Source organism: Nomascus leucogenys, chromosome 19 (assembly GCF_006542625.1).
Source record: "Nomascus leucogenys isolate Asia chromosome 19, Asia_NLE_v1, whole genome shotgun sequence".
NCBI classification, from domain to species: Eukaryota; Metazoa; Chordata; class Mammalia; order Primates; family Hylobatidae; genus Nomascus; species Nomascus leucogenys.
Window position 1 is genome coordinate 69,776,919 of NC_044399.1, and position 69,395 is coordinate 69,846,313.

Sequence of the window (69,395 nt, forward strand, 5' to 3'; positions counted from 1 at the left end):
CTTCAGTCTTGGACTCTGGCTCCCGTGGTTGTAGGTGATGGTCCATGGGTCATGGAGTCATGGCATAGACAAGCTCCGTCCTTCTCTTCCTTCTTCTCTCCTGCATACAATCAAGGGATGAAGCCACATCACCCACCTCAAAAGCATCAGAGACCCTGGTCTTTTCCAGCAGCCTGAGAGGCCTGAGACTTCCCCAACTGGTTCTCTGAGTAGAGGAGTTCCTGGGGGCTGTTGGCCCCAGCCACTTCCCCTCTTCAGGCCATCTCTAAGGTTCAACCCTATCTGAAACCCTCCCTGGAAACGCCAGGGCTGAGCGTTCCAGAGATGGGGGTGTCGAGACTACCTTCCGGGCTAAAAGCAGCACACACCATGACATGGAAGACAGCACGCCTTTATTTCAGCCACCCTCCCAGGACCCAAATACCACGGCACATGGCCTGGTATCCACGGTGCAGGGTCTAGAAGAGCCCGGGGAACACAGCCCAGCAATGCAGTGTCACAAATCCCTGCCAAGGAGCAGTTCACCCCACCTCCTCAAAGGGGGGTGCCTGGGATCCACTGCAGATGGGAAAGGGAACAGGCCCAGACACTGAGGAGCAGCACAAAAAAAATAAATAAATAAAAGGCGCCAGGTGAGCCCTGGGACACGCTGTAGTCTCTGCTGTGGGAATTGAAGCAGCAGCTATGAGAGGTCCCTGCTTTGGCCATCACTGCTCTGCCAGCTACAGAGCCATCTCCAAGGCAAGGACAACCCCAAGTGTGGGCTCCTGGCGCATGCCAGCTGGCAGAGGTAGTGTAAACACATCTGAAGGTGGGGGATGCCCAGTGACCAGGCCAGGCCCCGGTGCTCTCATGCGCTGGGAGTTGCCCAGGCCCCAGGAACAGGGTGGGGAGGACTTGATTCAGCAGAGCCCTGAGACTGGATAACTGACTGGGTCCAGGAAATAAGATTTCCAGAGAATGGTGAAAACTGCAGAGAAAGGCAGAGAGAGACTGCCAGGCAGAAAGGGGACTGTGGGGACACAAAGAGAGGAGAATAGAGCAGAGAGGGAGACAGGAACAGAGAAAGGAGAGGCTGAGGCGCAGAGAGGAGGCTGAGGCTTCATCTTTTCCCTTCTCTTCTCCCACTAGATCTGTGAACTCTGGGGTGGGGGTTCCCCAAGTTCTTCTAGCTGGGGAGGTGTCAGGGCTCTTCTGTCACATCTGGTCACTTGAGCTGGAGGCCAGCCTGGGAAGGAGGCTGAGTGGAGCTGGGAAGGAATCGGCTCAGCCCTGCACACTCCACTTCTACCTCAAACTGGGTCTGCCCTCTGGCTCATCCTCCTCTGCTCCCGGGAGGAGCCCTGCCCAAGCCTGTCCCAGCTAATCCCTCTGCACCTAATCCTGGACTCTTCCTTGAGGCCGCTGAAATCACACACCATTAACTACTCCAGGCCCTTGCAGGCAGGGAGAGAGGGAAGGAAGGGGAAGGGCTGCAGGGTCGGGTATGGGAGGGAAGAGACAGGAGACTGAGAGCTCTATCCACACAGTCAGGTCCAAGGCCAGAGATGTGAATCTGCCCTTCAATCCCTGGGACCTAAGTACAGAGAAAATCTTAAGGAAAATCTTCAAGAATGTAAATAACTTTTAAAAATGTGTGTGTGTGCATGTCCGGGTTTTGTTTTGTTTTTAATCTTTAATTCATCTATTTAAACTCAATTTAAAATGATTTTAAAATGGCACTAAATTGCTCTCTCTAGCAACATCACCTTCGGTAACCAGAACTTACAAGTGCTGGATTCTTGATGTTCGATACATTCTTCCTTTACCTTTAGGAAGGAGGGGATCGCCACTAAGCTTGTGGAAGTCATGAATCAGTTAAAAAAAAAAAAAAAAAAGGCAAAGCCCCCTCCAGGAGCCCCTATAATCCTAATACCTGCTAAGGAGTCCTAAGCTCAATGTCTACAGGCACCAGGCAGGAATATAAAGGAATGTTCAGAAAATCTTGGTGTCTTGGAGCTTGTGGGGAGTGGTGACATCTGGATAAGGGGGACTGTTGCTCTTTAGCTGCAGCAGAATGTGGTTAAGTGGTGACACAAGCACCATTGTGGGGCTTCTGATTTTGAGAGAAGAGAGAAATCTGCTATACATTTTTAAAATGTGGAAGCTCTTGATTTTTAAATGTTAGCTCAAAACAAAACACTCTATAGGCCAAACAAACCAAGTTTGGTGACTAGTTTGTAGCCTAGCTTTATGAGATCTTAGAGATTCTAAGATTTAAAGATCTTAGGGTGATTCAGTTCTATGATTCAGAAACTTTAATGAGCGTGTCAATATTTTGTAGGAACTTGTTAAAATGCAGATCCGGACTCAGCAGGTCTGGGGTGGGGCCCTGCGATCCTTCATTTCTAACGAGTTCGAAGGCAGTGCCGACCCTGGCCGGCCAACCACACTTGGCGTAGTGAAGGTTTAGTTCTGGAATTCCCTCTCACCGTCATATCCCTGGTCAATGATGTCTCCAGTTCTGCCTTCACACCTCCAGGGACTGGATACTCACTACCTCTGGTGGCAGCCTAGGTGGTTTCCTAGCCTGCTGCAAACTTCTTCCAGGGTCTGTAGCAATGGTGACGGACACCAAGAGTCAAATGTGCCAAGGCCCAGGCTCTGGAAGGTCAGAGTTTCACAAAGGAAACTTCAACTGGGGACTTGCCAGGACAGGGCATTGATAATTGTTGCAAAGGTCAGGCGCGGTGTCTCACACCTGTAATCCCAGCACTTTGGGAGGCCAAGGTGGGCAGATCACTTGAGGTCAGTTCAAGACCACCCTGGGCAACATGGTGAAACCCCATCTCTACTAAAATCACACAAAAAAATTACCCGGGCGTGGTGGCGGGTGCCCGTAATCCCAGCTACTCGGCAGGCTGAGGTAGGAGAATCACTTGAACCAGAGAGGAGGAGGTTGCAGTGAGTCGAGATTGTGTCAGTGCACTGCACTCCAGCCTAGGTGACAAAGTGATACTCAAAAAAAAAAAAAAAAAAAAAAAAAAATTCTAAGCAGAGAGGATGTTCTGTCCAACTGCTTGCTCAGCAGCTCCCAGTTAAACAGAGAAAGCTGCTCTTCTTTGGATATTCTGGTTAGTCAAGGTGTGGCACAATTTCCTTTCCTCAAAGCCTTGAAGCAAGCTTTTCTCTGCACTTGGGCAAGTTCCCTGATTATGCCCACAGAAGCAGCAGCCAGTTCCTGACTGGTGGGGGATGGAGATAGGAATGAAGCTTGAGGCTAAACAGGAGCCCTTGCCCCCTCAGGCCATGTGACAAACCCTGCTCTGGTGGAACAGAACTCCACTTCCTCTGGGGTCGGGGCATCAATCCCAGATCCTCCTTCCTGGGTTCCTGAGAGACACTGGGAAGTGGAGAATCCCTGAACCTCACATCCCCTGATGGACTCAGGGTTCCTGGGGCTGAGGGCCACAAGCCACCCAGCTGTCAGGTGCACAGGGGCCATGGGCGCCATTTAGGTCACCCCTCATTTTGCCACTGAGGGGATCACAGCAGAGAGTGCATGACACTTTCCCAAGGTCACATGGCTGGTTTTGCAACCAGCTCTTGTAAAGGCCCAAAATCCTTTGAGGCAGAGCTGGGCAGAGTCCACCAGCATTAGACAGACTTCCAGTCACCTATAGCAGCAACTTTCAGGAAAAGGACCTTCCAGAACAATCCTGAGGAAAAGAGGGGTATCTCAGAGGGGACTCGAGGAAAGGAGTCATGGGGGTTCACCTAGGAAGGAGCGGGTCACGGGTCAGTTTCTTGCAGGAGGGGAGTGGGCACGGCTTCTGCTTTCACATTGTCCTCTGGTGACTGCTGCCCCCTAGAGTTGTCTCTCGTGCAGTGCACAGCCTGTGAGGCTTCTGGGGAAGCCAGGTTTATGCGCTGGGGATGAGATAGGGCCAGGGGAGGGGTCACAGAAGGCCCCGATTACAGAGTTTCCTAAGCCTGGATTCCCAAACCACTCCAGATCTACTGAGCCAAAATTCCTGCAGCGGGTGCTTCCCTCCCAGGGGAAGCCCCGGGGTTTAGGAACGAGCTTGGGCTCTAAGCCAGAAAGGGATCGGGACACCCGGCTTGGGTGGGATGTTCTGCAGGCAGCAGAGGGGACGCGGCAGCTGGGGTGCGGGCCGAGGGGGCAGCACCTGTCCGGGGCCGGGCCTCACTTCTCAAGAGAACTGGCCCGGCCGCGCCTTCTCCAGCTTCCGTCGCCGCTCTGGTGGGATCTCCTGCAGGCTGATGCCGTGGTTGCTGGACCTGTAAGGAGCGGGCGGTGGCCTCAGGGAAGGGGAATGGGGCGTGGGAGGGAAGGGGAAGGGGAAGGGGGGGGGGAATGGGGCGTGGGAGGGAAGGGGAAGGGGAATGGGGCGTGGGAGGGAAGGGGAAGGGGGGGGGGAAGGGGAATGGGGCGTGGGAGGGAAGGGGAATGGGGCGTGGGAGGGAAGGGGAATGGGGCGTGGGAGGGAAGGGGAATGGGGCGTGGGAGGGAAGGGGAATGGGGCGTGGGAGGGAAGGGGAATGGGGCGTGGGAGGGAAGGGGAATGGGGCGTGGGAGGGAAGGGGAATGGGGCGTGGGAGGGAAGGGGAATGGGGCGTGGGAGGGAAGGGGAATGGGGGGGGGGAAGGGGAATGGGCGTGGGGTGGGAGGGAAGGGGAATGGGGCGTGGGGGGAGGGAAGGGGAATGGGGCGTGGGGTGGGAGGGAAGGGGAATGGGGCGTGGGGTGGGAGGGCAGGGCCCACGTCATCGCTGCCTCGCGCGCGGGGGGTCAGACACAGAGCAGGAGGCAGGGGTCCCTCGTCCCTCGCCCTGCCGCGGAGGCCGGCCCCTCACCCCGGTTGCAGGTCAGGCGGTTTGGGGATGGGCTTGTTGAAGCCGCGTCTGCCCACTAGCCAGAAAGTGTCCTCGGCGCCCTTGCCCTGGGGAGACATGGGAGAGGGAAGGACTTAGGAGGACTGGGGTGAGGGGTGGGAGATCTCGAGGTCTGGATGGAACTGGGAGCTGGGTCAGGAAGGGTGAACTGAGGTTTGCAGCCGCGGCCCGGGATGGGCGGTGCCTCAGGACAGGGCGGGGCCTCCGGGAGGGGGCGGGGCCCTGCCTCACCTTCAGCTCCGTGCGGCCTCGCAGCTCCACCTGGTAGCCCGAGTCCAGAGCACGGAGAATCCCCACGGTGCTTAAGTTCACGTGGATGCGGTAAGCTGTGGCGGTGGGGGACGCCGTGAGCTCGGGACTCACCTCCTGTGTCCCCCTCCCACCTACCTCCCCGTCTTGTCCCCGTCACACTCACGCAGCCCGGTGGACTCCATGCGCGAGGCGGTGTTGACCGTGTCCCCAAACAGGCAGTACCGCGGCATGGTGAGGCCCACCACGCCTGCCACGCATGGACCTGTGGAAATGCTGGGGGTCGGCGGGGCTGGCAGGGCCGGCAGCTGGGCTGCACCTAGGTAGGGCCTTGGGGGATCTTCGCACCCATTATCTCCACCAGCTCCCCAAATAAGCCTTGTTAAGTGCATCCTCTTCAAGGTAAACCCCACTCCCCGCTCCATGAGTTGCCTCCTCTACAGGAAATCTGGAGCCAGGCCCTAAAGAGGGAGATGGGCTGGAGCCTGGGAAGACCCGGGAGTTACCCGAGTGCAGGCCTATGCGGATGCGCACGGGAACCTCAGGCATATGGCGCATGCGGAAAGTGCCCACGGCACTGAGGATGTCCAGTGACATGTTGGCGATCTCTGCCGCGTGTCGCTGCCCATTCCGCTGGGGCAGCCCCGAGGCCACCATATAGGCGTCCCCTATTGTCTCTACCTGGGGGAAGAAGGAGTTGTGTGAATTTTCTTTTGAGCATTCCTCCCCCAGTACACGAAGTGATTGCCTCTTGTCACCGGGCCCACCTGGGGTTAGTGCAGAACCAGGTTGCTAGTGGAAGGACTGAGCTGGGGATTGGAGGAATAAATAAAGGACAGGAGGTCTGGGAAAGAAGATTGATTGGGCAGGTAGGCTAGGGGCTGCGCAAGAAGGGCTGGGCTGGAGGCTGGTGAAGCTGAATTGAAGGTCAGGAGGGCTTGTCCCCTACACACTTCACCTTGTAGACATCGTGGGAACCAATGATGGCATCAAAGAGTGTGTAGAGATCGTTGAGCAGGTCCACAACCTCAATGGGCTCACTCATGGCAGAGATTGTGGTGAAGCCCACAATGTCACTGAAGTACAGGGTCACTTGCTCAAAGTACTCGGGCTCCACTGGTGTCCCCGTTTTCAAGGCCTCAGCCACGGACCTAGGGATGGCAGGCAGTGAGGTCACCTGGGGGCCACTCTGCCTGGCTGGGCTCCAGCTGCCCTCCCAGGCCACCCCTTCCCACTGGCACCCACGGAGGCAGCATCTGTGTAAGCAGCCGGTCTGTCTTCTGCTTTTCCAGCTCCAGCTCCTCCGTGCGCTCCCGGATCAGATCCTCCAGGTTACTAGAGTACTGCTCCAGCATCCGGAGCATCGAGTCAATGATGTTCGTCTTCCGGCCCTTGTTGATGTTCTTGAACTAGCAGTAGAAGGAAGCTGGTGAAGCTGCTGAAGACCTGGGTTGCCATGCCCTCTTTATGCCCCCCCTCATGGGCCCTCTCACAGAGCTGTTCACTCTGAACCCCCCCCCCCCCCGCCACCATTCATCTACTATTCGTCAAGCACCCCTGGGGTGCTGGGCACTATGTTTTCAGACATGATTAGGAGGCACGTGGGAAATCAGGGTTCCCAGAGGTCAGTTGTTCTCAGCTAGTAATTGACAGGGCACTGGAGCCAGCCCAATCGTTGGACTCCCAGGCCAAGGATCCTTCTGTCACAGCAGGCCAAGCACATACTTGGTTCTCAATCAATGTTATTTGAATTGAATTGAATATTCCTCCCACCCAGACAGAACTCTATCTCCCACTCCAAAAGCCTCCACAGCCCCCATTCTAATTCTGCCCCACCAAACCGGGAGTCCTCAGGCTACTCCTTAGGAGGTAGCCTGGAAGGTCAGAGGTCCTGCCAGCCTGCCTGCCTGCAGCTGTCTCAGGTTGCTGACAAGCAGCTGGGATCCCAGAGGCCAGCCCAGTCCTTGCCCACTCCCAGCCCCTGACCAGGTCGAAGGTGTGGTCCATGGAGGGCCGAAGTTCCGGCTGCTCTGCCCAGCACTGCTTCATCAGGTGGATACACTCGACAGGTGCCTGGTCCATGGACACCAAGGGCCGACACAGTGGAGGGGGGCTCCGCACCTTCTGCACCACTTCTGGAGGCATGAAGGGACAGTGAGGAGGAGTGCCCCAGAACACAAAAGCTGCCTCTGACCCTGGCCTGACTGTTGAAGACCAAGATGTGGGAGGGGGTGCCTGGCAGGGGTTTCTTTACGTCAGAGCTTCAGTGTGTGTATGTGGAGGGACAGTATAGTGTGGAAGGGGGTCGCTAGGAGGAACAAGAGGACTTCGAACTCTGGGGGTCAGTAAGAGGTGACACAGGCAAAGAAACTAACATTTATTGTATGTAAGACAAGTGAGGGATAGGTGATCAAGTAGCTTGCTCAGAGTCCTGTGGAGAAGGGATGCAGATTGGAATCAGACTGGACTACCTCTTACACACTCTTCCTCCCCTGCTCCTCCCAGGGACCCCTGAGAACAGAGAGGAGCCTGTTCTGTCAGTTGTGGGAGCAGTTTGGGTCCAGGATCAAGAAAGAGGAAGCTGTTGTGGTCTGGGACCTAATGAACCACCCTCCCCACCCTGACCATGCACGGCTTTCTGCACCCAGACCTGCAGACGCCAGCTTTAAGGGGGCTTCCGTATAACTGAGTTTCATCACTGGGCTTTGCTTTAGAGGAAATAGTGAGGCTGGCTCTGTTCTAACTGCAGGGTGCCCCTCTGGCCCGAACTCCACGCACAGGGCAGCCTTACCCTCGGGAGTGAGCTCCAGCATGGCGTAAGGGGCACTGCGGCACACTACTTCTTGCATGATGATGGCCAAGCTAAAGACGTCGCCGGCCAGCGTTCCCCGGCGCTCCAGGGCCGGGTCCCTAAGCAGCTCCGGGGCTGTCCACAGCTGGTCTGGGGATGGGGAAGGGGCTGAGGGGCTGCTGGGGAAAGACTCCCGCCCTCACCAGAAAGCCCAGGTTGGCACCCAGACACCACCAACCCTGCAGCCTGAGACCAGTCTGAGACCCTGCAACCTGAGACCAGCCCTACAACCATCTCTAGGAGCCATCTCAGAGAAAGCCTGGCCCTCACAAACAGGCCTTGCCCTTCAGACAAGGTGGTGCCCAGGTAAGGCTCCGTCTCTTGGGCACAAGCCCCACCCTCAGGCAAACTTCCAATTAGAGCAAACCCGGCTGCAGGCAGCTCAGGCACAAGTCCCGCCCCCAGCAGCCCCGTCTCCGTCTCCGCAGTCACAGAGCCCACCCTCTCAGAGGCCACGAGATCTTTTCTGTAGCAGGACTTGTGTCTGGTGGATGTGGGATGGAGAGAGTGCGAGGGCAGAGGTAGGGAGGAAGCGGGGGAGAGGCCCTTGAAATTATGGGGATCCCGGTGGATGCTCGTCTGCGCAGGGGACTCTTACCCTCCGCTCTGGGAGGCTCCGGCAGCACCTTCTGCGCTTCCAGCAGTCTCCCGTGGCCGTGGTCAGTGATCTTGAGTACGAATCTGCCATCTACTATGCAGTTTCGTGACTTCAGCCGCCCATGAGCTACGCCTCGATGGTGCAGATACCTTATTCCCTTGGAATGGGTAGGGTAAGAGGCAGCCTCAGCCTGCTTGGTTCCCTTGCTCCCCATCCCTGCCCCCAGGACATCACCCTACCAGCCCCCGACACACACCTTGATAAGGTCCAGCAGGAGGGAAGACTTGAACATCCAGTCCAGCTTTATTTCTCTCTGAGCGAGGAGGTCCTGAAGAGAGCCCCGCGTGCAGTGCTCTGAGACCACAGCCAGGTTGCCCTCCCAGAGGGCCGCAGGGCCTTCTGCTCCCCGAGCCAGGAAGAGCCCGAGGTAGAGGGCCACGTTCTCATGCCGGAGCTCCTGGAGCTGAGAGGGGGAAGTTGACTGGCATTTTCTGCCCGGGGCAATGTGGGGAAGGGGCTGTTAATCAAGATCTGTTTTTGAGTATCCAGACTCAGAAGATGAGATTTTTACAAATGGTGGATGAAATGGTTGATAGGGTATGTAGGGGGGCTCTCTTCTGCACATGGTTCTATTTTTGGAAAAAACAATACAGTCAAAGGCCACTGTTCGGATACTGAGTATGGTTTAGCCTAATGCTGTGAATGAAAAGACAACTTTGCATTGGTGATCGGGACCCAGGCAGGTTCGGATTTATTGATCATAAGCCTTTTTTTTTAGACACGAGGTCTCACTCTGTTGCCCAGACTGGAGCGTAGCGGCATGATCATAATTCACTGCTACCCTGCATTCCTCGGTTCAAGGGATCCTCCTGCCTCAGCCTCCTGAATAGCTGGGACTACAGGCTTGTGCCACCATGCCTAGATAACATTTTCAATTTTTTTTCTGTAGAGATGGGGGCCTTGCTATATTGCCCAGGCTGGTCTTGAACTCCTGGCTTCAAATGATCCTCCCACCTCAGCCTCCCAAAGTGCTGGGATTATAGGCCTGAGCCACCACACCTGGCCCCAACCATAAAACTCTGAACTGCCTGGGTCTTAAGGGAAACAGCTCATGAAGGAGAAGCTCCTGAAACCACCATCTTCTCCTTCTGATTTAACAGCCTTTGCTGGGAGAGCCAGGGAGGAGCGGTGCCACTTTCTTTCTTTTCTTTTGTTTATGTATTTTTTTTTTTTTTTTAGACAGAGTCTTACTCTGTCACCCAGGCTGGATTGCAGTTGTGCAATCTCGGGTCACTGCAACCTCTGCATCCTGAGCTCAAGCAATTCTCCCGTCTCAGCCTCCTGAATAGCTGGGATTACAGGTGTGTGCCATCATGCCTGGCTAATTTTTGTATTTTTAGTAGAGATGGGGTTTTGCTATGCTGGCCAGTCTGGTCTTGAACGCCTGACCTCAGGTGGTCCATCCACCTCAGTCTCCCAAAGTGCTGGGATTACAGGCGTGAGCCACCGTGCCCGGCCTGAAGCTGTGCCACTTTCAAAGGACACCAGAAATGGCGCGTGCCTGCAACCTGGCCGGGGGCTGCTTTGCTTGGCGTTACATCATTGTGTCAGTCAGGTCTGAGACCCCCACCCTCCCCAAGGTAGGGAAGACAGGACTGACTGCTCTGCAGGACAGTGCCCTCACAATCGGGGCATGCTGGAAAAAATGGTGGCCAAGCTGGCTGACTGCTGCCCTTTCCAGCTTTTCCCTCCACATGCCCAATAAGGGGATACTTTTCTTTTCTTTCTTTCTTTTTTTTTTGAGACAGAGTCTTGCTTTGTTGCTCAGGCTGGAGTGCAGTGGCGCGATCTCGGCTCACTGCAAGCTCCGCCTCCTGGGTTCACGCCATTCTCCTGCCTCAGCCTCCTCAGTAGCTGGGACTACAGGCGCCTGCCACCACGCCCGGCTAATTTTTTTTGTATTTTAGTAGAAATGGGATTTCACCATGTTGGCCAGAATGGTCTTGATCTCCTGACCTCGTGATCCGCCCGCCTCGGCCTCCCAAAGTGCTGGGATTACAGGCATGAGCCACCGTGCCCCGATACTTTTCATTTTAAACACCTGGTGTTAACTGGTGATCAAGTTCATTAACCCCCATACACATAGTCCACTTAAGTCACTGCATCTGTGACCAAGAGCTCCTGTAGAGGAATCAGGGAAGGAGGCCAGGCCCAGGCTGCATGGCGTGGAGGTAAAGGGAGACGCTAAGGTTGTAAGGACCAGAATAAGCCATTACAGCCTTCTTGCCAACCTGCCACTTCATTCAGAACGTCTAGGGCTATTCTGCACAATTGGCCTGACAGAACCGGACTCATTTTTTATTTTCTATCATTAGCTCAACAAACATTCACTGGGTCTCTCTAATGTTCCAGACACTGTGTTGGGTGCTGGGTTACAATGGAGGGGAATAAGGAGGCCCTCACTCAGCTTACAAGTCCAGCGAGAGAGGCAGAAACAAGCAAGCAGACAGATGAACATACAATTGCACATTGCAACAAGATCAAAGGAAAGAACTAGTGGTGTGACAGAGAATAATGAAAGCCTCCTCCAGGGTGGAGGAAACACTTTTTTTTTTTTTTCCTTAATTTTGACAGGGTCTTGCTCTGTCACCCAGGCTGGAGTACAGTAGTATGATCACAGCCCACGGTAACCTCCAACTCCCAGGCTCAAACAATCCTCCCTCCTCACCCTCCAAAGAGTAGCTGGGACTACAGGCATGTGATGCCACACCCAGCTAATTTTTAAATTTTTGGAGAGATAGAGTTTCTTTATGTTGCCCAGGCTGGTCTTGAACTCCTGGCCTCAGGTGATCATCCCTCACATCTGCCTCTCAAAGTGCCAGGATTATACGTATGAGCCGCCACACTCAGCCAGAGGGGACACTTAACTGAGACCTACCTCTGTACCCAGCTGCAAAGAGAAGGCAAGAAGGGAGAAACCAATGGCCACCTAGGCCCCATCACAGGCCCACGTCTTACCTTGGAGAAGGCCGTCTTGGTTGCTGGGCGGATAGCTATGTGCTGATCCCCTGGGAATTTCTTCAGCCAAACCCTGTCTCCCTGCAGCAAAGAGGATGGGGGTAGGGAACTCAGTCTCTCAAAATCCCACGATGGGGAGCCCTAGAACCCCTCCCCCGCCATTTCCATTGGCTCACTGTCCCAGAATGCATCTTCCATGTGACAAAACGCATTGAAGCAAGGGGTTTGATGTATGCCCATCCACTTCACAGCCAGCTGGGAGAGGGCCCACCCCTGGATGACAGAGATTCAGAAGCCATGGATGGCTGTCCTCACCACCCCAGGTGTGCCCACCAATAGTCCTATTAAGTGTATTAATACAACCACAAGTGTCATCGACATTGCAACCCTCATCACCATCCACTGCCATGAGACAGCATGTTCTGGCAGTAAAAAATCTGGGTAGATCAGGCTTTATTGAAAACTAACTGAACTACAGACAGCTCCCCTCCGGATGCCGGACCTCATCTTCAACTGTTGGCAGGGCCGGTTCGTGGGCATGGGACCTGTGCAGTCACACAGGGCCTCGTGCTCTGAAGGGCCGGAGCTTGGTTCAGTGACCTCCTGCCATCATCATGAATGAACGAGGAGCCTCTCATTTCTATCTTGCCCTGGATCTCGCTAATTATGCAGGTGACCCTGTCTGTTTCTAAGGGATTTGGACAAGAAGGGAATTTAGAAGGGAATTGGGGTTTAGTACTGACCCCTAAGGAGCATCTGGAAATAAATGTGGGGAAATTTTTAACTGTCACAAAAACTAGGAGCTACATTTAGTGGACAGGGCCAGAGACAAGAAACACTAAACATTCTTCAAGGCACAGAGTAGTCCCATACAATTTAGGACAATCTGCCCCAAATGACAATAGTGCCTCCTCTGAGACTTGGCCGTGATGATCTCTAGGTGACATGATAGGAGCCTCTGCATTCCTTCCCATGACCTGAAGCCCAGGAGCTCTAAATTTCTACTCTCTTGATTTGCTCAGCACTCTCAGCTCTCTCTGAATCTGTTCTCATTATCTCCCCTCCACTTGACCACATTCAGATTTACCAGCCCCAAAGTTAATGTCCTAACACTTTTTTGTGACTTTCTTTTCCTCCTCTAGGGGTTGCTATTCCTGAGTCTGGTCTGGATGGGGTGGAAATGGTGAGCGGCAGGGCCAGATGCTCTGACCAGGCTGGAGATGGTCTCAGTGGCCACACCAGGTTACATGCTGGTCCCAGCATGCTCCCTGGCAGCTCCAGCCTCCAGTCTCTGGGTCACTGTGATTAGCTTTTGAGGAGCACTTACCCAGATAGTGGCTAGAGAAAAATCCTTGGGGAGGGAAGATTCCTAGGTGCTTCCCTTTGAGGGATCCATGACCTTTCCCTAGATCCTGTCTGGGCTCCCATCCCCCATCTCCTGGAGCCTGCAGGATTTGACATGACTGCATGTCCTCTTGAGAGTGCACCTCCCCTCTGCCCAGGGCCTGAGCATTCTTCCCTCACTGTCTCTCTGGCTGGGGGCAGGCTCACCTCATAGACACCAACGTTGGGGCTGTCCAAGGGTTGGCTGGGGCCACTGCGAATGTCTGACATGCTGCGGGCAGCCAGACTTGATCGACTCCCCTGGGCCACCTAGCAGGTAGAGGTCAATGCAAGAGGTCAAAATATATTCTGGTGTCAGAGTCCTGGGTTGAGGTCAGGCTGTTTTGGGGATTTAAAGATGGGAGGCAAAGGAATCTCAATGAGGGAAGGTGATAATGACATTACTCCCCAAGTGCAAGCTTTACAGTTTACAAAGCAAACATTCATTTTCTTGTTGGAGCTTCACCTCCCCGCCAGGAAAGTAGTCAGGACAGGTACTGTTACCCTTATTGCACAGATGAGGGTGCTGATCCCTAGACTTCAGACTTGGGACAGAACTGGGGTAGAAATCAGGCTTCCCAAGTAGGGAGCTGGGGTCCGGACTGGCCCAGGGAAGGAACCAAATTTACAGAAAGAAGACAACTGGCTCCTGCCTGTCTGCCTCCCCCACCTTTCGAGAGGTGCCCCCATGTGGGTGGAGAAAGGTGATGTCGTCCACAGTCAGGATGATCTTGTTGGGGCCGGAGACCATTTGAATGTGAAGTAGCTGGTGCCTGGTGGAGAAAGAGGTCATCTCCACCAAGGGCACCAAGGTCCGTGAGAAGAGACCAGCAGGGGATGGGGTGGAGGGATCATGTTGGCTCAGGGGAGGGGTCCTGGAGGGCAGCCATCCCCAAACCAGACATCCCCTGGGACTCTACCAGCCCACCAGAACACCCTCACCCCAAGAAAAATCTCCTCTTCTACTCTTGAGGGAACCCAGCCTGCTGTTTTTGCTGTAGACTTCCATTTCTGGCACAAGCTCACTTCCTACTTACCTCATTCCACTACTCACCTCACATAATGGGCCAGGAAGGCCCCAGCCAGCCCCATCCCAACCACCAGGAGGAAGCCAAGAAAGACGAGGCCCGGCTCCAGTCCTGAAGGGACAGTGACAGGAGGTATACTGAGGAGCGATGCCAGGGGAGGCCTCTTCTCTAGGGAGGCATGGAGTCATGCCAAATGCTGGCCCCTCCAGGAAAGGGGGATGGGGCCCCAGAGAGGCTCTAGGAGGAGGTCGTAGTTTCCTCAAAGGGGAGAGTCTGGGAATGCTAGAAAATTTCCAAGAGGGCTTTGGAGCTCAGCAAGAGAGGGGTCCTGTGCAAGCCAGGGGCTGGGAGAGGGCCTAGAAGGGCATCGAAGATGGATTACAGGATAGGAGTCCACTCTCTTTCATCACTTTGTGGATGGTCCACGGTGATTGTCTCAGTGGGGGCTGGGGTGCTCGCCCTCACCTCCACCGCAGATGTTGTTTGGATCGAACCAGCACGAGGGGTCTGGCCCGGGTGCTGATCCTCCACGCGGGAAGTGCATCCGGGTACCGGCTGAGAGGAAGGAGCCCCGGGCAGGATCCAGCATGTATGTGGCAAAAAGCCGGTCTCCCGCCGCATCCGTGTCTAGCAGCACGAATGGGGGCTCCTCGTCTCCTCCTAGGTCCCCGCAGAAGCCAGGGACCTGCGCATCTCGGATGTGGCGGGCCACAGTTGCTCCTGACACCCATCTGCCACCCGCGGCAGCCCGCGCTTCTGCCACGCCCCTTGCCAGCAAGAAGACCGCGTCGTAGATGGTGCCAAAGAGTGGGGAGACCTGGAGAAGGAGAGTAGGGGCTCAGAGGTCGGGGTCACAGCCCACAGACAGACCAGAATTCCCTGGCCGCGCCAATTCTTTCACTGCCTGTCAAGCCCAGGGTATCCACTGTTGCCACCTTCCAGTTAGTTGTTCCCAGGATCCCTCCCCATTGGCTATCTCTTCCTCCCTCCCCATTGGCTAACTCTTCCTCCCTCCCCATTGGCTCTCTCTTCCTCCTTCTCCATTGGCTATCTCTTCCTCCCTCCCCTATTGGCTGTCACATCTGCTCTCCCCACTAACTGGTTCCTCTTTTCAGGACTCAGCCTCCTCTCTGACCATTGGTTGATTCTAATTCTCCATCACCTGTAGATCCTCTCTTCTTCCTGTTGGTTGTCCAGCATATAGTTTTAATCTCATCACCTACCATTCACCTAAAAGCCTTCTCATCTATCTTTTGGTTGGCTTCTATTTTCTGTTTTTCCTTAAAACAACAACAACAACAACAACAAAAAACTAAACTAAAACAAAACAAACAAAAAACCTTCACTATTGTTACCACCCAATCTTATCAGGCCTCTCTATTATTCCCAGTTGCCATCTCTCAGAGAGCCAGGCACTGTGCAGAGCACTAAAGATGTATCAGTGTACAAGACAGACCCCGAATCAAGGAACCTTTCTTCTTGCCAAAGAGACAGGGGTGTTCAGGCAGTGCAATGAGTAAAAGTAGGGGAAACTGAGGGAGCTGCAGAGACAGGAATGGGTGTCCCCAACCTAGGCCGGGGACAGAGAAGGAGCTGTTAGAAGTGACCATCCTTCAGGGGATGAGTCAGAATTATCCAGGAGAGGCAGGGACAAAAGAGAGGAAACAGCACACTCAGAAGCTCAGAGGCAAAAGAGAAGGACACATTTAGAGAACCTAGAGTAGCTTGGTCTGGCTGAAGTTCATGGGAGGTGGAAGAGAGAGAAAGACAGGAGACCCGGTAAGCCATGTGGAGAGGTCTGCATCTATACAGGGCAACAGAAGCCACTGTGAGGCTTTGAACAGGGGCATGACAGGGTGAGATCTGTCAGATTTCTGAAGCTCGATCTGTTTGTTGGGTGGAGAAAGGTGTTAGGCAGGTGAGTGTTGAAGCCGAGACCATCTGAGAGATTATGTTTTGGGATTTGGGCTGGGGGTGCTGTGGCCTGACTCAGGGCAGTGACAGTAAAGATGGAGAAGGTGGATGAATTCAAATGATCTTTAGGAAGTAACAGTAACAGGGCTTGATGCCTGGAAGTGGGGGCAAAGAATTCAAGGAATCAAGGGTGACTCACACACTCAGAGGCTTGGGCAGTTTGGGCAGTGGAGAGGACAGCCGTGGTACTTACTGAGAGCTGAAGGGCTTTTCTCTCTCTACTTTCTCAACCTCCCTCTCTCCACTGACCGACCCTCTCTCCATCCCATCTCACTATGATTCCTAACTTGTATTCTCTTCTGACTATTCCCATCACTGCACCCACCCCCACCCCCCTCCATTGGCCACCTCCAATCCTCTTGGAAGAATCTAGGGGCATTGATGGGAAATTGCAACTCCTACGACCCACAGCCTTCCCTCATGCAGCCCCCTGTGAGTTGGGCCTTTGTGGTGGTTAATTCACTGCCCATTGACATCTAAATTCCCTTCTCATAGTGGTTTCTAGTCCTCTTTTGTGGCTGGAGTAAAGTTAGATGATCTGAACTGGGATTCTGGGGACTTGGGGATCTCTAGGTATTAGCTGGATGTTGGAAATACACTATGGATCTGGTTAGGATTGCCCCTGGATCCACCCAGGGAACTTTCTGCTTCTTGCAAGGTGTCTAGGACCTTGAAAAGCTAAGACCACCAGATGAGGCCCCAGAGGAAATACCTCTGAACTAAGGATGAAGTTTGGATTGGCATCCTCCCTCCTTCCTGCTTTCAAGAACACCAAGTATTTATTGTAGACAGCTGGGAGTATGTGGTGGTAGAAATGGGTTTACTTTGAAGCCAATTGCAAAAGGTTTTGCAGTTTACAGTTCATTAGAGTTTACTGCTTGATGCTGGACTTGAGAGGTCTCATTGCCTACTCTCTGGAGGCAATCCTCGTACACTAAGAGACCCCAAGTGGGGCCAGAGCCTCTACATTACCCAGGAAACTCCAAACAGCTAGAGCTGCCAGTGGTTCTTTCTCCATTGGCTGCATCCTCCTCTCCCCGCTTTGGCTGTCCTCTCCCCTCTCCCTTGCCTTCTTCCCTCCTCCTGGGACCGTCTACCTGCTGCAGATTGAGGTCAGAGGGCAGCTCGCGGTTCTCTTGGGCCCTGCGCAGGCTGTCCAGCACGCTGCCTTCAGAGGGACAGTGGCGCGTGAGGGTGAGCACGGCATCATGGGCCCTGCGAAGCTGGGAGCTGTTGGCGAGTGCGCCCAAGGCCTCCGGGCCTGGGGACAAGGCGTAGTGGATCGTGTCGAAGGGCAGGAAGACCAGGGAGCCATCGGTCAGGCCCAGCTCCTCTGCGGCCTCCAGGAGGTAGCGCTGCTCCTCGCCACCCAGCAGCACCGAGTGCATCACCATGATCACTGCTGCGGACAGAGGCTTGGCTCGCGGCGCCGCCCGGCTGCCAGCAGGACCCGCCGACCTCCTCGCACCCTGCAAGGGAGCCTACCTGTGACCCTGGGCCCGTCCCGAACCTTCCTCAGGGCCTCCCGGGCTCCAGACAGGTCCAAGGGCTCCATGGAAGTCACGGAGGCGACGGGCAGGCCCCGGGCCCTGAGTGCCGTGGATAGTGAGCGTCCCGCCTCCACCCACAGGTCCTGGGGGGCGGTGACCAGGGCCACGCGCGCCCAGCCGAATGCGCGAAGCAGGGCGTAGAGGGCATCCGCGGCGGGGGTCACGGCAGGGGCCGTGGTGCCCTCCGCCTGCGTCCAGGGGCAGCCCCAGGGCACCAGCGCGATCCCGGCTTCTTCGGCGAGCAGCTCGGCTGGCCGGCAGGCCGCAGGGTTCACCGGACCCACGAGGCCCGACACGCGGGCCAGCGCGGAGGACACGGCCCCCAGCGAGCCCGGCGTCCGGCACGGCTCGGGCAGCAGCGCTACCTCGAAGCGGGGACCGCCTGCCAGGCCGGGGTCGCGGTTCAGGCGGGCGGCGGCCAGGCGGGCGGCCAGGTCCGGGCGGGCCCGGGAGAAGATGGGGTCGCAAGCCCAGGGGCCCAGGACCCCCACCGTGAACACGGCAGACAGGGCGGGGGGCTGCAGCAGGAGCAGGAGCAGCAGGAGCGGGAGCCAGGGCAGGGCCCGGGGGAGGCAGGGCAGGGCCGGAGCCCACCGCGTGGGGCCGCAGAGCCCGGGGTCCGGAAGCCCACCCGCTCGGCGGGCACAGGCGGTCATTGCCGGCTTCTGCGAACACAGACGGAGCAGGCTGAGCGACTGAGACCCCTGGCCTCCCCTAGGGCTCTCCCCGTAACCCCGAATGTCTCCAAGCCCGAGTAACCCATGGGATGATTCTGCTGCTACCGCCCCCTCCAGAGGCTGGGAAGACTAACTGGGGCCAAGGACACCGCCCCGAAGCCCCCTTCTGCCGCCCCGGCTTCCCGCTCTCACCCGGCCTACCCCTCCCCCAGTCGGAGGCGTCAGGGATCAGCAGGGACTCGCCCGCGCCCTCAGACCGACCATATCCCAGCGGAGGGGCCTCTGACACTTACAGGGAAGTCCGGGGCTCGGGCCCACGGCCCCGGTGAGGGGTCACAGGGCCGGTCCCCCTTTTGACGCCCGCCCACAGGTCTTCCTTGCCAGCCCAGGCCAGGGCGGGGGCGTGGGTACAGCCGGCCAGAGCCCTTAATCTCCCCAAGCTGATTAGGGTCCTTAATTAGGCAGGGAGGGGCGGGCTAGTGGAGGATGAGAGCCCCTACTGCGCCTTTCTGGGGTGGGATCTGTCCTGGCTTCCAGGTAGTCAGCCAGATCCTTTCCCCTCCATGCCTTCCAGCCCCCCACATCACCCTCATCACCACCACCCCTGCACAAAAGCAGCCGCAGGTTCCCCTTTCAGCCTTCGGCCACACTGCCCTGCTCAGCCAGAAAGTAACAAGTGCCTGCCCATGGACAGCTGTGGGTAATCCGTGCTGGAGAAGAAACTCTGATCCCAGTCCCTTTCCTTACAATCTTCTGTTTCCAGTTCGGCCAGCTAAGTTCAAGCTCCATCCTTTGGCTGGCAAAGTCTATATCCCAGAGACGAAACCCACACCAAGCTGATAACTGCCTTTCTTCCTTCACTTCTCTTCTCTCTCTCACCACACTTGATTCCCTGACCTCTACTTCTCCATGCCTAGAAAACCACCTCTTTGGCAGGACCTCAGGAAGTAATGAAAAGAGCTTTGGCCTCCGACAGACCTGGGTTCCAAGTCCCTCTTACTGATTTTTGGACCTTGGGCAATTGCTTAATCTGAGGGTTGTTGTGAAAATGAATATAACTGCCTGGATGGCAAGAATAGCTAACAATTTTAGAGAAGAGTATAATGGAAGATGCCCTATAAGATATACAAATTTATTATAAAGCAATAGCAATTATGTATTTATGTAAATATATAATATATAAAACATAGCAATTATATATCTACATAAATATATAATATATAAAACAGCAATTATATATTTATATAATTATATAATATATAAAAAAGCAATTATATAAATATATACTATAAAGCTATAGCAATTATATATTATATATTTATATAAATCCACATTATGTAGTGATGGCAATTATATATTTATATAAATATATATTATAAAGCTATGGCAATAAAGACTTCATAGTTTTGGCACAAGGATAAACAAATGGACCAATGAAATAGAATATACGGTACTGAAAAAAATGTGTGAAGAAGTGGACATTTCTTACCAACTGGGAAAGAATGAACTTCAACAAATGGAGCTGATTAGCCATCTGGGGGAAAATAGAATTCAATCCCTATCTCACACCATACACAAAATCTATTCCAGGTCAAAGACCTATATGTGAAAAATAAAACTTAAAAACTTTTAAATGAATCATTTTCAGACATGGTGGCAAAGATTGGATCAGGTAAGAATCATCAGTGGATTCTAAAGCTAGGAGGAAATGTTGGATGAGGAGCAGGACTTTTGCAGGGTCTAAAAGTATCTCCCTCCAGATTGCCATGAGTTGGAAGGGAGGGGGGAATAAAATAAAAAGCAGTCATTGTACAGTGGAGAAATAGGGCAATACTTTAAGCAAGTGAACAAAATTAACCATGAGGGGCAGAGAGACATTCTGTGCCTCCAGATGTGATACCCTGAGAAGGACGTAATACTACATCTATGCAGTGCTGCAAAATACGTCTCTGCAATGTTCCAGCATTATTCCAAATCTAATCACAAGGAAACATAAGATAAACACTAAATGAGAAACGTTCTATTTAAAAAGGTGGGGAGGACTGCGTTCTTCAAAAATGTCAATGTCATAGAAGGCAAATAGAGGTTGAGGAACTGTTTCAGATTAAAGGAACCTAAAAAGACATGACAATTATAGGCTACACCTGCCCTTAGTTTGGATTCTGTATCATTGGACTTTTTTAAAGTGCCGTAAGGTTATAGGGCTTGAGGCCGGGCGCTGTGGCTCACGCCTATAATCCCAGCACTTTGGGAGGCCGAGGCAGGCGGATCACTTGAGGTCAGGACTTTGAGACCAACCTGGCCAACATGGTGAAGTCCCGTCTCTACTAAAAATACAAAAATTAGCCGGGCGTGGTGGAGTGCACCTGTATTCCCAGCTGCTCAAGAGGCTGAGGCAAGAGAATCACCTGAACCTGGGAAGCAGAGGTTGCAGTGAGCCAATATTGTGCCACTGCACTCCAGCCTAAGCAACAAAGTGAAACTCCATCTCAAAAAACAAAAAAAGAAAAGAAAAATGGTTATAGGGCTCATGGGGTTATAAAAATGCTATAAAGAACATCAACATGAACAAAAAAACTGGCAATTGACAAAATTGGAATATCACAGGAGATTCAAAGCAGTGTAAAGTTATAAAGTTAATAATGGTAGTGTAGTTATGTTAGACTATCCCTGTTCACAGGAAATACACACTGAAGTATTTAGTGGTAAAGCATCATGTATGTAACTGATCCTCAAGCAGTCAAGAAAAAATTATATTAGATATGATATATGGTATGTTGTGTATATATATATATATTTTTTTTTTTTTTTTTTTTTTTTTTTGAGACGGAGTCTCGCTCTGCCACCCAGGTTGGAGTGCAGTGGCGCGATCTTGGCTCACTGCAACCTCTGCCTTCCGGGTTCACGCCATTCTCCTGCCTCAGCCTCTCCGAGTGGCTGGGACTACAGGCACCCGCCACCACGCCCAGCTAATTTTTTTTGTATTTTTAGTAGAAACTGGGTTTCACCGTGGTCTCGATCTCCTGACCTCGTGATCCGCCCGCCTTGGCCTCCCAAAGTGCTGGGATTACAAGCGTGAGCCACCGCGCCCGGCCAGTATGTTGTATATATTATCTATTTCAAATGATAAACAAATGGGGTAAAATGCTAACAGTAGGTGAATCTGGGTAAAGAGCCTGTGAGTGTTCTTTGCATATTTTTTATTTTTGCAACATTTTTAAGTTTGAAATTATTTCCAAATAAAAAGTTAATTAAAAATTTTAGATTATAGAATTCAAAGAAAGTAGATCTGCTCTGAAGAAAGAACAAAGAAAAGAAAAAAATAAATAAGAAAATAGAAAAATTAAAAAAGAGCAGAAATTTTTAAGAGAAAAAAAGACATAGATTGAAAAGACATCTTTATCAATTCAGGGTAAGAATAGATTTATTAAACAAGACACATAGGCCAGGCACGGTGGCTCATGCCTGTAATCCCAGCACTTTGGGATGCAGAGGCTGGCAGATCACACACATATGGCAAAATATTAACATCTGTTCATTTTTGGTGGTAAGCAATCACTATATGTAGGGATTTTCTGTATGCTTGAAATGTTTTCTAATTTAAATTTAAAAAATTTGTAAACAAAAAGTTTAGATGTCTGACCTGTAGCCAAATCCAAATCCAGTAGGCGTCAATATTCGTTTCTATACTGCTGTGCCTCTTACCTTCCGTAAGGATTACCTCCCCACATCTCCTGTCTTCTGACTCAACATCTCTACGTGAAATTGTGGAAACTCCAGCCAACTCTTTCATTTCACACATGATGAGAATGAGGTCCAGAGACCAATTTGGTTAAATCAACAATCTCCCAATTTTCCTCTAGGGTCCATGGACTGATGGGTAATATAGATGAAGATGAAGGGGGGATTTTTTTAAACCTTTTTTGTTATAAAATATACTTAACATAAAATTTACCACTTTAAATTTTTTTTTTTTTTTTTTTTTTCGAGACAGAGTCTCACTCAGCCGCCCAGGCTGGAGTGCAGTGGTGCGATCTTGGCTCACTGCAACCTCTGCCCCCCGGGTTCAAGCGATTCTTCTACCTCAGCCTCCCGAGTAACTGGGATTACAGGCACTCGCCACCACGCCCAGCTAATTTTTGTATTTTTTGTGGAGATGGGGTTTCACCTTGTTGGCCAGGATGGTCTCAATCTCTTGACCTCGTGATCCACCTGCCTCAGCCTCCCAAAGTGCTGGGATTACAGGCGTGAGCCACAGCGCCCAGTCTCCCCACTTTAACATTTTTTAAGTGTACAATTCAGTGGTGTTAAGTGCATTCACATTGTTGTGCAACCATCACCACTGTCCATCTCCAGAACTTTTCCATCTTACCCAGTTGAAACTCTGTGCCCATTAAATACTAGCTCCCCATTTCACCTCCCTCCAGCCCCAACAAACCACTGTTCTTATTTTTTTTTCTTTTTATTTTTTAGAGACCGGGTCTTGCACTGTTGCCCAGGCTGGAGTACAATGGCACAATCTCAGCTCACTATAGCCTCAACGTCCTGGGCTCAAGCAATCCTCCCACCTCAGCCTCCCAAGCAGCTGGGATCACAGGCGTGTGCCACTATGCCTGGCTAATTTTTTGAAATTTGGCAGAGATGAGGGTCTCACTATGTTGCCCAGGCTGGTCTCCAACTCCTGGGCTCAAGTAATCCTCCCACCTCAGCCTCCCAGTGTGCTGGGATTACAGGTGTGAGCCATTGCCCCCGGCCCATCATTCTTTCTGTCTCTATGAATTTGACTATTTTAGCTACCTCATATAAGTAGAATCATACAGTATTTGTCCTTTTGTGTCTGTTTATTTCACTTAGCATGATGTTTTCAAGGTTTATCCTATGCTGTAACGTATCAGAGGCTCATTCCTTTTTTTTTTTGAGACAGAGTTTTGCTCTGTCACCCCAGGCTGGAGTGCAGTGGGGCAATCACGGTTCACTGCAACCTCAGCCTCCTGGGTTCAAAGCAATTCTCGTGCCTCAGCCTCCTGAGTAGCTGGGATTACAGACGTGCATCACCATGCCTGGCTAATTTTTGTATTTTTAGTAGAAACGGGGTTTCGCCATGTTGGCCAGGCTTGTCTCAAACCCCTGACCTCAGGTGATCCTCTTGCCTTGGCCTCCCAAAATGCGGGATTACAGGTGTGAGCCACCAAGCCCCACCTCACTCCTTTTTAAGGTTAAATAATATTCCATTGTATGTACAGTATATACCACATTTTATTTATCCATTCATTCTTCTGTGGACACTTGGCTTGCTTCCACCTCTTGGTCTCTGAGTCCCTTCCTTCAGTTGTTTTGGGTATATACCTAGAAGTGGGATTGCTGGATCATCTTCTTTTTTAAATAAATATTTTATTTTATTTTATTTTATTTTATTTTTTGTGGCAGGGTTTCACTCTGTCACCCAGGCTGGAAGGCAGTGGCTTGACCTCAGCTCACTGCAGCCTCTGTCTTCCAGGTCCAAGTGATTCTCCTGCCTCAGCCTCCCGAGTAGCTGGGACTACAGGCAGGCGCCACCACACCAGGCTAATTTTTGTATTTTTGGTAGAGACATGGGGTTTCACCATGTTGGCCAGGCTGGTCTTGAACTCCTGACCTCAAGCAATCCACCCACCTTGGCCTCCCAAAGTGCTGCGATTACAGGTGTGAGCCACCGTGCCTGGCCTGCATCATATAATTCTATGCTTGATTGTTTGAGGAACTGACACACTGTTTTCTACAGAGCCTGTACCATTTTATATTCAAGGAGCGGACTATTTTAAATCCATTCCAGTCCTCATGCCAAGGTTGCACAGCCAGCCTCCTGCCACCACACTGCTTCTCACTTCCAGTGGCCCACACCAGGGCTTGTTTGTTGCTTACTGCTAAATTTCGATTCCATCTGTAAGGTACTGAAACAAAACATGCCCTCTTACACAAAGGGCAGGGCCAAATCTTAAAGTAGCAGTTGGCTGGAGTTACCAGAGGACAGAATTATATTTAAATCCAACTCCCGTACTATAAATAGCCTCAGCTGCAGGTGGCGCTCCCTCTCTGGAAGGTCTTGGTTTCGCACTGTCTAGAGGCAAAGGGTATAAAGCTCTTTCTTCTGAGATTTTTAGTCCCTTCCCTGCCCCCTATAAAGTCATGAAATTTGGAGGAGTTGACAGAAGGAATTAGAAGTTTCTGTTTGTGGAATCACTGCAGCAGCAGATAAGGAGAAACTATTCCTTGAGGCAAAACAACTTTTGAAACCAATTTGGCCTGAATCTCACAGTAGGAAACAAGTCCTGGGGGTGTGATCAAAAAAAAAAAAAAAGAAAAAGAAAAAGAAGATTCAAGTTAGAAACACTGAATCCAAACTAGAGGGTAAAAGTCAGGATTCCATTAAACTACAGTTTGTAATAGTTAAAGAATATCATGGAGGAAACAGAAATATATCATTTTTTCACTATTAAATGTTAAAATGGGGGTTGGGCACAGTGGCTCATATCTGTAATAATTAAAGTATACAAAAATGTGTAAGCAAAAATAAAAGACTTTTGAAGATAACCACTGTAAATAGCTTTTAAAAATGCATATATGAGAAAATAGATAACTTTTTTTTTTTTTTTTAAGACGCAGTCTCACTGTGTCACCAGGCTGGAGTGCAGTGGTGTGATCTTGGCTCACTGCAACCTCCGCCTCCCGAGTTCAAGCAATTCTCCTGCCCCAGCCTCCCAAGTAGGTGGAGCTACAGGTGTGCGCCACCACACCCAGCTAATTTTTTTTTTTTGTATTTTTAGTAGAGACGGGGTTTCACCATGTTGGCCAGGATGGTCTCGATCTCTTGACTTTGTGATCTGCCTGCCTCAGCCTCCCAAAGTGCTGGGATTACAGGCATGAGCCACCACGCCCAGCAAAAATAGATAATTTTATGTACTATTTTACAGTTTGCTTCCCTCCTTAAAATATTTTATATTTGTTTTATGAAAATACAATACATTTACATCGTTCAAAAATAAAAAGGAATATACAGTGAAAAGGCTCCCTCCCATCCGTGTCCCCTGTCAGCCCACTTCCCCCAAAGGGAGAGCCACAGGTAGATTCTCATGTTTTGTGGAGCTCCTTGGGCATACGCAAGCAGTAAGAATCTATTTTCTTCTAGTCCCCTTTTTACATAGAAAGTAACACTGTTCTGTACCTTGCTATTTTAACAATATCTTGAGGCCGGGCGCAGTGGCTCACGCCTGTAATCTCAGCATTTTGGGAGGCCGAGGCGGGCGGATCACGAGGTCAGGAGATCGAGACCATCCTGGCTAACACGGTGAAACCCCGTCTCTACTAAAAATACCAAAAATTAGCCGGGCCAGGTGGGGGGCGCCTGTAGTCCCAGCTACGCGGAAGGCTGAGGCAGGAGAATGGCGTAAACTCCGGGGGGCGGAGCCTGCAGTAAGCCGAGATCGCGCCACTGCACTCCAGCCTGGGTGAAAGAGCGAGACTCCGTCTCAAAAAAAAAAAAACCAATATCTTGGAGGGCTTGTTTCTTGTTTCATAGAGAGCTGATCATAGCTGCATAGATTCCACTGAATCGCAGTACCGTATCCTGGTTAATCAGTTACTCTTTGCTATTGCTGCTCCGATGAATAACCTTGTACAAGCCTCATTTTGCATATATCCAAGTACATCTACAGGCAAATTGCCCGGGTAAATGCACTGTAATTTGGAGAGATGTTGCCAAATTGTCCCCTCTAGGGATTATGCCAATTTACACTAGTACCAGCAATGACTTAAAGTGTCTTCTTGCCCACAGCCCGGATTCAGAGTGTGTTTTTAATTTCTCCAATTTGATATTTGAAAAAGAAAAATGGCATCCAAGGGAAAAAAAGTTTCATGGTGTAGTTTAAATTTGCGTTTCTCTTCTGAGTGAGGCTGAACATATTTTCATGTTTACAGGCCTTTTGCATATCTTTTTTGAGAACTGTCTGTTTATATCTTTTGCTCACTTTTCTATTGGGTTATTGGTCTTTTTCTTATAATTTTTTAGATCTCTTTATATGTTAGGAGAATACACATTTGTGATATGATTTGAAAAAAAATCCCAGTTGATGTGTCTACTCTTTCCTTATAATGTGATTGTGTTTTTGCCAAGTACATTTTCAAATGTAGTCTTTTAAAATTTTTAAATACCATTTGGATTTTAAATCACTATCAGAAAAGCAAAGGCTACAAACACATTCTCCAATGTTTTCTTCATTCTTCAAGGACTTACAGTTTCACTTTTACATTTAAATCTGTGACCCGTTTGGAATTTATCCTGATGTGAGGAGTCAGGTGTGGATCCAATTTTATTTTCTTCTGCCTGGTTCCCAGCTGTCCCATTACCATTCACTGAATAATTCATTTCTCCTCATATCATCATAAAGAACAATCCTGAATGTATCTGCATGTATTTCTAGATTTTCTGTTCTGTTCCCTTGGTCAGTCTAATATGAACCACTACTACACTATTTTCATTACTGAAGTGTTGTAATAATTTTAATTAACGTACAGAGCGACTTCCCATCCTCTGCCTCATTGCTCCTCCTTTCCAGAATTTTCCTGGAAATTCTTATGCATTAATTTTTTATATTGTCTTTTTCATCATCTTCCTAATTTTTAAAAAGTCATTGGCACTTTCTTTGTTATTGTGTTAAACTTATAAATTAATTTATGGAAAATTTACATTTTAGGATGTTGAGTCTTTCTGGCCAAGACTACTATTTGTTGAAGCCTACTTTTGTACCCTTCTGTAGTGTTTTTACCTCTTCTTTAAGTGCGTTTGATGTATTTCTTGTTACTTTTTTCTTTTTTTCATTGTATTTTTCTTTTATTTTTTATTTCCAAATCCCCAGAGCCTGTGAATTGTGTTAAGTTTATTAAAAAGCATTTTATCTTTTATATTGCTCTCGTAGGTCCTTTTCTTCTATTATTTCTTCTAACTGGGTGTTGAGTATTAGTTTCTATTTTTCCCTTTATTACATGTCTTGGACGTTTTCCATGTTCTTAGATATAGATTTACTTCATTTTATTCAATAATGTTTCTTCGTTTGAATGTAAGGATCTTGAGATAGAAAGATTATCCTGGATTATCTGGGTGGGCCCTCAATGTAATCACAAGCGTCCTTAAAAGAGGGAGATTCGACACACAAAGCAAAGCAACACTGAAGCAGGATGCTGCGCTGCTGGAGGACAGGGGCCAAGGGACGCAAGAAACGCGACTCCGGGAGCTGGAAATGGATGGGAAATGGATTCTCCAGAGACAGCAAGGCCCCGCCAACACCCAGATTTGGGCCCAGTGAAACCGAATTTGGACTTCTGACTTCCAGAACTGTAAGAGAATAAATGTGTGTTGTTTTAAGCCACCAACTTTGTGGTAATCCGTTACAGCAGACGGGGAAATGGATACACGGGTCTTTCTTCCCTTTCGTGTATGCTACATGGCACACCTAAAAACGCAGACTCGGCCGGGCGGCGAGGCTCATGCCTGTAATCCCAGCACTTTGGGAGGCCGAGGCGGGCGGATCACGAGGTGAGGAGATTGAGACCATCCTGGCTAACACGGTGAAATCCTGTCTCTACTAAAAATACAAACAATTAGCGGGGCGTGGTGGCACGTGCTTGTAGTCCCAGCTACTCGGGAGGCTGAGGCAGGAGAATCGCTTGAACCCGGGAAGCAGAGGTTGCAGTGAGCTGAGATCGTGCCACTGCACTCCAGCCTGGGCAACAAGAGCGAAACTCCATCTCAAAACAAAACAAACCAAACAAAAAAACGCAGACTCAGGCCTGATGGGAGAGAGTGGGAACCACAGGCTATCAGGAAGGTTCTCTTCCCAAAGAGGGTAAATATGTCATCAAATGTATTTAATATAAAGTCCCCAATAATATAGTACATTCTAGGCTCAATCTCCAATGATGCATTCCCAGAATTTTGTGTATTTTGTTTCTTTCCTTAACAACTAGAACAGTCTGCCAGCTCCTTTAGCTTAAAGCCACCCTGTTGTAGGTAAATCTTTTCTATTTGTTTCAATTATATGAAGTCTTAATAGTTATGCTTTCAGTATTCCCATTTCTCACAAGATAAATATTCCAAAAAATGGTAAAAAGCCTTGCTTTACAGATGAGGTTGTAACCACAGTGGAAAGTGAGGCTGGCTGACAGGACAACTGTGTGATCCCTCCGAATATGTGTTTATCAGCATAAGTTCAAAAACCTGAATTCACCATGGAATGTAGCTATGAGATTTTAAAGTCGAATGTAGTAAAGTTAAGGAACCTGAAGAAGGTTCCACGATTGGGGATGACATCCAAGTAACGGTGATATAGGAGACAGGACTTGACTCCAGAGGTGGGGCTTGAACTCCGGACCGGATTGAAGACTAGGTGAAACAGGGAAGAGGTAAGAACACCGCTCTACAAGACACGCCCACCAGTGCCATGTCAGTTTACCATTGTCATGGCAACACCCAGAAGTTACTACCCCTTTCCATGGCAACAACTCAACAACCCAGAAGTTACCAACCTTTTTCTGGAAATCTTTCCATATCCACCCCTTGCCACCAGCTTGCCCTTGAATTCTTTCTTGGGTGAAGCCAAGAACCCTCCTTGGCTAAGCCTCAATTTTGGGGCTCACCTGCCCTGCATGAGTGGAACCAATGACAGTCACAGAGGAAAGGCTACACCAAAGCTTGCATTGGCAAATTCTGGGTCTTTCCTATTCCTCCAGGTTTTCCATGGCTCCACACAGTGCTGCGCATGTAAGGTGCTCAGGGAGTACTAGCGGAATGTTACGATGCCATTCCAGGGAAGCTCTTGACCACCCCACAGAGCTGGGATGATCTCATTTTTAATCCAGAACAGGTAATCAGAGAGCTGCAGAAAGTTGGTGAATCACCTGTGGAGACTCAGCTGCATCTGGACCCAACTCGGATGCAGAAATGCTAGACCTTGAGTTGATGCCATAATGGGAAGAGCCTTGTGTTTTCATGTGGTTGGAATGTGAATTGTGGTCACAGGGCAGGCTGTGGCATACTGTATTTTCTAAAGATGGCCACGACAGGCTGGGCGCGGTGGCTCACGCCTGTAATCTCAGCACTTTGGGAGGCCGAAGTTGGTGGATCATGAGGTCAGGAGATCGAGACCATCCTGGCCAACATGGTGAAATCCTATTTCTACTAAAATACAAAAAATTTGCCGGGCGTGGTGGCCTGCGCCTGTAGTCCCAGCTACAGTCCTTGTCTTCTAGGTTAAACTGGCTACACCCTCAGCCTGGTGTGAGCCAGGCCCTGCCAATCCATCACCTTGCCTGGTGACTGAGATGGGCTCAGGAGTGGACATCCGACCAAAGGCAGGCCAGTTAGTAGAGACTCAATTCTTGGCCAGGCGCAGTGGCTCATGCCTGTAATCCCAGCACTTTGGGAGGCTGAGGCAGGTGGATCACCTGAGGCCAGAAGTTCAAGACTAGCCTGGTCAACATGGTGAAACTCTGTCTCTACTAAAAATACAAAAAATCAGCCGGGCATGGTGGCGGGTGCCTGTAGTCCCAGCTACTCAGGAGGCTGAGGCAGAAGAATCCCTTGAACCTGGGAGGCAGAGGTTGCAGTGAGCCAAGATTCTGCCATTGCACAGCAGCCTGGACAACAGGAGTGAAACTCCGTCTCAAAAAAAAATTAAATAAATAAAAACAGACTCAATTCTTGGATTTTTGTGGAAGCCATTAGGTAAATGGGGTCTTTGCTGGTTGCATTTAAGTCTGGGAGGATGAAGGACAGCACTGTTGCAGCCGTTTTGCCACAATGAGGGGAGGGCCTTTGGGAGGATAAAGCCCAGCACAGAAGAGAGCAAAGCCTGAGGCCTGCGGCGTCTATGCCTGAATCCAGCTGTGGCTGAAGGCAGCGCTGTAGCTCAGGTTTCCAGTTACAAGAACCCACTCAACCTTTCTGCCTTAGCCTGGTTAGTATTGTGGTCCTACTGAACGTACCATTCAGGAGAATCACGTTTAAAAGTGGCACAAGACAAAGACATGAATCTGAATACCTTCAGACTGGGATTACAAGCACGTGCCACCATGCCCGGCTAATTTTTGTATTTTTAGTAGAGACGGGGTTTCGCCATGTTGGCCAGGCTGGTCTCGAACTCCTGACCTCAGGTGATCCACCCCCCACCCCCGCCTTTGGCCTCCCAAAGTGCTGGGATTACAGGCGTGAGCCAGCACGCCCAGCCTCATTTTAGCCATTTTTAAGTGTACAGTTTAGTGGCATTAAGTACAACTAAAATTTTTGTGTAACTATCACCACTGCACCTGAAACACTGCATCATCTCCAACAAAAGCTCTGTGCCTATTAAACAACGACGTCCCCCCATTCTACTTTCCCATCTATGAATTTTCCTATTCTAAGTACCTCGTAAAGGTGAAATCATACAGGATTTGTCCTTCCGTATTTGGCTTATTCACTCGATAATGTTTTCAGGGTCCACCCACATTATAGCATGTGTAAGGATTTCATTCCTGTTAGAGGCTGAATAATACTCCATTGCATGGCCACATTTTGGACACCAGGTTGTTTATTGTGAATGCAAGATTCTGGCATTAATGTTATTGAGGGTATTAATTTGAATATTTTAAGTACATTCTTGTACTTACAATTCGTGTACTCCATTCTTTAGCGGATTGCCCTTCTTCATCCACCTTTTTCAGAAGGCGGATGGGCCTTACTTCAGGGTGATTGTCCGTTGGCTGTTCACCCTGGGGAGTGGAGCTGGAGGCTGACGCGGTTGGAGGCTGGTGTGGGCTCCCTGGTGGTCCGCATGGATCATCTTTTGCTGCCTCCCCGCTCCTCTCCCGCCGACCCCCTCAGCTACCCCTTCTTGGTGCTAAGTGGATGCAGATGAGACAACGGGCACATTTCCCTGCAGGGACCGGAATAGCCGCCAGGGGGAGCCCTAAGGAAAAGGCGCGAGGCGGCCGGGGCTCAGGTTGCGCAGGCACCGAGGGCACCTGGGCTCCTCCGCCCCCTGCTCTGTGAAGGCCAGGGTGCGGCGGGGCCACTCTCCCCAGAGTCTCTCTTCTTCTGGCCGCAGTGGGTGGACCGCAGAGTGGTCCGGGTGCAGCGGCGCCCGGGCAGCTGGGGAAGTGGCTGGAGCGCCACGCGCGTTCCCTCTCCCGCTTCCGCACCAGCCTCGGGCAGTCAGTCCCCCCGTGGTTTAGTGATGGAGGAAGCGAGGCGCCATCGGGGGACGCTGGACATTCCTCAGCCCTGAAACCCTGATGCCTGGGGCCCGCTGCTCAGAGCTGGGGCTGGGCGGAGCTCTATGGGGAGCCCCTCCTTTGCGCTGGGTGCTCAGCTCAGCACTGCGTGACTTTGCTCTCAACGAAAAACACATTTCCTCAAATTCCTCAGATTTAGTGAGGAATAAAGTTCAGTTGGTGACATTCTCTCCAGCTTTATCATTTGCTGGAACAGATTTTTTTTTCTTTCGAGACCGAGTTTCGCTCTTGTTGCCCAGGCTGGAGTGCAATAGCGCGATTTCGCCTCACTGCAACCTCCGCCATACGCTACCATGCCCAGCTAATTTTTTTTTTTTCTTTCAGTGGAGACGAGGTTTCACCATGTTGGTCAGGCTGGTCTCGAACTCCTGACCTTAGGTGATTCACCCATCTTGGCCTCCCAAAGTGCTGGGATTACAGGCGTGAGCCACCGCGCCAGGTCGGAACAGTCAATTTTTTAAACTGTCATACAATTACTTCTTTCTGATCATTTCCATGAGATGTGGGGAGAAAAGAGACAATTGTGGGGTACAATCCTTGAAACCAAAAATCAATGAAGTTATACTTGACTGGATCTTAACATTCTTCCGCATTATGGTTTTGTGTTTCCTCCTTTCTTCTTGTCTCTTTTTTGATAATTATAAACATTGATTCCTGGCTGGGCACAGTGGTTCCTGTCTATAATCCCCAGCATTTTGGGAGGCCAAGGCGGGAGGATCATTGAACCCAGGAAGTCGAGACAGCAGTGAGCCTGATCACACCACTGCACCCTAGCCTGAGCGGTAGAGTGAGACCCTATCTCAAACAGAAAAAGAAAAAAAATGTGCTAGTCCTAATGATCTAGCACATTCTACATTCACTGCATGATTCTGGGACATGTTTTGTTGGGGATTAGAGTTCTGAATTACAAAGTATTACCGGAATGGGCTGTGATCAGGATTATAAATAGCAGCAATTACATGCTTTTTGAACTAGAAGAGATGTTCTAAATTGACCTAGATATATACAGACAATTGGGACACGTGGTGGATAAAAATTAAAGCCTAGTAGGTGGACTCTAAAAAACAGTTTTCCACCAGGGGGAGCTGTAGACTATGTCTGAAGGTATTCAGATTCATGTCTTTGTCTTGTGCCACTTTTAAATGTGATTCTCCTGAATGGTACGTTCAGTAGGACCACAATACTAACCAGGCTAAGGCAGAAAGGTTGAATGGGTTCTTGTAACTGGAAACCTGAGCTACAGCGCTGCCTTCAGGCACAGCTGGATTCAGGCATAGACGCCGCAGACCTCAGGCTTTGCTCTCTTCTGTGCTGGGCTTTATCCTCCCAAAGGCCCTCCCCTGGTTGTGGCAAAACGGCTGCAACAGTGCTGTCCTTCATCCTCCCAGACTTAAATCCAGTGAGCAAAGATACCACTTACCTAATGGCTTCCACAAATATTCAAGAGTCTCTTGACTAACTGGCCTGCCGTTGGTCAGATGTCCACTCCCAAGTCCATCTCAGTCACCAGGCAAGGTGATGGATTGGCAGGGCCTGGCTCACACCAGGCTGAGGGTGTAGCCAGTTTAACCTAGATGACAAGGACTGAGGGGGACAGGGAGAGGCCTAGAGGCAAAATGAGGCTCTGCGGCTGGAAGCGGGTGAATGGGTGCTGGTGCTGCCCTCAGAAAACATACAGAGAAGGAGGCTGGATGTGGTAGCTCTGGCCTGTAATCTCAGCACTTTGGGAGGCCGAGGTGGGCAGATCACCTGAGGTCAGGAGTTTGAGATCAGCCTAAAAATACAAAATTAGCCGGGTGTGGTGGCGTGCACCTGTAATCCCAGCTACCCAGCAGGCTGAGGCAGGAGAATCGCTTGAACCTGGGAGGCGGAGGTTGTAGTGAGCTGAGATCATGCCATTGTACTCCAGCCTGGGCGACAGAGCAAGACGCTGTCTCAAAATAAAATAAAATTAAAACAAACCATACAGAGAAGGAGAAGGTAACAATGTGTCCAGAATTGGTGGGTTCTTGGTCTCACTGACTTCAAGAATGAAGCCGCGGACCCTCGCCATGAGTGTTACAGTTCTAAAGGCGGCGTGTCCAGAGTTTGTTCCTTCTGATGTTTGGATGTGTTTGGAGTTTCTTCCTTCTTGTGGGTTCGTGGTCTCGCTGGCTCAGGAGTGAAGCTGCAGACCTTCACGGTGAGTGTTACAGCTCATAAAAGCAGTGTGGACCCAAAGAGTGCGCAGTAGCAAGATTTATTGCAAGGAGCGAAAGAACAAAGTTTCCACAGCATGCAAGGGGACCTGAGCGGGTTGCCGCTGTTGGCTCGGGCAGCCTGCTTTTATTCTCTTATCTGGCCCCACCCACATCCTGCTGATTGGTAGAGCTGAGTGGTCTGTTCTGACAGGGCGCTGATTGGTGCATTTACAATCCCTGAGCTAGACATAAAAGTTCTCCATGTCCCCATCAGATCAGTTAGATACAGAGTATCGACACAAAGGTTCTCCAAGGCACCGCCAGAGCAGCTAGATACAGAGTGTCGATTGGTGCACTCACAAACCTCGAGCTAGACACAGGGTGCTGATTGGTGTGTTTACAAACCCTGAGCTAGATACAGAGTGCCAATTGGTGTATTTACAATCCTTGAGCTAGACTTAAAGGTTCTCCAAGGCCCCACCAGAGCAGCTAGATAGAGTGTCGATTGGTGCATTCACAGACCCTGAGCTAGACACAGGGTGCTGATTGGTGTATTCACAATCCCTGAGCTAGGCATAAAGGCTCTCCACATCTCCACCAGACTCAGGAGCCCAGCTGGCTTCATGCAGTGGATCCTGCACCAGGGCTGCGGCTGGAGCTGCCTGCCAGTCCCGTGCCATGTGCTCGCACTCCTCAGCCCTTGGGTGGTCAATGGGACTGGGCGCCGTGGAGCAGGGGGTGGCGCTCGTCGGGGAGGCTCGGGCCGCACAGGAGCCCATGGAGGGGGTGGGAGGCTCAGGTATGGTGGGCTGCAGGTCCCGAGCCCTGCCCCGTGGGAAGGCAGCTAAGGCCTGGTGAGAAATCGAGCGCAGCGCCGGTGGGCTGGCACTGCTGGGGGACCCAGTACACCCTCCGCAGCCGCTGGCCCGGTTGCTAAGCCCCTCATTGCCCGGGGCCGGCAGGGCTTGCCGGCTGCTCTGAGTGCAGGGCCCGCCAAGCCCACGCCCACCCGGAACTCCAGCTAGCCTGCAAGCACCGCGCGCAGCCCCGGTTCCCGCTTGCGCCTCTCCCTCCACACCTCCCTGCAAGCTGAGGGAGCCAGCTCCTGCCTTGGCCAGCCCAGAAAGGGGCTCCCACAGTGCAGCGGTGGGCTGAAGGGCTCCTCAAGTGCTGCCAAAGTGGGAGCCCAGGCAGAGGAGGCGCTGAAAGCAAGAGAGGGCCGTGAGGACTGCCAGCACACTGTCACCTCTCAACAACGTAAGGCAGATGGAATGCACCATCAGGAGGTGGGGACGCGACAAGGGATGTAGAGCATAGACTTCGGGATCAGCTCCACACAGGAGAAGAGACCTCTTAGCTGGCCGTCGTGCTGAGTAGGCAGCCTGAACTAGTGACTTTAAAGGGGAGGCAGCTCTGGGAGATGACACAGTGGGGGTTTGGTCCTGTGACGTCATGGCTGAAGGAGGTAGAGGAGAAGCATGTGACACGAGGAGTTTGGGGTGCTCAGAGGCCAGGCTGATGGCTGGATCGATCATGGGGATGGTGAAGTCACCAGAATGAGAAGACTGGGAGCTGATGGAGAAGAGGGTGTGCCCACTGCTCAGTGGATGATGGCATTCACCAGGGATGGGGGCGGGATGGAAGAGGTGAGTGGCATGGCCCTCAAGGAACCACTGGGAATGAGGACACTGACCCCAAACCTCTCAGCTCTGGGTGTGTGGCGTCTGGGAGGAGCCTGTGAGCAGAGCCAGATCTTGAGTAAAGAAGGAGGTGGAGGGAAAATCCTGTGAATATGTTAAGAATGCAGGAGAAACTGAATTAAACAGGACAGATTAAGCAGATCTATTTATCTCTTCACCCTCCCAAAACCCCACTAAAATTACAATAAAGGGATAAAAAAGGCATAAACCCACAAGGACAAGAAGAACGGGGGAGGAAATGAGCACAGACAGGAGAACTCAGCATTCTGGAAAGCGGGGGGAGAGTGAAGCGTGATGACTGACTTGGCAGAGCAGAGGGAGCTCAAATCCAAGCGGTGGCGGGTGGGGGTGGACATCAAAAACCAGCAGAATCCTGGAAGCCTGAGGGATTGGAAATATCGGGTGTTTTGTCTATTTACCGGTAGGAAATAAAATAGCCCCCAATGTTGCATGGCTTGAAGCAATGCCAGTTATAACTTCATGATTCTGTGGACCCACTGGCTTCACCAGGTGGCTCTGCCCCACGTGATGCTGGCCGGGGCATCAGGCTGGTAGCTGGTGTTGCTATTCTCCAGCAAGTCGGTGAGGGCTGTGAGTTGAAGACCTCTGTATTTCTCTATGTAGTGATTTCATGGCTTGGGCTTCTCAGAGCATGGTAGCATAGAAATTAGCTTTGGTTAGTTAAATCCAGTTCTTCCCTAGGGCCATTTTCCCAATACATTTGATCACCAATATCAGTATTATCACATGACCTGTTTATGTAAGATAGTTGAATCTTAGCAACAAGGTGAATGTTAATGCTATATCACAATATGGCTGTAGATATAACCTGAAAAATAATAGTCAGAAGATACTGGCATATTACTAGAGTCTTAGTCATTAACAGGGAGTCCAGACCATCTGGAGTAATCATAGCATATGACCAAAATGTCTCCCAGAGTGATGCCACTAGGGCTTGCAGACTTCTGTTTGGCTTTGTCAGGTTTCAAAAGCAGGAGTGATCTTGGCATCAGATGGCTTCACCCTTTCAGACATCCTGTATAATTTTTTTTTTTTTTTGAGATGGAGTTTTGATTCTCCTGCCTCAGCCTCCTGAGTAGCTGGGATTACAGGCACCCGCCACCATGCCCATCTAATTTTTGCATTTTTAGTAGAGACAGAGTTTCACTATGTTGGTTAGGCTGATCTCGAACTCCTGACCTCAGGTAATCCACCTGCCTTGGCCTTCCAAAGTGCTGGGATTACAGGTGTGAGCCACCGCGCCTGGCCCATCCTGTATAATTAAGCTAAGATAAAATATAATCTCTTGCTCTGAGCCCCTCTCAAGGCATCAATGTAATATTGATGTAATATGTGATGTCCCCTCATTGTAACCCATTCATTCACTTCTTTATACTCAGCTACCATTTCTCCTTCCCTTCAGTTACATCTAAACTTTCCACTTATTTATTTAGTTTTTGAGACATGGTCTCACTCTGTCACCCAGGCTGGAGTGCAGTGATACAATCACAGCTCACTGTAGCCTCAACTTCCCAGGCTCAAGCCATCCTCCTGCCTCTCAGCCTCCCAAGTAGATAGGACTACGGGTACACGCCACCATATTCCAGCTAGTTTTAAGAGTTTTTTATCTTTGTTTTTGGTAGAGACAAGGTCTCAAGGTGGGGTAATCTGTCTAGTGGGGGCCCTTCCTTGACTCCCTCATGTTGAGTGTAAACATGAAGGCATGTAAGCCAGCGTTTTATTCCTTTATCTCCCCTGATTTTGAACAGCAAATGTTTCAATTGTCTGTTCCAGTTCCTATCAAACCATGATTTGAGGTTTGAAATGTGTTCCTTGGATGAAACACATTTCTCTGAGGATGAAAATGTGTTCCTTGGTCTGAAGAAATGTGACTCAACAGTCCAAATTGGTGCAGTAGTTTCTGTTTCAATTCTTTTATAGTATTTTGAGCATTTGCATCTACTGCTGGGAATGCAAAGCCTAGTCCCAGAGTGTCTGTTCCTTTTAGGAACCATTCGTAGCCCCCCCAGGGCTGGCAGCATCAGTCCAATTTGCCAGCTATATGTGGGACCTTCTCCATAGTTATCTGCAGTCTCCGTCTCTCTTGCTGATAGACAGCATGACTCTCGTAGGCATTTTATGCCTGACAGGATGCAAGAGGAACATGTCTAGATCCAGCTTATGTCTGCATGGCTACGGGTCCCCTGTGTCCACTCATTTAATGGAGCCAGGTGGCCACCTCAAACAAGGATATTGCAGATTCCAATCTCCTTCCAGTCCTAGAAGGGGCTACTTCTGAGGGTCACTGACATGTCTGATTTTAACATATCCCTTAAATTCCCATGGTGGTTTCCATGGGGCCATGCCCCATATGAGGATCCCTTCAACAGTCCAGTCACCATTGTTCTACCGGATGCCATGGCCTGGCCATTAGCTATACCCATGAATTGGTAAAAACCCAAACAGGGGCCAGGCGTGGTGGCTCACCCAGCACTTTGGGAGGCCGAGGCAGGCGGATCACCTGAGGTCAGGAGTTCGAGACCAGCCTGACCAACATGGAGAAACCCCGTCTCTACTAAAAATACAAAATTAGCCAGGTGTGGTGGTGCATGCCTCTAGTCCCAGCTCCTTGGAAGGCTGAGGCAGGAGAATCACTTGAACCTGGAGGCGGAGGTTGAGCTGAGATCACGCCACTACACTCTAGCCTGGGTGACAGAGCGAGACTCTGTCTCAAAAAAAAACAAAACAAAACAAAACAAAAAAACCAAACAAATAAAAAAACACACCCCAAACAGGGAGTCATACAGCATGCAGTTCAGCCCACACAGCTGATTTGTTTTTACCTTCTTTAATTAGAGTGGTGGTCTTCCAAACAGGATGCTATCTGTTCACCTGGGAACTGCCACCCACAAATCAAGAAGCTCTTTGTTGGTCAATAGATAGCTGTTCCTAGGGCACTGCTTAAGTGACCCAAGTGGCTATAGCATCCAGCAGCATCTCAGGAGGTTCCAAAGTGGATTCTAAAACTGCCATTGCAAAATTGTAACTGAGGCCAGGTGCGGTGGCTCATGCCTATAATCCCAGCACTTTAGGAGGGCCAAGGCAGACAGATCATTTGAGGTCAGGAGTTTGAGACCAGCCTGACCAACATGGTTAAACCCCATCTCTACTAAAAATACAAAAACATTAGCCAGGCATGGTGGCGCACGCCAGCTACTCGGGAGACTGAGGCAGGACAGTCGCTTGAACCTGGGAGGCAGAAGTTGCACTGAGCCAAGATCGCTCCACTGCACTCCAGCCTGGGTGATAGAGATTGAAAAAAAAAATTATAACTGAGACGGTGAAAGAGATCTGACCTAACCAACTCCATCTTGCTTCTAACCTCCAACCTGTGCTTGTTCATTCCAGGGCAGAGGCCAAACTAACTCTGGAAGGAACTTATTTTTTAGTTTATAGTTTAAAACAAAGATGATAACAGCCCTTTCCCAAAACAAACCCCTTTCTTGCCTGTGTACTAGACTGCCTTTGTAAGACTAACAAATTAGCCAAAAGATCAGAAATTATGGTTTAGGAGGAATTCAGCTGGTGGCTATAAGATTCTGACCCTCCCCAAATTGCTCCTGGGGATAACATCACCATTGTAAAACCTACGATCAGTGCTTGAGCTATTTCGGTAAACTAGCTCATCTAATCTTACGGTCCCCACCAAAGAACTGACTCAGCACAAGAGAACAGCTTGGTCTCCCTACGATTTCATCCCCCATCCAACCAATCAGCACTCTTGACCCGCGGGCCCCACACCCACCAAATTATCCTTAAAAACTCTGATTCCCGAATGCTCGGGGAGACTGATTTGAGTAATAATAAAACTCCAGTCTCCCACACAGCCAGCTCCGCAAAAATTCCTCTTTATTGCAATTCTCTTGTCTTGATAAATCAGCTCTGTCTAGGCAAGGGCAAGGTGAACCCATTGGGCAGCTACAATTCTAGGGGTAAAGAGACTACCTGCTCATGAGTAATCCTCGCATTTCCCTGGGAGCATGTTCCTGTATACACCATTCCCATTTGTTATGGAGCTCTTCTGGGCACTTTCCGCTCCATTACAGTGTTTCTTCAATTTTATTTATTTTTTTAGAGGGAGTCTCGCTCTGTTGCCAGGCTGGAGTGCAATGGCGCCATCTCGGCTCACTGCAACCTCCTCCTCCCAGGTTCAAGTGATTCTCCTGCCTCAGCCTCCTGAGTAGCTGGGATTACAGGCACCCGCCACTACGGCCTGCTTATTTTTATTTTTTTATTTTTTGTATTTTTAGTAGAGACAGGGTTTCTCCATGTTGGCCAGGCTGGTCTCGAACTCCTGACCTCAAGTGATTCTGCCCACCTCGGCCTCCCAAAGTGCTGCGATTACAGGCATGAGCCACCACGCCCGGCCACGTTTCTCCAAAATTGCCCACGACATTATGGCTCTGTCAGGTTTCAAGATTATTTTATGCCTTTAGTCATAGTGGCCATTTCAATTAATGTTCAATAGCAAGCTAGTTGTCTCTCAAGTGGAAATTTTTTGGTTCAAAATCCCAGTGGTCATTGCTGGGTGGTGCTTTTGCTACAGCCCAAGTCTGCATTCCACACAGGGCTATTGTACAGAGACTCTGTCTACACCAGCATGCCAGCTCCTGACAGGGCATTAATTAAAGTGTTAATCTCTCTGTGTCCATCAAGTATTCTACACTGTTTCAAATTAACAACCTTTGTGGGCTTAGGCCATTTTATTGGTCAAGCCATTTAGCACGATCAATCAATATTGGCAGAAGGGCAGATTTACATGCCTTCTGTTTTACTAGGCACTTTGTAGGACTAGCAAATTAGCCAAAAGATTAGAAATCATGGTTTAGGAGTCATGCAACTGGAGGCCACAAGATTCTCACCCTCCCCAAACTGCTCCTGGGAATAACATCACTATTGTAAAGCCTAAGATCAGTGCTTGAGGTATTTTGCAGACCCTGCACTCGATGGATCAGCTGGCGCCACCTAGATCGATAAACTGGCTTATCTGATCCTATGGCCCCCACCCTGGAACTGACTCAGCGTAAGACAGCTTCCACTTCCTATGATTTCATCTCTGACCCAACTCATCAGCACTCGTGACTCACTGGCTGCCCCCTACCCACCAAACTGTCCTTAAAAACTCTGATCCCCAAAGGCAGGGAGACTGATATGAGTAAATAATAAAACTCGGGTCTCCTGCACAGCCGGCTCTGAGTGAATTACTCTTTCTCTATTACAATTCCCGGTCTTGATAAACTGGCTGTGTCTAGGCAGCGGGCAATGTGAACCCACTGGGCAGTTACAACACGGTTGACCTTCAGTCTCCAGCCCTTCTGGAGATCAGGCTGATACCTGGAGTCTCCAGTTCCTCCAGTGGCAGAACTAATACCACCACCTCCACCACAAGCCCCCATCCTAAATTACGTTGTGAGACTGCTTCTTCATTATGGAGGTAGGCAAAATATTCATAAACAGAACAACAAAGAAAAGCATGAACCATTTAGAAGAAAATCTGGTAAAGTGTACTTTATCAAAATGAAAAACTTCTGCTCTTCAAAAGACACCATTAAGAAAATGCAAGTGTGGTGGCTAGCAGCTGTAATCCTAGCATTTTGAGAGGCTGAGGAGAATCACTTGAGTCTAGGAGTTTGAGACTAGCCTGGCCAACATGGCAAAACCCCCATTTCTACCAAAAATACAAAAGTTAGCAGGGTGTGGTAGCAGGAACCTGTAGTCTGAGGTGAGAGAATCACCTAAACCTCGGAAGACTGAGGCTGTAGTGAGCCATGATTGTGCCACTGCATCCCAGCCTGGGTGGCTGAGTAAGAACCTGTCACAAAGAAAAAAAAAAGAAAAAGAAAATGAAAAGACAAGCCAGGAACAGGGAGAAAATATAAAATATTACTAATTTTTTTATTCTTTGAGACGAGGTCTCACTTTGTCACCCAGGCTGGAGTGCAGTGATGTGGTCACAGCTCACTGCAGCCTTGAACTCCTGGTCTCAAGTTATCCTCCCATCTCAGCCTCTGGAGTAGCTGGGACTACAGGCACACGCTGCCATGTCTGGGTAATTTTTTTTGGGATTTTTAGTGGAGACGAGGTTTCACCATATTTCCTAGGCTGGTCTCGAACTCCTCAGCTCACGCAATCTGCCTGCCTGAGGCCTCCCAAAGTGCTGGGATTATAGGCGTGAGCCACTGTGCCCCACCAGAAAATATTTTTATATGTATATTTAACAAAGGCTTGTATCCAGAATATATAAAGAACTCTTACAACTCAATACTAAGAAGGCAAACAGCCCAAATAAACAATTGGCAAAACATTTGAACAGACTCTTTCCTCACAAAAGAAAATATGAATGGTCAATAACCACACGAAAAAATCTTCAACATCATTAGTCAACAGGGAAATGCAAAATCAAACCACACACAGATAATAACACTATACCTATCACAATAGCTAAAATTTAAAAGTCTGACAAAACCAAGTGTTAGAGAGGATATGGAGCAACTGGAGTTCTCATTCATTGCTTGTAGGAAAATAAAATGGCCCAACCAGTTTGGCAAACAGTTTGACAGTTCTTTAAAAGTTAAACAGGCTACGGCTGGGCGCAGTAGCTGACACCTATAATCTCAGCACTTTGGGAGGCCGAGGTGGGAGAATCACTGGAGGTCAGGAGTTAGAGACCAGCCTGGCCAACATGGTGAAACCCTGCCTCTATAAAAATACAAAAATTGGCTCGGCATGGTAGCACACTCCTGTAATCCCAGCTACTTAGGAGGCTGAGGTAGGAGAATCACTTGAACCCGGGAGGCGGGGGTTGCAGTGAGCCGAGATTGTGCCACTGCACTCCAGCCTGGGCGACAAGGCGAGACTCCATCTCAAAAAAAAAAAAAAAAAAGTTAAACAGATTGGATGCGGTGGCTCACGCCTGTAATCCAGCCCTTTGGGAGGCCGAGGAGGGTGGATCACTTGAGCCTGGGAGGTTGAGACCAGCCATGGGCAACATGGTGAAACCCCATCTCTGCAAAGAATACAAAAATTAGCTGGCGTGGTGGCTTGTGCCTGTAGTCCCAGCTACTAGAGAGGCTGAGGTGGGAGGATCGCTTGAGCCGGAGTGGTCGAGGCTGCAGTTAGCTGTGATTGCACCACTGTACCCCAGCCTGAGCCACAGAGCAAGACCCTGTCTCAAAAAAAACAACAAAAAAAGTTAAACATATTAGACATACAGCTACCATTACTTCAACAGTTTTACTCTTAGGTATTTATCCAAAAAAAAAAAAAAAAAGAAAATGTATGTCCATACAAAGACATCAAAGGACATAGTAGCTTTCTCTGCACAAAGAATGTTCATAGCAGTTTTACTTGTAGTAGATCAAACTGGAAACAATCCAATGTTTAAATACATGAATGGATAAACTGTGGTGTATCTATATATACTGGACTGGAGTGCTACTTGGCAATAAAAAAGAATGAGCTATTGATACACGTAACAACATTAACGAATCTCAGAATAATTATACTAATGGTGATAGGTTCATGGGCATGTATATATGTCAAAATTTATCAAATGGTACACTTTGATTATGTGCAGTTTATCGTATGTCAATTATACCTCAACACAGCTGTTGTTAAAAATGAATGAATTATTCATACATACAACAATATGGATTAATCTCAGAAACGTTATGCTGAGTGAAAGAAGCCAGACTCAAAAGACTGCTGTGTGATTTCATTTAGATAAAACCCTACAAAAGACTAATCTTATCTAATCTCTAGTAACAAAAAACAGAAAGGTTGTCTGGAGCTGGGGATGGAGTAGATAGAGGTGAAGATTGATTGGGGTAGAGCCCTGATTTTCTTGGAGCAATGGAAAAGTCCCATATCTTCATTGTGGTGGTTGTTACTCAGGGGCATAAAATTTATCAAAACCCAGCCAGGCGCGGTGGCTCACCCCTGTAATCTCAGCACTTCGGGAGGCCGAGGCGGGCAGATCACAAGGTCAGGAGATCGAGACCATCCTGGCTAACACAGTGAAACCCTGTCTCTACTAAAAATACAAAAAATTAGCCAGGCGTGGTGGCGGGCGCCTGTAGCCCCAGCTACTTGGGAGGCTGAGGCAGGAGAATGGCATGAACCCGGGAGGTGGAGCTTGCAGTGAGCCAAGATCGCGCCACTGCACTCCAGCCTAGGCAACAGTGTGAGACTCCATCTCAAAAAAAAAAAAAAAATTATCAAAACCCGTAAAAATGTACACTTAAAACGGTTGCATCTTACAGTGGGTAAATTACACTTCAATAAAATGATTTTTTTTTATAGTGATGGGGTTTTGCCATGTTGCCCAGGCTGGTCTTGAACTCCTGCACTCAAGCAATCTGCCTACCTTGGCTTCCCAAAGTGCTGGGATTACAGGCATGAGTCACCACATCTGACCAATAAAATGATTTTTAGTAATTATCTACAAATATTGTTTCCCAGGTAGCTAGTGGAGAATGTGCCCTACCAAAACCAGAGATTAAACTAAGCAAGAAGAAGATGTGAATTTAAGAAACAGGCGATCCAATCCAGAAGCTAAAGGAATTTCTGCAATGATGGTGAAAAGAAATCCTAAAATAATGTGTGTACAAAAGACCTAAACAACAGAAACTTTCAGATTGGAGCATGATGACAGAGAACTCCAGAAAACAGGTATTTTTTTTTAAACAGACAGGGGTCTTGCTTTGTCGCTCAGGCTGGACTACAGTGGTGCCCAGGCTGGAGTGCAGTGGCACAATCATAGCTCACTGCAACCTCAAACTGCTGGGCTTAAGCTAATCTCCCACCTCAGCCTCCCAAGTAGCTGGGACTACAGGTGTGCACCACTACGCTTGGCTAATTGTTTTTGATTTTTTTTGTTTTTTTTTTTCGGGACAGAGTCTCGCTCTGTCGCCCAGGCTGGAGTGCAGTGGCACAATCTCGGCTCACTGCAAGCTCCGCCTCCCAGGTTCACGCCATTCTCCTGCCTCAGCCTCCCGAGTAGCTGGGACTACAGGCACCTGCCACCACGCCCGGCCAGTTTTTTTTGTATTTTTAGTAGACACGGGGTTTCACCGTGTTAGCCAGGATGGTCTTGATCTCCTAACCTTGTGATCCGCCCACCTCGGCCTCCCAAAGTGCTGGGATTACAGGCCTGAGCCACTGCACCCGGCCCCACGCTTGGCTAATTTTAAAAATTTTTTGTAGAGACAGGGTCTTGCTATATTGCCCAGGCTGGCCTGGAACTTCTGGACTCAAGAGATCTTCCCAGGTAGCTGGGACTACAAGCATGTGCCACTTTGCCCAGCCAGAATACAATTTATTATTTGCTGTGTTTGACCATGTGGAAAATTATAATGAGAGGCTGTAGGAGGATGTGGGAAAGAACTAATGATAGGTACATAGACAACCAAGCAAACTAAGCAAATTGCCTGGTAATTACTAACTCCTAGAAACTAAAAATGATGAAAAACAAAAGAAACACAACCACAGAACACATAACTACTGAATATATAAACACGATAGTGGAAATCGTGTAAACATGTAATATTGACTTACCTGAAAATTAAAACTAAACTGGGAGAAAAAGGAGAGGGAAATCTGTGTTGTGTACATGTGTGCTTGCATGTGTGTGTACAAGAAATTGCCCGTGTCATGTCAGGAAGTCTACAGATCATTTTTAAAATGGACAAATAAAAAATAGCAGTTCTTGCATATTATTTAAAATTCAAAAAACAGGCTGGGCCTGATGGCTCACGCATGTAATCCCATCACTTTGGGAAGCCGAAGCAGGCGTATCTCCTGAGGTCAGGAGTTCAAGACCAGCCTGACCAACATGACTAAACCCTGTCTCTACTAAAAATACAAAAATTAGCTGGGCATGCTCGTGCGTGCCTGTAATCCCAACTTCTTGGGAGGCTGAGGCAGGAGTCGCTTGAAGCCAGGAGGTGGAGGTTGCAGTGAGCCAAGATTGCGCCACTGCACTCCATCCTGGTGACAGGGCAAGACTCTGTCTCAAAAACAAAAAAACAAACAAACAAAGAAAAAACAAATACCAGAAGTAGCAACTAAAAGAGACTTCCCTGTGGAAGGTGGGCTGACGCTGGAGGGGTGTGGTGTGGTAGAGCTGCTGGTTTCACCTTGAACCTTTAAGTACATTTGATGATTCTAACTATGTGAGTGCTTCACTTGGCTAAATATAGAATTAATGTTTTACTGTATGTGGAGAACTTTGTTCGCCTTGGGCAGGATTCCAGAGGCCACAGCATAGAAGCTGAGAAGAGATGGGTGTGGTGGCAGGGAGCTTGGGGGCAAGTAGTAGGAGGAGAGTGGGAGAGAGGAGCCTTGAATGAATGGGGCTTGCATCTGCTCTGAGCCCACCGTGAGGTCAGCAATGAATCCTAATCAAGGGAAATGGAGAGGACCGTGGAGTCTGAGACTGAGAAAGACCCTCAAAGAACACTAGGTTTTACACAGAGGAGGGGCTTTCTCACTCTTGAAATCCTCAATGAGACTCAGGCGTTGCCAGCCCACAGGGATGGCAGCTGAAAGAGAGGACAGACAGGCTCTCAAAGCAAATGCAAGACCTCAGAAAGAAGAGCGATCTATTAGTGTGAGGGGCAAAGGCCTTACCTTCCTCCTGCAGGAGTCCCTGGGGACTGTCGCCTGTGCCACAGTCCTGGAAATTTATTTTTATAATGATGGTACTGAGTCACCGGGAAAGTTAAATTACGTTCAGTGGGCTCTGCTTTGGAAGGAAGGCTTTTAGAAATATTTCCATTAAGATTGGTTTAATGGCCGGCCACGGTGGCTCATGCCTGTAATCCTAGCACTTTGGGAGGCCAAGGCAGGGGGATCACAAGATCAGGAGATCCAGACCATCCTAGCCAACATGGTGAAACCCCGTCTCCACTAAAATGCAAAAAATTAGCCGGGCGTGGTGGTGCGCACCTGTAGTTCCAGCTTCTCGGGAGGCTGAGGCAGGGGAATCGTTTGAACCCGGGAGGAGACTGCAGTAAGCTGAGATCGCGCCACTGCACTTCAGCCTGGCGACAGAGAGAGACTGTCTCAAAAAAAAAAAAAAAAAAAAAAAAAAAAAAGAGGTTTAAATTATTTAAAATGCGTAGCCTTTGGTTACCTTGCCAGTCTTGCTTCTTCCCCTACTTCCCTGAGGAGTGCTGTCTTCCCCCTTTTCCCTCAGTGGTTGAACTGTCTTCTCTGGCTCCATAGGCCTCCCCAGCCTTTCTGGGACTGGAGGGATCACCTCAGTGTTATCGGCCATTCAGTAATGACCCTGCGAGTCCTAAATGACCAAGGTGCTGGAGCTGAATCTCATGCAGAACCTGTAACCCACACGGCTACGGGGTGATCAGTTGTCCAGAGGGTACGAGGCTTCTGGACGCCTGTAATCACAAAAAGCAACCACTTCCCTCACCCAAATTGTGCTGCCTCTTCAGCAATAAAGACGTACTTCAGAAGAGCTACTTTTCTTAGAAATTGAGGAAATCTGGGCTCCAGAAATTATTTTCACACTATTCACTATAAGGCCTTAGGCAAGGGAATTAATTCTCCACTCCCATCTTAGTTTCCCTCAACTATGTAAAAAATGAAAATACAGAACTGGATGATTTTTTTGAGATACGGTCTTGCTTTGTCACCCAGGCTGGAGTGCATTGGTGCAATCTTGGCTCACTGCAACCTCTGCTTCCCAGGTTCAAGCAATTCTCATGCCTTAGCCTCCAGAGTAGCTGGGATTATAGGCGTGCACCACCACGCCTGGCTAATTTTTGTATTTTTTTTTAAATAGAGATGTCGTTTCACCATGTTAACCAAGCTGGTCTCGAACTCCTGACCTTAAGTGATCCATCTGCCTCAGCCTCCCAAAGTGCTGGGATTACAGGCGTGAGCCACCACGCTTGGCAAAACTGGATAATTTTTAAGGTCACTTCCTTCCCTAATATTGCCAGGTTCTACTATCCCAAGCATGGATCCCTGAGTTCCTGCACATGTCTACCTTCCCAAAGGACAAGTGACAAGCTCCATTCTACCCTTCTCTGTGGAGCATCTCTAAGTCTTGGGAATTTTTTTAAGGTGGGAAATAAACTTATAGGATTAAGAGTCACAACGATACAAAGAGGCATTGAAACTGGCCCAGCTGTCCCTTAGAACTGATGTTCATGGTTTCATTGAATAAACATAAAAGTGATCCTCCCAGTCATAAAACTTGAGAAAGTTACATTTATCTTACCTGAAGTCCTTTCTTAGGAAACCAACCACCAGGCCTCCCAGATAGCATCAAGGAGCTGAAACTTACCAGATCATGGCATCTGGACAATGAGATGCCAGACTCCTCACCCATCATGGTTGCCTTACAGACCACCTGCTTCTTGTTGACCGGCTTCACTTCCTCACCCCTCCCTAATTCCTGTTTTCCCACACATGATTACATTTCTTCCCTATTATATAAATCCCTAATTTTAGCCAGCCAGGGTGATAGATTTGAGACTGATCTCCCATCTCCTTGGCTGCAGCGCCTGATTATAGCCTTCTTCTCTGGCAATACTCATTGTCTCAGTGATTGGCTTTCTGTGCAGTAAACTGATCCCCTGACATTTCAGCAACAGCATTACAGAGAAACCTCATTTCCACCCTTGCCTCCTTCACTTTTCCCCTCTCCTTCCACCTGAGGTAACATTTCTACAGAGATGTATTCTGACCACTCTTTCTTCCCTAAGAGGCAGCATATGCTTTACTGTTCTGAAAAGTGCTTTCTTCACTTAGCAATAATAAATCAGGAACCCTTTCTACATAAGTTCATAGAAATCTTCCTCTTTCTTATAGCCAATATTATATTTAGTCCATTATGTGGCTGGACCATAAATTATTCAACCAGTCTCCATTACTAGACACTTGAATTGTTTCCACTCTTTTGCTATCAGTGTCTCAATGAATTCCCTTGTACTATGTCATTTCATTTTTATGCATGGATTGGTATTTCATGCACATATCTTATATATGTGCCCCATATGCTGGGTTAAAGGGTAAATGCAAAGAGTGTCTGTTCCCTTAAAGCTTCACCAGGCTGGGCGTGGTGGCTCACGCCTGTAATCCCAGCACTGTGGGAGGCCGAGGCGGGTGGATCACGAGGTCAGGAGATCGAGACCATCCTGGCTAACATGGTGAAACCCCATCTCTACTAAAAATACAAAAAATTAGCCGGACATGGTGGTGGGCACCTATAGTCCCAGCTACTCGGGAGGCTGAGGCAGGAGAATGGCCTGAATCCGGGAGGCGGAGCTTGCAGTGAGCCGAGATCGCGCCACTGCACTCCAGCCTGGGCAACAGAGCGAGACTCCGTCAAAAAAAAAAAAAAAAAAAAAAGCTTCACCAACAAAGTACATTGTCCAACTTTAGGATTTGGGGATTTTTACCAATCTATTTGGTAGAAGAAAGTGGCGTCTCACTATAGTTTTAATTTGCATTTGTTTATGAGAAAGGCTGAACTTCTTTTCATGAATTTAAAGACTTTTTATATTTTTGGTGTGTAAATTATCTCTTTATGTCCTTTGCTCTTTTTTTGTTTTGGATTGGTGGTGTGTGTAGTTTTTTTTTTAGATGGAGTTTTGCTCTTGTTGCCCAGGCTGGAGTGCAATGGTGCAATCTTGGCTCACCACAACCTCTGTTTCCTGGGTTCAAGCGATTCTCCTGCCTCAGCCTCCCCTGAGTAGCTGGGATTACAGGCATGCGCCACCACACCTGGTTAATTTTGTATTTTTAGTAGAGATGGGGTTTCTCCATGTTGGCCAGGCTGGTCTCGAACTCCCGACCTCAGGTGATCCTCCCACCTCGGCTTCCCAAAGTGCTGGGATGACAGACGTGAACCACCACGCCCAGCAGTGTGTTTTTTTAAACTGCACTGGTGGTCTTTTTCTTCTCAATTTCTAGAAGCTCTTTGTAAATTACAGCATTAGCCCTTGGTCTTGTTTGTTTTTGAGACAGAGTCTCACTCTATCCCTTAGGCTGGAGTACAGTGGGGCAATCTCGGCTCACTGCAACCTTCGCCTCCTGGGTTCAAATGATTCTCATGCCTCAGCCTCCCCTGAGCAGCTGAGATTACAGGCATCTGCCACCACGCTCAGCTAATTTTTCCATTTTTAGTAGAGATGGGGTTTCACCATGTTGGCCAGGCTGGTCTCAAACTGACCTCAGGTGATCTGCCTGGCTCGGCCTCCCAAAGTGCTGGGATTATAGGTGAGAGCCACCACACCCAGCCAGCCCTTGGTCTTTGATATGAGTTGCAAGTACTTATTCCAGCTCTTTTTATGTATTTTGCCTTTTATTTTATAACTTTATCTATCTATCTATCTATGTATCTATCTATTTTGAGATGTCGTCTCAGTCTGTCGCTCAGGCTGGAGTGCAATGGCGCGATCTCAGCTCACTGCAACCTCTGCCTCTTGAGTTCCAGCGATTCTCCTGCCTCAGCCTCCCCAGTAGCTGGGATTACAGGGACCACCACCACATCCAGCTAATTTTTTTTTTTTTTTTTTTTGTATTTTTAGTAGAGACAGGGTTTCTCCATGTTGGCCAGGCTGGTCTCAAACTCCTAACCTCAAGTGATCCGCCCGCCTCGGCCTCCCGAAGTGCTGGGATTACAGGTATGAGCCACCGTGCCCAGCCTTTATATATAAATTTAATGAACCATTTTATTGAGATATAGATTCACATACAGTGGTTAAAAAAAATATGGAACCATCTCATATATCCTTAGCCCAGTGTCCCCAATGGGACATATTACAAAATTACAAAACTGTAGTATAGTTATAATTTCTTTTGCCATACAAAAGCTTTCTCTTGTTTTTAACATAGTGGAATGTGTCAGTCTTTTTATGGCTTCTGGGTTTTGACTCTAAGACTCTCTTGCAATATTTGTGTCACTGCTAGAGGGATCAGTTACTTCCATGACTCTCTTAGACTTAGTTCTTCAGGGAAAAGGCACTCCTGTAGAGTTGCCTCTTGGGCCCCACCATGACTTTTGCTCTCCCTACAGAGCCTACCGCCCCACCCTCTGGCCTTGGTCTGGGTAGTGCAGTTTCTGGCCACACAGATAATTCAACTTAGCTGGAGATGCTGGTGCTGGAGTCTCCTACTGAGTCTTGAAGGTTCTAAACATGAGCCCTTCTGGCTGGTGAGTCACCACCATCAGGTTGAGTACCTGGGTTGGTGGGGGTGGCAGTGCCATTTCTGGTGCCCTGTCTGTCCAGTGCCCCCTTGGCCTGGGGCAAACCTCTTGATGGTTGGTTCTTCAACTCCAGGAGCCTCTTCCTCTCGACAACTCTCCTGCCTTTTCTTCCCACTACAGATTCAGGGGCTTTGAAGTCAAACCCATCCCCAGGCTGCTATCGACTACCTGTCATTTCTACTGCTTAAGCCACAATTACAGGGCTTCCTACACTTGACCTGTAATTGAATTTCCTTGGGAACTCAATGACAAGATTGATTCAGCCTAATTGAGTCAATGATCAACTCTCCCTGCCTTTTATCTAGTCCTTGTTTCTGCCTGGGGCTGCCTGGGCTGAGGCTGTGAGACTTTGACAGTTTTTGTTTAAAGAGTTAAAAGCCAGCTGATGCCTTTTTTACTTTTTCCCACCTATTTGCATTTTGACAACTGACACCTCTTAAACACCGTTTATTTAAAAGATCCTGCAGAACATAGCCTTTCTTCACCTTTCCTCTGTCTAAGCCAGCTGGGGTCAGAGGAAACTCCTGCTTTTAAACTTGCGTGTGTTCTCCTCATATGAATGTTAGAATGCAATTCTAAGAAATAAAAAAGGCCAGGTATGGTGGTATGCACCTGTAATCCTAGCACTTTGGGAGCCTAATCCAGGAGGATTACTTGCTTGAGCCCAGCAGTTTGAGGCTGCAGTGAGCTGTGATGGTCCCATTACACTCCAGCCTGGGTGCCACAACGAGACCGTCTCTAATGTAAAAATTTTAAAAAGGAAGAAATAAAAAAGTCCACCCTCAAAAGCAGGTTTGGAAATGATTGAAAAGTCAGCTTTTGGGTGGTTCTTAAAAAATTTTTTTAAAATTTATTTTGAGACAAGGTCTCACTCTTGTTGCCCAGACTGGAGTGCAGTGGCATAATTTCAGCTCACTGCAACCTCAACCTCCCGGGTTCCAACAATTAGCATGCCTCAGCTTCCCACGTAGCTGGGATTACGGGCATATGCCACCAAACTCGACTAATTTTTTTTTGTATTTTTAGTAGAGACGGGGTTTCGCCGTGTTGGCCAGGCTGATCTCAAACTCCTGACCTCAAGTGATCTGCCCGTCTCGGTCTCCCAAGGTGCTGGGATTACAAGCATGAGCCACTGCGACCGGCCATTTAAAAAAGTTTCCTGCCGGGCGCGGTGGCTCACGCCTGTAATCCCAGCACTTTCGGAGGCCAAGGCAGGCGGATCACGAGGTCAGAAGATCGAGACCATCCTGGCTAACACGGTGAGACATCCCCCCACCCCGTCTCTACTAAAAATACAAAAAATTAGCCAGGCGTGATGGTGGGTGCCTGTAGTCCCAGCTACTGGGGAGGCTGAGGCAGGAGAATGGCCTAAATCCGGGAGGCGGAGCTTGCAGTGAGCCGAGATCGCGCCACTGCACTCCAGCCTGGGAGATAGTGCGAGACTCCGTCTCAAAAAAAAAAAAAAAGAAAAAAGAAAAAAAAAGTTTCTTGATGACTTAATAATAAAAAGGCAACCCAATTTTAAAATGAACAAAGGATGTGAATAGAAATTTTTCTAAAGAAGGTATAAAAACAGCCGGCCAGGAGCAGTGGCTCACGCCTGTAATCCCAACACTTTGGGAGGTCGAGGTGGACAGATCACAAGGTCAGGAGATCGAGACCATCCTGGCTAACACGGTGAAACCCCATCTCTACTAAAAATACAAACAATTAGCCGGGCGTGGTGGCGGGCGCCTGTAGTCCCAGCTACTCGGGAGGCTGAGGCAGGAGAATGGCGTGAACCTGGGAGGTGGAACTTGCAGTGAGCTGAGATCACACCACTGCACTCCAGCCTGGGCGACAGAGCAAGACTCTGTCTCAGAAAAAAAAAAAAATAAAATAAATAAAAAAGCCAATAAGCATATGAAAAGTTGTTCAACATTATTAGCCATCAGGGAAATGCAAATTAAAACCACAATGAGATATCACATAACACCCACTAAGATGGCCATAATAATAAAGATAGATAATAGCAGGTGTTAGGTTGTGAGAAACTGGAACACTCATATGCTGCTGGTGGGAATGCAAAATGGTGCAGCCACTTTACAAACAATCTGGCAGTTCCTTAAAAGGTTAAACATAAGAGTTACCATGTGACCCAGCAGTTGTACTCCAGGTTTATAAACAAGAGAGATGAAAACACATGTCCACACAAAAACTTACAAATATTCATGGCAGCATTATTCATAATAGCCAAAAAGTATAAACAACCCAAATGTCCATCAACTGATGAATGGATAAACAAAATGTAGTCTATCCATACAATGGAATATTACTCAGCCATAAAAGGTAATGAAGTACTAATCCATGCTACAACACAGATGAACCTTTTTTTTTTTTTTTTTTTTGAGACAGAGTTTCGCTCTTGTTGCCCTGGCTGGAGTGTAATAGCATGATCTCCACTCACTGCAACCTCCGCCTCCCGGGTTCAAGCAATTCTCTTGCCTCAGCCTCCCAAGTAGCTGGGATTACAGGCGTGTGCCACCACACCTGGCTAGTTTTTGTATTTTTAGTAGAGATGGGGTTTCACCATGTTGGTCATGCTGGTCTCCAACACCTGACCTCAAGTGATCCAACTGCCTTGGCCTCTCAAAGTGCTGGGATTACAGGCGTGAGCCACCGCACCCAGCCCCGCACAGATGAACCTTGAAAGCATTATGTTAAGTGAAAGAAGCCAGTCACAAAGGACTGCATATTGTATGATTCAATTTGGATGAAGTGTCCAGAATAGGCAAATCTGTAGAAAAAGAAAGTAGATTGTTGTGGTTGCTCAAGGTAGGGAAGGATGGGGAGGTGGTGGGTTGATGGCGAAATGGTGCAGGATTTTTTCTTGGGGTGATGAAAATGTTCTACGGTTGATTGTGGTGATGATGGTGCAACTCTATGAATATATTAAAAATCATTGAATTGTACACTCTTATTTGTATAGTATGTGACTTATATCTCGATCAGACTCTTTAATGGTTAGTGCCAGGAGGGGAACTTCTCTATGCAAAGCCTTAAAAAGGGGCGGGGGGGAAGGTGAATAGCAGTATGGGCATCATCTGGGAGCTCAGAAATAATCTCAGGGGTTTCCCAGTTTTTGTTTAGATAGTCAAGAACCGACTGATGCCGCTTTCCCAGACCCACTGAATCAGAATCTGCATTTGAACAAGATCCACAGGCAAGTTGTATTCACAGAGGCCTGCAAAGCACTGGACTAGATAACATTGTACACTGCAAATAAACTATCCAGGCTAGGCGCGGTGGCTCACGCCTATAATCCCAGCACTTCGGGAGGTCAAGGCAGGTGGATCACCTGAGGTCAGGAGTTCGAAACCAGCAGGGCCAACATCATGAAACCCTATCTCTACTAAAAATGCAAAAATTAGTAGAGTGTGGCAGTGGACACCTGTAATTCCAGCTACTCAGGAGGCTGAAGCAGGAGAATCGTTTGAACTCGGGAGGTGGAAGTTGCAGTGAGCTGAGATCTTGCCACCACACTCCAGCCTGGGCGACTGAGCGAGACTCTGTCTACAAAAAAAAAAAACACCTGTAATCCCAGCACTTTGGGAGGCCAAGCGGGGAAGATAGCTTGAGTCCAGGACTTCAAGACCAGCCTGAGCAATATACCGAGACCCCCAACTATACAAAAAATGTGAAAATTAGCCAGGCATGGTGATGCATGCCTGTTGTCCCAGCTATGGAGAAATTTGGGGGGAGGTGAGACAGAAGGATAGCTTGAGCCAGGAGGTCGAGGCTGGAGTGATCCGTGAACTGCATTCCAGCCTGGGCAACAGAACAACTGTTTCAAGAAAAAAGAAAAGAAAAAATAAATAAGTAAATAAATAAAAACTATTGGGCTAGGCGCGGTGGCTCACGCCTGTAATCCCAGCCCTTTGGGAGGTGGAAGCAAGCAGATAACCTGAGGTCGGGAGTTTCAGACCAGCCTGACCAACCTGTAGAAATCCCCATCTCTACTAATATGAAAATTAGCCTTACGTGCTGGTGTGTCCGGAATTGGTGGGTTCTCAGTCTCACTGACTTCAGGAATGAAGTCGCGGACCCTCGCAGTGAATGTTACAGCTCTTAAGGTGGCACGTCTGGAGTTTGTTCCTTTTGATGTTTGGATGTGTTCAGAGTTTCTTCCTTCTGGTGGGCTTGTGGTCTCGCTGGCTTCAGGAGTAAAGCTACGAGACCTTCGCGGTGAGTGTTACAACTCCTAAGGCAGCGCGTCTGGAGTTGTTTGTTCCTCCAGGTGGGCTTGTGGTCTCGCTGGCTTCAGGAGTGAAGTTGCAAACCTTCGTGGTAAGTGTTACAGCTCTTAAGGCAGCACGGACCCAAAGAGTGAGCAGTAGCAAAACTTATTGCAAAAAGCTAAAAAACAAAGCCTTCACGGTGGAAAAGGAGACCAGAGCGAGTTGCCACTGCCGGCTCGGGCAGCCTGCTTTTATTCTCTTATCGGCCCCACCCACATCCTGCTGATTGGTAGAGCCGAGTGGTCTGTTTTGACAGGGCGCTGATTGGTGCGTTTACAATCCCTGAGCTGGACACAAAGGTTCTCCACGTCCCCACCTGAGTAGCTAGATACAGAGTGTCGATTGGTGCATTCACAAACCCTGAACTAGACACAGGGTGCTGATTGGTGTATTTACAATCCCTGAGCTAGACATAAATGTTCTCCCCGTCCCCACCAGACTCAGGAGCCCAGCTGGCTTCACCCAGTGGATCTCGCCCCGGGGTTGCAGGTGGAGCTGCCTGCCAGTCCCGGTGCCGTGCACCTGCACTCCTCAGCCCTTGGGTGGTCTATGGGACCGGGCGCCGTGGAGCGGGGGGCGGCGCTCATCGGGGAGGCTTGGGCCGCACAGGAGCCCACGGAGAGGGTGGGAGGCTCAGGCATGGCGAGCTGCAGGTCCCGAGCCCTGCCCCACGGGAAGGCAGCTAAGGCCCGGCGAGAAATCGAGCTTAGCGCCAGTGGGCTGGCACTGCTGGGGGACCCAGTACACCCTCCGCAGCCGCTGGCCTGGGTGCTAAATCCCTCATTGCCCGGGGCCGGCAGGGCCGCCCGGCTGCTTCGAGTGCAGGGCCCGCCAAGCCCACACCCACCCGGAACTCCAGCTGGCCCGCAAGCGCCGCGCACAGCCCCGGTTGCCGCTCGCGCCTCTCCCTCCACACCTCCCTGCAAGCTGAGGGAGCCGGCTCCGGTCTTGGCCAGCCCAGAAAGGGGCACCCACAGTGCAGCGGTGGGCTGAAGGGCTCCTCAAGTGCCGCCAAAGTGGGAGCCCAGGCAGAGGAGGTGCCGAGAGCGAGCGAGGGCTGTGAGGACTGCCAGCATGCTGTCACCTCTCAGTGGCGCATGCCTGTAATCCCAGCTACTCGGGAAGCTGAGGCAGGAGAATTGCTTGAACACAGGAGGTGGAGGTTGTGGTGAGCAGAGATCGCACCATTGCACTCCAGCCTGGGCAACAAGAGGGAAACTCCATCTCAAAACAAAACAAAACAAACAAACAAAAAAACAACTATCCCTCATTGGCCTGGTTCTGTCTCAAGTATTTTTGCAACTCATATAAGTGCAGTAGACAGTCTCCAAAGGTGGCTACTATTTGAGATAGGAAAAATCAACACTTACGATGCTTCTGACACCAAAATGTATGTGTGTGTGTGTGTGTGTGTGTGTGTGTGTGTGTGTGTGTGTGTTGGAGTGAGAGGTCCCCACACATCAAGCAGTTCTGCAGCAGACACTAGCTGGGTGTCAATAATTCAATTCAATTCTGACACTATCCACTTGAAATAGCATCAGATCCCAGACTGTCCAGCGGAGTTGAGGCTTCAGATTGGCTGACACTGCAAATCCTGAGTGAGAATGCTCAGGTAAGTCCAGCAACCCACAGAACCATGAGCAACAATCACATATTTTTGTTGAAGCCAGGAAGTTTTGGGGTGGTTTGTTACATAGCAATACACAGAGCAATGTGTTATCCTGAGGCCAGTCACCTGACAACTGCCTGAAACCAGAGGTAATGGTTAGCGAAAAATTCTGTAACCAAATCTAGTGCTGTATACCAGGAACTAGTGATTTATTACCTAAATTTAAAACCCCTTAATATGCCTCCCAGTTACCTGGTTCAAGACACCAGAAAAGAAAATGAGGGGAGGGGCCGGGTGCGGTGGCTCATGCCTGTAATCCCAGCACTTTGGGAGGCTTAAGCGGGTGGATCAAGAGGTCAGGAGTTCGAGACCAACCTGACCAACATAGTGAAACCCCGTCTCTACTAAAAATACAAAAAAAAATTAGCCAGGCATGGTGGCGGGCGCCTATAGTCCCAGCTACTCAGGAGGCTGAGGCAGGAGAATGGTGTGAACCCAGGAGGTGGAGGTTGCAGTGAGCCAAGATTGCACCACTGCACTCCAGTCTGAGCAACAGAGCAAGACTCCATCTCAAAAAAACAAAACAAAAACAGAAGAAGAAGAAAAGTAGGAACAGCATAACAACATGAAAGCCCGAAAAATAAATACCTAAGCTTTCTTAGACAATACTTTATATCTATACTTACGTGATGTACCTCTGTCATTAGTCATTGTGAATGACTGATGTTTATAAGTGACAGAAAAACAGAAATGAAAGACAATCCCAAATAACTTCAAATGTTATAATTAGATTACAAAAGAGATGTCTTTTTTTTTTTTTTTTTTTTTTTGAGACAGAGTCTGTCTCTGTCGCTCAGGCTGGAGTGCCGTGGCACGATCTCGGATCACTGCCACCTCCGCCTCCTGGGTTCAAGCGATTTTCCTGCCTCAGCCTCCCAAGTAGCTGGGATTACAGGTGTGTGCCACCACGCCCAGCTAATTTTTGTATTTTTAGTGGAGACAGGGCTTCACCATGTTGGCCAGGCTCCTCTCGAACTCCTGACATCAGGTGATCCACCTGAGGAGGCCTCGGCCTCCCAAAGTGCTGGGTTTACAGGCGTGAACGACCATGCCTGGCTGAAATGCCTTATTTTAAACATTTAAGAAAAATAAAGTACATGTAATGTCAAAAAAAATTCCATTTATAAAAATGATTAAAAAATCTTTAAAACACTTGAGAAAACATTAACATAAAATGTTCAGGCCTTATACATTGTAAAATCATAAAGCTTTACTTAAGAATAAAAACAGAAAGGGATGCATGGAAAGAAAGAACAAAAATGAGAAATGCACTATTATCAAGAGGAAAATTGTCCTAAATTAATTTGTATTATATCTTGTTTCTTTGATGCCTTCATTTATTATCTCTAGTAATTTTGAGGTGCTTTCCATTTCATTTGCATAACATGATCGTTTTATTTCTTCCTTTTCTTCATGTATATCTTTCTTTCTCTTCTCAAATAGCTTTGTCAGAATTTTTAGAGCTATGTTGAATAGCAGTAATAATATATCCTTGTCTTGTTCCTGTTTTAAAGAGGAATAATTCATGTTCTCCATTAAGTGTAATTTTAACTTTTGGTTTTCAATAGAGCCTTTTTGTCATGTTAAAGAGGCAACCTTTTATTGCTTTTGGGGAGAGTTTCTATGAAGAATTCCATTTGTGGAAATAATTATATGAATTTTTTCCAATAATATTATTGGTTATGTGGACAATTGAGCTTTAGTAGGGGATGTTTATAAGTGACAGAAAAACAAAAATGAAAGACAATTTCAAATAAGTTCAAAAACAGAACTGGTTAAAAAGTATATGTTCTTTTTTTTCTTCTTCTTCTTTTCTGAGACAGGGTCTTACTCTGTCACCCAGGCTGGAGTGCAGTGGCATGATGATAGCACTGACCTCAATCTCCCCAGCTCAAGCGATCCTCCCGCCTCAGTCTCCAGAGTAGCTGGGACTATTTTTAGTAGAGATGAGGTCTGGCTATGTCGCCCGGGTATGGAACTCCTGAGCTCAATCGATTCTTGCGCCTCAACCTCCCACAGTGCTGGGATTACAGGTGTGAGCTACCACACCCAGTTGTTCCTTTAAAATTTGTATTATATTCGGATTGCTAAAATTTTATTTAGAATGTTTGCATATCTGCTAACTTATGAGATTACCATATAAACGTTTTTTGATGCTGTTTCATTAGGTATGATGATCAAAATCTGTTTCATCAAAGGCAATGAGACAATTTATTTAAAAGGTAATATAGGCCAGGTGTGGTGGCTCATGCCTGTAATCCCAGCACTTTGGGAGGCAGAGGCGGGCAGATCATGAGGTCAGGAGTTCAAGACCAGCCTGACCAACATGGTGAAATCCCGTCTCTACTAAAAATACAAAAATTAGCCCGGCATGGTGGTGCGCGTCTGTAATACCAGCTACTCAGGAGGCTGAGGCAGGAGAATTGCTTGAACCTGGGAGGCAGTGGTTGCAGTGAGCCAAGATCGTGCCATTGCACTCCAGCCTGGGTGACAGAGCGAGACTCCATCTCAAAATAAATAAAATAAAATAAAATAAATAAAAAGAGCAATAAATTTTTTTTAAAAATGTTTTTAAAACTCACTGCGTTGCCCAGGCTGGTCTCAAACTCCTGGCCTCAAGCAAGCCTGCTTCAGCCTCCCTAAATGCTGTGATTATAGGTGTGAGCTACCACGCCCAGCCTTTTAAAAATATATATATATAATGCCGGGCACAGTGGCTCATGCCTGTAATCCCAGCACTTTGGGAGGCCGAGGCAAATCACGAGGTCAGGAGTTCAAGACCAGCCTGGCCAACATGGTGAAACCCCATCTCTACTAAAAAAATACAAAAAACTATCCAGGCGTGGTGGCAGGTGCCTGTAAACCCAGCTACTTGGGAGGCCGAAACAGAATCACTTGAACCCAGGAGGCAGACGTTGCAGTGAGCACAGATCGTGCCATTGCACTCCAGCTTGGGTAACGAGCAAAACTCCATCTCAAGAAAACAACAACAATAAAAATATATGTATATATAATAAATAAAAAATACGTAATACATTTGATAGACATTGCTCTGTCACCCAGGCTAGAGTGCTGTGATGCAATCATAGCTCACTGCAGCCTTGAACTCCTGGGCTCAAGCAATCCTCCTGCCTCAGCCTCTCCAGTAGCTAGGACTTCAGGTGCACACTACCACACCTGGCAAAATTTTTTAAAGTCCAACTTCGATAGAACTAAAAGAAATAATAAACAAAACCATAATGAAATACCAAAATTGACAACTTTTAAAATAATCCCAGTTCATGATAAAAAAGGGATACATGGATGCTGGAGTATAAATCAGTACAACCTTAACATTGTACATAAATACTCCAATCCAATGGAGCTTGGTGGAGGGGAGAGGATGATAGGGTACAAATGATGTTTAGTTTATTCTTTCTTGCACTTTTTAAATTTTCTTTTATTTTTCGTTTCTTTTTTTTTTCTTTTTCTTTTCTTTTTTTTTGAGACAGAGTTTCGCTGTTGTCGTCCAGGTTGGAGTGCAATGGCATGATCTCTGCTCACCGCAACCTCCACCTCCCAGGTTCAAGTGATTCTCCTGCATCAGCCTCCTGAGTAGCTGGGATTACAGGCATGTGCCACCACGCCCAGATAATTTTGTATTTTTAGTAGATACTGGGTTTCTCCATGTTGGTCAAGCTGGTCTCGAACTCCCGACCTCAGGTGATCCACCCACCTTGGCCTCCCAAAGTGCTGGGATTACAGGCACGAGCCACCACGCCCGGCCTAAATTTTCTACATATGTAAAAATATATTACTTTCATAATAAAATATGCATATCCAAATTGAAACCACAGTGCGATATCACTGCACATCCACCAGAATGGCTAAGATGGGAAGCAACAATCATACTGAATGTTGGTGGGAATGGGGAGTAACTGGAACCCTCATGCCTTACTGGGAGGTGTATAAATTGGTTCAACACTTTGGAAAACCAAAGCTAAATCTAGAGCCACCAGCAATTTCACTTCTAGGTATATACCCAACAGAAACAAGAGCACATGTCCATCAAAAAACCTATACAAGAAGCCCAGACGCAGTGGCTCACACCTGTAATCCCAGCACTTTGGGAGGCTGAGGCAGAAGGATCTCCTGAGCTCAGGAGTGTAAAGCTAGCCTAAGCAACATGGCGAAACCCCATCTCTACAAAAAATACAAAAATTAGCCGGGCATGGTGGTGTGTACCTGTAGTCCCAGCTACTTATGGGGCTGAGGAAGGAGGAGCGCTTGAGCCGGGGAGGTCTAAGCACTTTGCTGCCCAGGGGGGTCTTGAACTACTGGACTCACGCGATCCTCCTGACTCGGCCTCCCAAAGCACTGGGATTACAGGCTTGAGCCACCATGCCTGGCCATGTACATTTCAAAAATAATTACCATAGCCGGGCACGGTGACTCACGCCTGTAATCCCAGCACTTTGGGAGGCCAAGGCAGGCGGATCACGAGGTCAGGAGATTGAGACCATCTGGCTAACACAGTGAAACCCCATCTCTGCTAAAAATACAAAAAATTAGCCGGGCATGGTGGTGGGCGCCTGTAGTCCCAACTACTTGGGAGACTGAGGCAGGAGAATGGTGTGAACCTGGGAGGTGGAGCTTGCAGTGAGCCAAGATCACGCCACTGCACTCCAGCCTGGGCAACAGAGCGAGACTCCGTCTCAAAAAAAAAAAAAAAAAAAGAAATTACCATTTAGTTTCTAATTCTGTAGGTCATTACCATTACTAGAATATGAATCGTGTGAAAATCTTGATTGTAACAATATAATTAGCGGTTTTGCTAATATGAAGGCAAGAAAAATAAGTTTAGGAAATAAATATGTAACAATTTATGAACTACTTGTGTCTTTATTGTATTACTCATTCAAACATCATCAACTCATCAACAGAGGGCCCAGAAATGAAGAATAATAACAAAATTTTTCTTTGATGTTTTGATATTATACTTTAAAAAATATGTTGCAAAGGTCTATTTGTCAAAGTAGAAGGGGAGAACTTAAAAAATATTTTGTTAAATTGATTTATAACTTTCCAGACACTTACACTTTTTTTTTTTAATAGAGACAGGGTCTTGCTCTGTTGCCCAGGCTGGTCTTGAACTCCTGGGCTCAAGTGACCCCCCTACCTCAGCCTCCAAAGTGCTGGGATTACAGGTGCAAGTCATCACACCCAGCCAGACTTATACTCTTGACCTACCAAAGGCAGGCCTGGCTTCATGTGCCCTATACACTATTGGCCAGATGGAGAAGTCGTTGTGCAGGTAGCTTGTACATGGATATTTCCCAAAGTGAGCATTTCCAGAAGCCATTTGTGTGAACATGGGAGTTGCTCCCTGACTCGTACCTGAGATTGTCAAAGATTGTTCCATTCCCCTTTCCTATCTTGGTTCCAGCATGAGCACATGGCTATGAACAAGGGGCTTCTGGGAAGCTTCCTTACTCCTTATTTTTTTTTTTCTCTTTTTCGGGAGAACGGGGTCTCGCTATATTGCCCAGGCAGGTCTCGAACTCCTGGGATCAAGCTATCCTCCCGCCTCTTGCCTCCCTGAGAGCTGGGATTACAGGCGTGAGCCACCGCGCCCGGCCAAGCTTCCTTACTCCTAAGAGAAAGCCATAGAAAGAGATTATTTTTCTCCTCTGGACATTGCCAAGGCCACCGTGTTGTCCAGCTCCAGGGGTCACCATTACACGGGCGCTTTTGTGTGTCTGTATGTGCATGCACAGCCTGTGTGGCCATGGGCTTTGTTACATCTGGATAGAGACCTGAAATGCCTGCAGCCAGTCTGAGGAGAAAGCCAGTGTTGAGGAGGGAAGGATAGACACGAAAAGAACCTGAGTTCCTGGCAGGACGTGGTGGTTCAGCCTGTAATCCTAGCACTTTGGGAGGCCGAGGTGGGTGGTTCATGAGGTCAAGAGTTCCAGACTAGCCTGACCAAGATGGTGAAACCCCATCTCTACTAAAAATACAAAAATTAACCAGGCATGGTGGCGAGCGCCTGTAATCCCAGCTACTTGGGAGGCTGAGGCAGGAGAAGCACTTAAACATGGGAGGTGGAGGTTGCAGTGAGCCCAGATTGTGCCACTACACTCCAACCTGGGCGATGAGTGAAACTCCATCTCAAAAAAAGAACCTGAGTTCCTGACTTCATTGTGCCATTAACCTTACCACACTCGGAGCCCACCCTGTTTCTGTGTCCTTCTTGCTAAAGACAATGTGAGTCAGGATTTCAATTATGTGCCACCAAAATCATCCTAACGGATACATCATCCAAAAAATGCCTTGTGGGACCTGACAAATCTATGCCCTGAAGGCAACCTGTCCAGGTCACATGGACACACAGGTTACTCTGTAAGTTCATTTCAAGCAAATAAGGGCAAGGCATTCTAGCATGGGAAATGACATGCCAGGGTGTCCTCAGTGAGTATTATTTGTACTTTTACTACACATCTGGTGGAAGTGTAAACTGGTGTTATCTTTTTGAAAAACAATTTGGCATTATGTTTTAAGGATCTTAAAAATGTTCAGACTGTTCGAACCAGTAATTCCACTTCTAGAAAACAGAGACACCAAGGTGTACATATAAGAATATTCATTCATCATTATTTATAACAGCAAAGAATGGTAAATATTTATTTAGTCCAATGAATGGGGACTTGTCATATAAATTATGGTATACCTTGAGGACATAAAATTAAACAGCAGTTGAAAATTGTTTTAAAATAATATGTAATGAGATGAGATTAAGAGAAAAAAGTTGATGAGAACTATAGGTACAATGTAATTCCGTTTATGTATGTGTGTGAGTGTAATTAAAAAAGAAAATGATTCTCTGGGTGACAGAATTTCAGTTGATTTCTATTTTCTTATTTATAATTTTGCTTGTTTTCTAATCTTCCGTAATGAACAAGCTTTATAGGAGAAATTAAAGGTTTAAAATTCCAGTTAAGACTGGGCGCTGTGGCCCACGCCTGTAATCCCAGCACTTTGGGAGGCCAAGGCGAGCAGATCATGAGGTCAGGAGATCGAGACCATCCTGGCTAACACGGTGAAACCCCGTCTCTACTAAAAATAGAAAAAATTAGCTGGGCGTGGTGGTGGGCGCCTGTAGTCCCAGCTACTTGGGAGGCTGAGGCAAGAGAATGGCGTGAACCTGGGAGGCGGAGCTCACAGCGAGCCATGATCACGCTACTGCACTCCAGCCTGGGTGACAGAGCAAGACTCCGCAAAAAAAAAGAACGAGATCATGTCTTCTGTGGGAACGTGGATGGAGCTGGAGGCCATTATCCTCAGCAAACTAACACAGGAACAGAAAACCAAATTCCGCATATTCTCACTTATAAGTGGGAGCTAAATACTTATGAATACCAAGAGAGGAACAACAAACAGTGCTGCCTACTTGAGGCTGGAGGGTGGGAGGAGGGAGCGGGGCAGAAAAGATAGCTTTTGGGCCCTGGGCTTAATACCTGGGTATTGAAATAAGCTATACAACAAACCCTCAAGACATGAATTTACCTATGTAACAAACCTTCACATGTACTGCCAAACCTAAAATAAAAGTTAAAAAAAATACACACACACTTTAAGATGCTGCTAGTGAGAGAATTTGGAGATTTATAGAGAATGTGAGTTACAGAGCATTCCAGTTGCTTCTCACTTGCCAGGCGTCTTTCTCTTCTCCTTTCTGAGGCCTGCCTTCCCTCACTTTGCTGTCAGCAGCTCTCTTGGCTCTTGCCCAGCCCCAGCTCTCAGAGTATTTCCTGTAGGTCCACAGCAGCAACTTTCCACAGAGCTGGAATACTCCTTTGTTTTCTTACTATTTTCCCTTGTCAGCAACTTAATACAATTTGACAAATGCATTACATACATTTGGATGTTTTGTTTTTCTGGGGGATTTTCTTTTTTCTTTTTTTTGGGAGGGAGGTGGGGGGCAGATGAGGTTTTGCCGTGTTGCCCAGGCTTGTGTTGAACTCCTGGCCTCAAGCTATCCTCTTGCCTCAGCCTCCCAAAGTGTTGGAATCACAGGCATGAGCCACTGGGCCCAGCTCTGTGCTGATTTTTCAGCTTTACATAAACAGTATATGTACATTTTCTTCTGCAGTCTGCTTTTCCCACTCAACATGACTTGTGAAATTCATGCGTATGGGTTGCATGTAACTGTAGTTCATCCATTTGTACTGGTGTGTGATATTTTATTATATGAAACTACCATTCGCAACAGACATTCGATTGCTTGCAGGTTTTTGCTATGACATTCTTGTCTCCTGGTGAACACGTGGGCAAGAGTTTTTCTAGGGCACATCCCTGGGGTGGATTTAGTGTGTCGTAGGGGTGTGTGCATCATCACATTTACTAAGTAATGATAAAATGTTTCCCGAAATGGCCTACTTATCCTTTGCGGTTCTCTCACCAGCAGAGCCTAAGTTTAGTTTCTATTGCTCACATCCTCAGCGACACTTGATACACTCGGACCTTACAAATGTTGCCTCGCTGATGGTGTGACGCGATAGATCACTTTGATTTCAGTGTGCACTGCCCTCCTTCCTAACGAGGCTGAGCGTCTTTACCAGTGTTTACTCCTCCGGGTGGAGCAGTCTGGTGTTTCCATTGAACTCAGGTACCTTTCTCTTTGGCTTCTTTTTCTGACCATTTTCCTTCATGCTTTTCAGGAAGTAGTCTTGGCTCTTAGAGGTGCTTAACGTGCCCAATACACACATTAATTCTCTTGGCAAGAATCTTGCCCTTGTTTGTTTATAACAATGCCAACAGCATGCTGGGGGACACTGTAGACTCTTCCAGTTTAGCCAAGGTGACACTTGTGGGGCACTCCTTTTTGAATAGTACCCATTCCCTTGATGTCTACAATATTGTCTTTTTTTTTTTTTTTCTTGAGACAGAGTCTCTCTGTGTCACCCAGGCTGGAGTGCTGTGGTGCAATCTCTGCTCACTGCAACTTCCACCTCCCAAGCTCAAGTGAACTTCCCACCTCAGCCTCCCGAGTAGCTGAGGCCACAGGTGTGCACCACCACACCAGGTTAATTTTTTTATTTTTGGTAGAGATGGGGTGGGTAGAGACAGGGTTTCGCCATGTTGCCCAGGCTGATCTCCAACTCCTGGGCTCAAGCAATCCGCCCACCTCGGCCTCCCAAAATGCTGGGATTATAGGCTGAGCCACTGCACCTGGCCTACAATACCACCTTTCTTATAGATTCGCATGTATGTGGCCAAAGGAACAGCTCCATGTTTTCTAAAAGGCCTGGAGAACATAGAGTGGGTGGCCCTCCTCTATCTATCCTTTTGTGTTTGTCATTTTGGTAAATTACTGGAAGATGACGCCTCTGGCTGATAAAAAGCAATTTAAATGCGCCACTTAAACTTTACGTTCCTGCCTTTACTTTTGCCATATTTCTTTCTTGCCAACTCATCAATGCATTTAAGATTTTTTAAAAATACATTTTATCTAACATTTTTTAGGTATTTCAGTAGGAAGGTCAGCCAGGTTATCTAGGTCCACTTCATACTAGAAATACAAGTTCAACTTCCTTTACTTTTTAGCAACTCAATAATGCATTAAAAAGTGTTTGCCAAACAAGGCAGGCAGCAAATAAAACACAATTTTTAAAATTATTTTAAAAATTATTGTCATACCACCGGGATCTAGTTATGATTCAGCAGGAGTTATCTATTCAACCATACTTTCAGAATCAGAATTTTCTACTATTTTTTAAATGATTACTGTATTTTCTCCTAGATATTTGCTCTGGATCCATTTTTTTTTTTCTATTGTTTCTTTCATAATTTACATATTTTCTCCCTTTTGTAAACTTGGAGATTTCCTCAAATTTTTCTTCTCGTTAATATGCATGATTTCTAGGAGAGTCAATTCTGCTTTTTGGTGTTTTTTTAACCCCAAATTCTTGTTCTATGGCTGCATCTTTTTCATACCATCTTTCATTTTCCAATAATAATGCTGACTGGAGTTGAAGTTCTTTCCTTTTTCCTGCATTAACTGTTTTGTAGGAACTAATTAGTTCAATTGTGTAGCTTGGACTAACCTACATATGTCCAATGTGTCTTTTCATTATCTGCACATTCACTACTAATTATTGGCATGGGTTGTCTCAGCAATTATTAGTTTTCAATTTCTCTAAGGGAGGTCCTACCCTGTGTAGGGCAGACTGCTAGTTGTCTATCAAAATCCATTCTCTCCTTCCTCCTGAGTTCCTGCATAATAATAGTCATAGCTGCATACATGGCAGCCCAGCTAGGGTACATTTCTAAGTCTCCTGCAATCATGTGTGACCATATGATCAAAGCCTTGCCAATGAAATATGAGCAATATGTGGCATTTCCAGTTATGGGTCTTAAGACATTGGACATAGCTCTTTCCCCTGCTTGCCAGCTGGGAGTCCTAAATGACAATGATCTTGCTTCAGCCACACAAATAACAACAGTGCTCTAGGGCAGGGGTTCCCAACCCCTGGCCACCATTCAGTAGTGGTCCATGGCCTGTTGGGAATCGGACTGCAAAGCACAAAGTGAGTGGCGGTCAAGTGAGCAAAGCTTCATCTGTATTTACAGCCGCTCCCCATTGCTCACATGCATTACCACCTGAGCTCCGCCTCCTGTCAGATCAGTGGTGGCCTTAGATTCTCATAGGAGCATGAACCCTATTGTGAACTGTGCATGCGAGGGATCTGGGTTGCACGCTCCTTATGAGAATCTAATGCCTGATGATCTGTCACTGTCTCACATCATCCCCAGATGGGACCATCTAGTTGCAGGAAAACAGGCTCAGGGCTCCCACTGATTCTACATTATGATGAGTTGTATAATTGTTTAATTACAATGTAATAATAATAGAAATAAAGTGCACAACAAATGTAATGTGCTTGAATCATCCCCAAACCATCCGCACCCCCGTCTGTGGAAAAATTGTCTTCCACAAAGCCTGTCCCTGCTGCCAAAAAGGCTGGGGACCGCTGCTCTAGGGGATAGCAGAGCAATGAGATGGAAGGAATCTGAGACTCTAAGTGACCACATAGAGCAGGACTGACTCCACTGCTCTGGACCATAACCAGGGAAATGAACTTTGTCTAAAAGTCAGTGTATCACTGGGTTTGTTATTAGCCTTCACCCTAACAAACTCCACTTCCAGGACCTTCCCCACTCCCAACCACAAAAGCTCTGAGAGTTCAGCCGGGCGCGGTGGCTCAAGCCTGTAATCCCAGCACTTTGGGAGGCCGAGGCGGGCGGATCACGAGGTCAGGAGATCGAGACCATCCTGGCTAACAGGGTGAAACCCCGTCTCTACTAAAAATACAAAAAATTAGCCGGGCGTGTTGGCGGGCGCCTGTAGTCCCAGCTACTCGGGAGGCTGAGGCAGGAGAATGGCGTGAACCCCGGGAGGCGGAGCTTGCAGTGAGCCGAGATCGCGCCACTGCACTCCAGCCTGGGGGACAGAGCAAGACTCCGTCTCAAAAAAAAAAAAAAAAACAAAAAAACAAACAAACAAAAAAAAAAAACAAAAGCTCTGAGAGTTCTTAGGAGACAAAGTCCCTGGTCAACCCCCCATCTACACCCTGTGAAACCTGAGCTTCAAGAAGGCTGCACCCACTTTCTCTGCAAGTGAGTTTTTATGAACTCTTAAAATCTTTCATTCCCCTGCCCCCAGCATATTCCCACGATGACCATGGGGGAAAAAAGTGGGGACTGCTTGACTGTGGGTTTTCTCTTCCTCCCCAGTCTCCTTGGTGGTCTTCAGATTTTAATGTGGATATAATATATACAGTTTTATTTTTTATTTATTTATTTTTTGAGATGGAGCCTCGCTCTGTCACCCAGGCTGGAGTGCAATGGCGTGATCTCGGCTCACTGCAACCTCCACCTCCCAGGTTCAAGGGATTCTCCTGCCTTAGCCTCCCAAGTAGCTGAGATTACAGGCATGTGCCACGACACCCAGCTAATTTTTTGTATTTTTAGTAGAGATGGGGTTTTGCCATGGTGGCCAGGCTGGTCTCAAACTCCTGATCTCAGGTGATCCATCCACCTCGGCCTCTCAAAGTGCTGGGATTATATGCATGAGTCACTGAGCCCAGCCAATATATAGTTTTAAAAATCAACGTTGTTTTACTCACCTCATAACATGATTAAGTCAGCATGATGCCTTTTTTGGATTGTGTTTAAAGAGCCGTTTCAGGAAATATTCTCCAGGCTGTGCTTCACGTCAAGAAAAATGTAGGGCATACTGACTGATGGATGGCAGTAGGCGGGAATCCAGGAGGTAATGAGGAGAATGAACTGGGTGTTCACTTTACCAACTATTAAAAACAGTAGCAAACCATCACCTACCAATGATGACAGTGTGCCATGAATCTGAGAGTTTGGTCAAACCATTGTTATATATTTGAGGTAAAAAATAGAAAAGCAAACATTTCCATACATGGGTAAACAGACAGGACTGGAAAAGCCCTCAAGCCTGGGGCTGCTCCTGTGCCAGTGTGTCTCCGGTTTCTCTGCTGGTGCATGCCAGAGAGTGGTCCTGTGGGGGGCTAAGGATCAAGCCGTCCTGACACAGCTGAGCGGGGCAACCCACATCTCCGGTCATTCATCTTCATCTTTTCTTCCTTTGCCACTCCCCTGGGGGCTAGAAGTTACTTAGGTAGAAGTAAAATGCAAACATTAGTACAAAACATTCTATGAATCCACATCCTATC

General features: G+C 48.2%; 1 protein-coding gene across 1 annotated transcript; it reads right to left on the reverse strand.

The window, feature by feature from the left end:
- Positions 1 to 375: 375 nt before the first annotated feature.
- Positions 376 to 18,628, reverse strand: GUCY2D (guanylate cyclase 2D, retinal). Its single transcript, XM_003274640.3, has 20 exons — positions 18,517 to 18,628; positions 17,482 to 18,211; positions 17,094 to 17,398; positions 14,488 to 14,839; positions 14,049 to 14,133; positions 13,665 to 13,767; positions 13,163 to 13,264; positions 11,612 to 11,692; positions 8,850 to 9,056; positions 8,594 to 8,750; positions 7,936 to 8,085; positions 7,131 to 7,279; positions 6,390 to 6,553; positions 6,103 to 6,295; positions 5,651 to 5,825; positions 5,311 to 5,409; positions 5,127 to 5,221; positions 4,857 to 4,942; positions 4,170 to 4,281; positions 376 to 589 (listed from the first exon to the last, which is right to left on the reverse strand). Exons 2-19 carry the CDS (start codon positions 18,200 to 18,202, stop codon positions 4,194 to 4,196), a joined length of 3,312 nt encoding a protein of 1,103 aa, XP_003274688.1. The 5' UTR covers positions 18,203 to 18,211; positions 18,517 to 18,628; the 3' UTR covers positions 376 to 589; positions 4,170 to 4,193.
- Positions 18,629 to 69,395: the final 50,767 nt, after the last annotated feature.

Excerpts from the sequence above, each read along its gene's own strand:
- GUCY2D (XM_003274640.3), bottom strand. The coding sequence starts at position 18,202 with ATGACCGCCTGTGCCCGCCGAGCGGGTGGGCTTCCGGACCCCGGGCTC. Across the intron at positions 11,693-13,162 it reads CCAACGTTGGTGTCTATGAG|GGAGACAGGGTTTGGCTGAA; the intron begins GTGAGCCTGCCC and ends TCTTTGCTGCAG. Across the intron at positions 6,296-6,389 it reads CTTACACAGATGCTGCCTCC|GTCCGTGGCTGAGGCCTTGA; the intron begins GTGGGTGCCAGT and ends TGCCATCCCTAG.